This window comes from Nerophis lumbriciformis, linkage group LG18 (genome assembly GCF_033978685.3).
Source record: "Nerophis lumbriciformis linkage group LG18, RoL_Nlum_v2.1, whole genome shotgun sequence".
NCBI lineage: Eukaryota > Metazoa > Chordata > Actinopteri > Syngnathiformes > Syngnathidae > Nerophis > Nerophis lumbriciformis.
In genome coordinates, this window is record NC_084565.2 from 19,093,518 (window position 1) to 19,165,606 (window position 72,089).

General features: G+C 40.0%; 2 long non-coding RNA genes across 2 annotated transcripts; both read left to right on the top strand.

The window, feature by feature from the left end:
- The first annotated feature begins 27,791 nt into the window (after positions 1-27,791).
- On the top strand, positions 27,792-31,192 carry LOC133618093 (uncharacterized). Its single transcript, XR_009817106.1, has 3 exons — positions 27,792-27,931; positions 28,668-28,700; positions 30,994-31,192. It is a non-coding gene; the product is annotated as an uncharacterized lncRNA (long non-coding RNA).
- Positions 31,193-32,976: 1,784 nt separating this feature from the next.
- LOC140679558 (uncharacterized) lies at positions 32,977-57,856 on the top strand. The gene is made up of 4 exons (XR_012050971.1): positions 32,977-33,165; positions 38,749-38,863; positions 43,524-43,593; positions 57,723-57,856. It is a non-coding gene; the product is annotated as an uncharacterized lncRNA (long non-coding RNA).
- Positions 57,857-72,089: the final 14,233 nt, after the last annotated feature.

Genomic DNA, 72,089 nt, shown 5'->3' on the forward strand with positions numbered 1-72,089 from the left:
TTAAATGAAGACTTTCCTGAAGCTGTCTGATAGTTAATATAATAATGTAACTGCATCATAAAGCCTACATGAACTCCATGGTGTTCAGGGATGAATAGTCTATACCAGGGGTCACCAACCTTTTTGAAACCAAGAGCTACTTCTTGGGTACTGATTAATGCGAAGAGCTACCAGTTTGATACCCACTTAAATAAATTGCCAGAAATAGCCAATTTGCTCAATTTACCTTTAACTCTATGTTATTATTAATAATTAATTATATTTATCTTTGTGGAAACACTGATCATCTTAATGATTTCTCACAATAAATATATATAGAAACAGATAAATATCAATATGCAACACTTTATTTTTATATTTTCTCTAAGTGCACATTTTTCAAATTGAACATTTTCAAATGATCACTTTTAAGACAGTCTTGTGAAATCACAATATCCCATTTTAACTAGCTAGCCACTAACATTTTTTAACAAATCATGAATTACTTTGCACCATGTTTGTACAAATAATAACTCATGTAAAATACAAAAGTCAACTCTCAAATTTTTAAATAAATCATGTCACACTTTGAACTGGACACCAAATATGTTATCTGTTTCTTTGTCAGTTAGTGAAGACCAAGTCTTTAAAATATGTTCTTGGATTTTCAAATTCTATTTGAGTTTTGTCTCTCTTAGAATAAAAAATGTCGAGCAAAGCGAGACCAGCTTGCTAGTAAATAAATAAAATTAAAAAAATAGAGGCAACTCACTGGTAAGTACTGCTATTTGAGCTATTTTTAGAACAGGCCAGCGGGCTACTCATCTGGTCCTTACGGGCTACCTGGTGCCCGCGGGCACCGCGTTGGTGACCCCTGGTCTATACTATTGCTATTGTACTATTTTTTTCAGCTATAGTTACATTAATCATTAGTAATGTAGCAGCCTAGTTTTGAATGGCAGGGTTCCTGCTATCACATGTTGATAAAAATATAACATTTACATAATAAAAATCAACTACAGGCTTCCCAAATGCTGTAATACATTAAGCATGAGTTGAGCATATGTCAGCATGTGGCCCCACTTTTAACTCTTTTTTTCATAAGGTTATTGCAAACGTTATTGCAAAGTCATTAATTTGACTTTGTAAGTCACTATTTTAGTATCTCAGGTAACTAGAACGGTTTTGTTTTTACTTTACGGAAAAAATATCGAGATATATATCGTAGGCCCTGCGATGAGGTGGCGACTTGTCCAGGGTGTACGCCGCCTTCCGCCCGATTGTAGCTGAGATAGGCTCCAGCGCCCCCCGCGACCCCAAAGGGAATAAGCGGTAGAAAATGGATGGATGGATGGATATATATCGTATATCGCCGTTTAGCAAATGGAGCGGAAAACACAACCAAAAGTTGTAGGCTTCTTCACGCGACGAAGCCGGCCTACGTCACCACAGTTTGTAGTCTATTGCCCCCCCAGGCTGTGGTGGCATCGACTAGGTGGAGACGTGATGGCGACAGCCCGAGTTACGCCGATCCTTACACACACCCACCCCTACCCCTGGAGAGTCACCACCTTAACTAACACATTTTCTGGGGGAAACACTGCAAGTTATACATAAAAAAAAATCTAATAATCAAATGCATATGTATTTGGATTAATCATGATCACAGGTTATTACCCGCATGCATAATGTAAATGAATCTTTAAAAAGCGGCCCTTACTGCGATGTGGCCCTCAATGACAATGAGTTTGACACCCTTGCATTAGATCATGTAGTTTAACAGGAAAAGTTGTCTGTGCGCTGACGTAAAACGAGGAACGCATGTGTGTAGTGTGTGCGGGTGTGTGTGTGTGTGTAGTGTCATAATATGTCAACACATTTTCATCTGCATGGTAGACACACCTGACAAGGATGAATGAGGCTTACAATCTGCAGGTACAAACACAAGCCAAAGAAACACATTCTTTACATAATAGCTTATCGTTTTCCTTGTCACTTTTACTTGCTGATTATTATTTTATTTTTGTATTATTTTATTTAACCTTTATTTAACCAGGAAAAAAAAATCACATTAAGATAAAAAAACTCATTTTCAAGGGAGTCTGGTCAAAAACTAGCAAAGTTACACATATAATTACATTCACATTACATATTAATTAAATACTGTTTATATTACATACATCATTTCCTTTATTTTAGACTTACTACACACACTTAAACAAGCATTATCCAGATATATTAACAGATAGGGAGCTGTTTTGTTTTGTTCTGAGCATCTCATTGTTTTCCACCCATCATTGTCAAAGTAGTTTCCATAGCGACAACATGGGGAATGAGAGAACTTCCACAAAAACAATATATTGCATATACAGTACATTATGCACATAGAACCGCAGTAAAAAAAACAAAAAAAACCCAGGAGTTTTTCCTCAATTGATGCAATTAAATGCAATGCAATAGCAAAATGATGTGTGATTTACCAAATCCTTTTCAACTTATGTTCAATTGAATGGACTGCAAAGACAAGATACTTAATGTTCAAACTGGTAAACTTTGTTATTTTTTTGCAAATATTAGCTCACTTGGAATTTGATGCCTGCAACATGTTTCAAAAAAGCTGGCACAAGTGGCAAAAAAGACTGAGGAAGTTGAGGAATGCTCATCAAACACTTATTTGGAACATCCCACAGGTGAACAGGCTAATTGGGAACAGGTGGGTGCCATGATTGGGTATAACAGGAGCTTCCATGAAATGCTCAGTCATTCTCAAACAAGAACGGGGCGAGGGTCACTGTCAAGCGTTTTGCTTCTATGCTGTGCTCATCCCACACTTAAAAGGGGTGTACCAATGCTGAATGTGGATTCTGGATTTCACTCAAAAGACCAGACTGTTGTTATTTCTTTCTTTTTATTTTTCCTTTAGTTTGCAACAGTTTCTCCAAAGGAAGAAACAGCTTCTTTTTTTTTTATTTTTAGTCTTTTTCCAGTCTTCTTTAGCAGTCTTTTTAGGTAAAAAACCTTGAAAGACAAAACACCACAAGATTAACATGTTGTAAAAAATCAACCAATTGTCAATCCCATCATAATTTACAATTTATTAATTAGGCTATCAAACCCTTACCCATTAAACAAGTACAAAAACATTGACTATTTGTTCCCTTTAAAATAAAACAGATTTTAAATCAATTGCCTCAATGCACCAAGATATATATAAAAAAATGTAACCCCAGAAACACTAGATTAATGCAGCAGAAAACCCAATACGCAAATACATAACTACCTAACCAATTAACCACATATTTCCCCTGTTTTAGATACACATTTAAAGGCCTACTGAAACCCACTACTACCGACCACGCAGTCTGATAGTTTATATATCAATGATGAAATCTTAACATTGCAACACATGCCAATACGGCGGTCTTAGCTTACTAAAGTGCAATTTTAAATTTCGCGCAAAATATCCTGCTGAAAACGTCTCGGTATGATGACGCCTGCGCGTGACGTCACGGATTGTAGAGGACATTTTGGGACAGCATGGTGGCCAGCTATTACGTCGTCTGTTTTCATCGCAAAATTCCACAGTATTCTGGACATCTGTGTTGGTGAATCTTTTGCAATTTGTCTAATGAACAATGGAGACAGCAAAGAAGAAAGCTGTAGGTGGGAAGCGGTGTATTGCGGCAGGTGTTGTGCCGGATAACGCACCCCCGCCGTAGAATGCACCCCCTGACTGTTGTGCCGGATAACACAGCCGGTGTTTCATTGTTTACATTCCCGAAAGATGACAGTCAAGCTTTACGATTGGCCTGTGGAGAACTGGGACAACAGAGACTCTTACCAGGAGGACTTTGAGTTGGATACGCAGACGCGGTACCGTGAGTACGCATGCAGCTGCGGCTTCCAAACATTTGATCGCTTGCCCGTACGTGCGTGCCGCTATGTGCATGTCACGTATGTAACTTTGGAGACTTTGGGGAAATATATGTGCTGTATGAACTTTGGGGAGGTGAACGGTACTTTGGGCTGTGGGATTGAGTGTGTTGTGCAGGTGTTTGAGTTGTATTGGCGGGTTATATGGACGGGAGGGGGGAGGTGTTTGTTATGCGGGATTAATTTGTGGCATATTAAATATAAGCCTGGTTGTGTTGTGGCTAATAGATATGTCTTGTGTTTATTTACTGTTTTAGTCATTCCCAGCTGAATATCAGGTCCCACCCGCCTCTCACAGCATCTTCCCTATCTGAATCGCTCCCACTGCCCTCTAGTCCTTCACTCTCACTTTCCTCATCCACAAATCTTTCATCCTCGCTCAAATTAATGGGGAAATCGTCGCTTTCTCGGTCCGAATCGCTCTCGCTGCTGGTGGCCATGATTGTAAACAATGTGCAGATGTGAGGAGCTCCACAACCTGTGACGTCACGCGCATATCGTCTGCTACTTCCGGTACAGGCAAGGTTTTTTTATCAGCGACCAAACGTTGCGAACTTTATCGTCGATGTTCTCTACTAAATCCTTTCAGCAAAAATATGGCAATATCGCGAAATGATCAAGTATGACACATAGAATGAACCTGCCATCCCCGTTTAAATAAGAAAATCGCATTTCAGTAGGCCTTTAAAACCCATATCCAGTATAAATGTATTATTAATTTAGCAGTGAAACAATCTTAAACGCTGTCTACTGGTAGAAAAATGCCCCGTTTTTCCTATGACCTCCAATAGCAGCCAACGATCCAGCACAGTTATATCCAACACTTTAAATTGGGCGACTTCACCCTCCCGATGAAGCAAACTGCCACAACATTTATGGGACCAACCAAAGAATATACATCAACCCTTCCTTACCAGCCAACAGTTACACAAAACACAGTGAGTATTTAGCCTCCAGACTAAGTGTTAGAATAATTATGTATATATTATCACACTAACTTTAGTATGCTTAAAGTCTGTTGCTTTAGTTATTAGCTATTGTGCTCAAGTTAGACTTTTCTAATCTATGCAAGGACAAAACTTCTTGTCTGAGGGGTGGCCTCAGCCACAGTTGTTATCTTTGTTTGAGCCCGCTAACAGCCAAGGACTTCAAGGACCTCAACGAAGATAAGATGACAACACGCAGACAAAGCGGGGACAAGGCGAAATCACAAGGCCCCCAGCCCATTCCGTCACGTACTGTGCGTCCTGGACCTGCTTTGCATAATATATGTGACCACTCCTTTTAGAGGCTGCCTCGGTGATGTTGACTATGGAACTCTGAATAAAAAGAGGGACGCAGGAGCTGAACCTTAGAGCGTAGGGCGAGACTGTGACTAAGTGTGCAGCAACATGCGTTCTCCTCATGAGCTAAATTGAACTCTGTCTCTGCATGATTCCTTGCTTCTTGTCTGATTAATAGATTTAATCAGTGTTTGAATTGGGCTCAGTGAGGAGAAACGTGTACATCTGTACCCTTGTACTGTGTCATTACGCTCTGACCAAAGATTGTACGCCTCCTCTTTTATTTGGACTTTCCCTGATTACATGGCAACAGCTGTTTCTAAAGGGCGGGGGTTGTAAACAGCCATCGCCTTTGATTACAAAACAGTTCAAAGAAAAGGTCGGTTCAAAGAAAAAGTCGTAAAAGAGTTCAAAGAGGAGGTGCCTGGAACTTGGGCAGATCCTGCTTTCTCTCCGCTTTGTAGTTCTTGGGTCAAGACAAAGTATTTATGTGGATTACAATAGATCAAAGAAACACAACACCCTCATGTTGCTTCCCATCCTACACAGTGGAGTTTTACAAGCCTTCTTCTTGGTAGGATCAAAGATAGCTTATGTCTTCTCGCCGGGAACTCATGGCAACACAACGTTTTGTGGTAATTTAGATACAATTATTCTGACACCTAGGTAAATAGGGGTGCGGCTGTGCTCTACCAAGTACTTTACAATAAAATACAATTATAGTAGGTGGGGTTTGGCTGTTTGCCAGACCGTCGCAGTTGCGAGCTCGCGCATCGGCTGACGAGACAGCTGTTCGCCGCTACAGTCACCACTTTGTGAACAAATGTGTAAGCAAATTGTCGAACAGTTTAAGAACAACATTTCTCAACCAGCTATTGCAAGGAATTTAGGGATTTCACCATCTACGGTTTGTTATATCATCAAAAGGTTTAGAAAATCTGGAGAAATCACTGCACGTAAGCGGAAATGCCTGTGACCTTTACTGAGTGTTGTTAAAAGGAAAGGCCATGTAACACAGTGGTAAAAATGCCTGTGTGCCAACTTTTTTGCAATGTGTTGCTGCCATTAAATTCTAAGTTAATGATTATTTGCCAAAAAAAATTAGGTTTCTCAGTTCGAACATTAAATATCTTGTCTTTGCAGTCTATTCAATTGAATATAGGTTGAAAAGGATTTGCAAATCATTGTATTCTGTTTTTTTTACGATTTACACAACCTGCCAACTTCACTGGTTTTGGGTTTTGTATCCCCACCACTATCGACACACTTGAACATAACACAGAGTAGCAATGAATCCCATCAGCATGTCTGCGCTTATTTGTTTTTGCTGAAAAAAGGGTCAACATATTGGTTTCATTTGAACTTCAGTACGTCCTGCACAGCACTGCTATCCAAAGAACACATGATTGAATTGTTTTCCCTCCCTGCCTCACACTCAGTACGTGTGCAGCTGCTCCTCAGATGCAGCACAATAGAAAACAATCATGTTTTATTCTGATTGTCATTTAAAATGTGCTCTCTCAAAAAAGTTCCCCATGCTGTACTTACACACAGTATTTTGTGTTCTATACTGGAAGGACTATAGTGTTTCTTCAAAAAGCGTAAAACACTGAAGTGCTAAGTGCCAAAAGAAGTACCGTATTTTCCGCACTATAAGGCGCACTTAAAAACCTCCAATTTTCTCAAAAGCTGACAGTGCGCCTTATAATCCGGTGCGCCTTTATATATGGACCAATATTGAGCCACAACAGGTCTCGCAACTACGGGATGCATAACGCAACCCCAGCCTCTACTGTAGCGTCTATTCTATGCGCCTTATAATGCGGTGCACCTTATAATGCGGTGCGCCTTATATATGAACAAAGTTTTAAAATAGGCCCTTCATTGAAGGTGCGCCTTATAAGCCGGTGCGTCTTATAGTGCGTAAAATACGGTACAAAATAAATTTCTGGGGGGAAAAAATGTATCGGAAGTCAAACAAAACTTGGAGAGCAAACTATCATGTGTGATGTCACAATAGATTTCAACTTCAATAAGCTCCTAATTTGGACCTGAGCAGCAAATCTCAGTGCTTTATTTTTCTCCAACTTCAATCACGTTTTTGAGGCTTTTAACAAGTACAAAAACTCACAAATGTTTGCAAGTGCATGTGGTCTGGCAAAAAAAATTATATTTTCGGGGTACCAAACAAAACATTTCAAAACCCTAGCGCCTCCTTGAAAATAAAATAAAAAAATAGGCACCGCCACCAGATTTATGTACAAACCCCGTTTCCATATGAGGTGGGAAATTGTGTTAGATGTAAATATAAACGGAATACAATGATTTGCAAATCATTTTCAACCCATATTCAGTTGAATATAGTACAAAGACAACTTATTTGATGTTCAAACTGATAAACATTTTTTTTTTGCAAATAATCATTAACTTTAGAATTTGATGCCAGCAACACGTGACAAAGAAGTTGGGAAAGGTGGCAATAAATATTGATAAAGTTGAGGAATGCTCATCAAACCCTTATTTGGAACATCCCACAGGTGAACAGGCAAATTGGGAACAGGTGGGTGCCATGATTGGGTATAAAAGTAGATTCCATGAAATGCTCAGTCATTCACAAACAAGGATGGGGCGAGGGTCACCATCATCTACGGTCCGTAATATCATCAAAGGGTTCAGAGAATCTGGAGAAATCACTGCACGTAAGCAGCTAAGCCCGTGACCTTCGATCCCTCAGGCTGTACTGCATCAACAAGCGACATCAGTGTGTAAAGGATATCACCACATGGGTTCAGGAACACTTCAGAAACCCACTGTCAGTAGCTACAGTTGGTCGCTACATCTGTAAGTGCAAGTTAAAACTCTCTTAAGCAAGGCGAAAACCGTTTATCAACAACACCCAGAAACGCCATCGGCTTCGCTGGGCCTGAGCTCATCTAAGATGGACTGATACAAAGTGGAAAAGTGTTCTGTGGTCTGATGAGTCCACATTTCAAATTGTTTTTGGAAACTGTGGACGTCGCAAAGTTGAAAAGCCAGCATCTGTGATGGTATTGGGGTGTGTTAGTGCCCAAGACATGGGTAACTTACACATCTGTGAAGGCGCCATTAATGCTGAAAGGTACATACAGGTTTTGGAGCAACATATGTTGCCATCCAAGCAACGTTACCATGGACGCCCCTGCTTATTTCAGCAAGACAATGCCAAGCCACGTGTTACATCAACGTGGCTTCATAGTATAAGAGTGCGGGTACTAGACTGGCCTGCCTGTAGTCCAGACCTGTCTCCCATTGAAAATGTGTGGCGCATTATGAAGCCTAAAATACCACAACGGAGACCCCGGACTGTTGAACAACTTAAGCTGTACATCAAGCAAGAATGGGAAAGAATTCCACCTGAGAAGCTTAAAAAATGTGTCTCCTCAGTTCCCAAACGTTTACTGAGTGTTGTTAAAAGGAAAGGCCAGTGGTGAACATGCCCTTTCCCAACTACTTTGGCACGTGTTGCAGCCATGAAATTCTAAGTTAATTATTATTTGCAAAAAAAAATAAAGTTTATGAGTTTGAACATCAAATATCTTGTCTTTGTAGTGCATTCAATTGAATATGGGTTGAAAAGGATTTGAAAATCATTGTATTCCGTTTATATTTACATCTAACACAATTTCCCAACTCATATGGAAACGGGGTTTGTATTACATATATGTTATATTTTATATTGCTACTATGGTACATTTTTGGTCTACTTTCCTTTCCATCCTTATCCTTGCCATCTTTTGTAAGTGAGCTACTGTGTGGAACAATTTCCCTTGTGGATCAATAAAGTTTGTCTAAGTCATACTTGCTAACCCTCCCGGATTTTCCGGGAGACTCCCGAAATTCAGCGCCTCTCCCGAAAACCTCCCGGGACAAATTTTCTCCAGAAAATCTCCCCAAATCCAGGCGGACCTGAGTGACGTGTCGTCAGCCTGTTTTCACGTCCGCTTTCCCACAATATAAACAGCGTGCCTGCCCAATCACGTCATAACTGTAGAATGATCGAGGGCGAGTTATTGGTTTCTTATGTGGGTTTATTGTTAGGCAGTTTCATTAACGTCCTCCCAGCGCGGCAACAACACACAACAACAGCAGTCACGTTTTCGTCTACCGTAAAGCCGTTCGTCTGCCGTAAACAGCAATGTTGTGACACTATTAAACAGGACAATACTGCCATCTACTGTACATGCATATGTGACAATAACATCTAGGGCTTTTAGAGAGTGCAGTGCACAACTGCGCACACAACAAGGAGACGAAGCAGAATGCATCATCAGAGAGGGTGTTCAGCATGGTTAGAAAAATAGTGACAGAGAATAGAACAAGGATGGCCAATTCAACCCTTAACTCAACAATGAGTATATGAGTGTTATGTGTGTGTATATGTGTAAATAAATGAACACAGAAATTCAAGTATTTCTCTTATATATATATATATATATATATATTTATATATATATATATATATATATATATATATATATATGTATATATATATATATATATATATATATATATATATATATATATATATCAGTGACGTGCGGTGAGGTTGATGGCTGGTGAGGCACTGACTTCATCACAGTCAGATTTACAAACATATGAACCCTAAAGAGTATCTTATTCACCATTTGATTGGCAGCAGTTAACGGGTTATGTTTAAAAGCTCATACCAGCATTCTTCCCTGCTTGGCACTCAGCATCAAGGGTTGGAATTGGGGGTTAAATCACCAAAAATGATTCCCGGGCGCGGCGCCGCTGCTGCCCACTGCTCCCCTCACCTCCCAGGGGGTGAACAAGGGGATGGGTCAAATGCAGAGGACAAATTTCACCACACCTAGTGTGTGTGTGACAATCATTGGTACTTTAACTTAACTTTAACTTTACACATACAAACTGTAGCACACAAAAAAGCACATTTGATAAAAAAACGTTATTATGGTCTTACCTTTACTTATAAATGCGTCGCTGTTGTGCTGGATTAATGAACCCCCTGATGGGAGTGTTATATCAACTAAAGCCCTCACTTCAACTTTCCACGTGCAAGATTGAATCTATTTAAAAAAGTGTAACCGAGGGTTTATAAATGTCGCCTATACTGTATGAAACTACAAAATAACAAACACGGAGGCTCCAGTTTACACGAGGACCACTTTATTTACCTTCTTTCAAAAACTTCCGCTCCACTCCAACGTGTCATCACTTCCGCTCTTAGCGCCTTCAAAAAAAGAGCTCAAGGCATATACTGTATAACAGCGCATAACAGGAACTTAACATCACAAAGAGGAAAGCCCATAAAGATAGGTTACAAAAGTTATTTAATAAGAAGCCAAAAAGTGCAAAAACAATAATGTTTGTGTTGGAGGAGTTGTGAATTAGGTACACCTGCAGTCTGCAGGTGTACCTAATGTTGTGGCCCAGCAGTCATTCGCAACTCCTCCAACACCAACATTATTGTTTTTGCACTTTTTGGCTTCTTATGAAATAACTTTTTTAAATAGATTCAATCCTGCACGTGGAAAGTTTAAGTGTGGGCTTTAGTTGATATAACACTCCCATCAGGGGTTGCCGTGCATTCTACGGCGGGGGTGCAGGAGGCGGGGCTACTGGAGCCTCAGCCAGTGCGTCTTTTGCAGCCGTTTTATGATCGCTCATCACAAGAAATACGCTACACACATACAGTTGTTGACAAAATACACTGTACATTATATACCTCAGCTAACTAAACTATGGAAATGTATAATATAATTCATATAGCAATACGGTCTCACTACACAGCAAATCAGCAGTTAGCCGAGTCCGTCCATGGTGAGACACTGAGTGACGTGCCTCGACTGGCTGCTGTTCACCGCACCGTCTCTTCTCAGTATTTGAACGGCAAATGTGAAAATTCAGCGATTTTGAATAAAAATAATCTAAAACTGGTGAAGTTAAATGGAAAATAATTTTATAGTATAATCACTGGATACATTTAACAATTTAATATATATTTGTTTCTTTTAAAAAAAAATTTCTTTCCATGATGGCAGGTGAGGCCCCGCCTCACCTGCCTCTAGTGACTGCACGTCACTGATATATATATATATATATATATATATATATATATATATATATATATATATATATATATATATATATATATATATATATATATATATATATGAAATACTTGACTTGGTGAATTCTAGCTGTAAATATACTCCTCCCCTCTTAACCACGCCCCCAACCACGCTCCCCCCCAACCACGCCCCCCCACCTCCCGAAATCGGAGGTCTCAAGGTTGGCAAGTATGGTCTAAGTCTAAGTCTAAGTCTAATGATAGGTACAATTCTCAAGAACCCATATCTGGAGAAAAAAACATAAGTTGGCCATCTTGGTTTCATTCCGCCATTTTTAGGCCAAAAACAGACAGATACTAGAAATATCAGATACTAGACATGTTAAAGGATGTGGGCATGGCATTGTGCCAAAGTTTGATCTGATCAGCCTACAAAATTATTTTATAACTCAGCTCCACAAATTCATATCTTCAATTGGATCAGAATTGGTACAAATGCAATGACATTCCAAAGTGCTGGATCTGTCAGAACCTATTCGTATCCATTCGTAGTGGGTGGAGCATGGTGGCAAAAACAGCTTCTCGCCAACCATCAAACTGTCATTACTGCCCTTTAGATGATCGGATCTCCTTCCAAACTTTAAGGTTGGGGTGTGATCACAACCACACGTTGATATTGACACTAGTATCGCCCGTGGTGGAACATTTTAACAGTCATAACTTTCTTCCACATGCTACGATCTTCTTGAATATTTTTCTGGTGGGTTGGGCATTGGGAAGGACGTGACTGCCGATTTACCAATGCTGATCCAAGCTTTGATTGATTGTTGAATTTTCAAACAGCCCAGAAGCAGAACTTTTCCAACTTGGAGGTTACGAGGTCCAACCTCAAAGCGCTCCAGCCCGTCAATAGTATAAAAAAAAACAACACAGCTGACGACCTCAATAAACATGTCTTTTTAACGTTAGAAGTACTTCAACCTTGAAAACTAGCAGTGATGCTCAGTTCACACTTGGAATTCTGACTTTGAGAGGTGTTCCAATGCACTTCTTCGATTCGAGGTTGGAAATGTCTAACTTCCTAAGTGTTGGGAAAATGTCGTCACAAAGGGAAAACTGCGTTCTTAGTCCCCTAGCGCACAATAATAATAATAATAATAATAATAATAATAATAATATTACAAAACCCAAAACCAGTGAAGTTGGCACGTTGTGTAAATCGTAAATAAAAACAGTGTCAGGCTTGTCCCTGACAGTTTGACTGTGTTTTAGTTTTTTCTCTGCGTTTGTCTTAGTTTTCTGTCCAGCACTTGTATTTTGTCTTTATTTCCTACTTGTCTCCCTGAGTGCTGTGTCCCCTCAGCTGTGGCTGATTGGCACCTGGCCACACCTGGTGTCAATCAGCCAGCTGCTATTTAAACCTGCCTGCCCATCCAGTCAGTGCTGGATCATTGTCATTTCTACTTGTCGTTGTCAGTGTAGCTGGATGCGGTAGCGGTAAGCTATATTCTGTAGCTGTTTGTAGTCTGCTGTCTTTTTGTTCCTCGTCTTCCAGTTCTTGTTTCCCTGGCATCCTGTTTCCTGTTCCTAGTTCCTGGTTTGTGTTTTTTCCTTTATTTTATAAACATTAAATCTTGTTTTCCCGCACAATGCCTTCCGCCTTCTCTGCATCTTGGGGTTCGGCACCTACAAACTCTGACAAACAGAATACAATGATTTGCAAATCCTTTTCAACTTGTATTCAATTGACTAGACTGCAAAGACAAGATACTTAATGTTTGAACTTGTAAACTTTGTTACTTTTTTCAAATATTAGCTCTTCTGGAAATTGATGCCTGCAACATGTTTCAAAAAAGCTGGCACAAGTGGCAAAAAAGACTGAGAAAGTTGAGGAAAGGTCATCAAACACTTTTTTGGACCATCCCACAGGTGAACAGGCTAATTGGGAACAGGTGGGTGCCATGATTGGGTATAAAAGCAGCTTCCATGAAATGCTCAGTCATTCACAAACAAGGATAGGGCAAGGGTCACCACTTTGTGAACAAATGCGTGAGCAAATTGTAACAGTTTAAGAACAACATTTTTCAACAAGCTATTGCAAGGAATTTAGGGATTTCACCATCTACGGTCCGTTATATCATCAAAAGGTTCAAGGAATCTAGAGAAATCACTGCTCGCAAGCGATGATATTACGGACCTACGATCCCTCACGCGGTACTGCATCTAAAAGCAACATCAATGTGTAAGGATATCACCACACAGTTCGTCGCTACATCTGTAAGTGCAAGTTAAAACTCTATTATGCAAAGCAAAAGCCATTTATCAACAACACCCAGAAATGCTGACGGCTTCGCTGGGCCCGAGCTCATCTAAGATGGACTGATGCAAAGTGGAAAAGTGTTCTGTGGTCTGACGAGTCCACATTTCAAATTGTTTTTGGAAATTGTGGAAGTCGTGTCCTTTGGACAAAAGAGGAAAAGAACCATCCGGATTGTGCTAGGCGCAAAGTTTAAAAGCCAGCATCTGTGATGGTATGGGGGTGTATCAGTGCCCAAGGCATGGGTAACTTACACATCTGTGAAGGCACCATTAATGCTGAAAGGTACATACAGGTTTTGGAGCAACATATGTTGCCATCCAAGCAACGTATTTTTCACGCCCCTGCTTATTTCAGCAAGACAATGCCAAGCCACATTCTGCACGTGTTACAACAGCGTGGCTTCGTAGTAAAAGAGTGCGGGTACTAGACTGGCCTGCCTGTAGGTCCATGGATAAGTCAAAAAACTAAACTAACAAATAGCCAAACAAGGAACATGCAAAGGCAAAAAACGTACCAGCATAGAACAGCGTGAGGGATAAGAAGCACCGAATACAGCATGACGTGGAGTTGCGCTAAGAACCAACAAAATACAATAAACCAGCGCCGTCCGACCGATAACGCTGGCTTAGGAAGCCACCCGATTAGCTTCCCATGGACAGGAGAGAGAAATAGTGTGGCAGAGGTAAAGTGGCTGAGAGTGTAGACCACAGGTGTCAAACTCAAGGCTCATTATTCTATCTGGCCCGCAAACACCTGGAAGTTATATGTGTCAAAGTACTTCATATTTTCTCACTAAATGTAATTGATTTTTTTCATTTTGACAGAAAAAATTAGGGGTGTGGGAAAAAATCGATTCGAATTCGAATCGCGATTCTCACGTTGTGCGATTCAGAATCGATTCTCATTTTTAAAAAAAGCTTTTTTTCTTATTTTATTTTTTCATTTTTTTTCTTTTTTTTCTTTTTTTAATTAATCAATCCAACAAAACAATACACAGCAATACCATAACAATGCAATCAAATTCCAAAACCAAACCCGACCCAGCAACACTCAGAACTGCAATAAACAGAGCAATTGAGAGGAGACACAAACACGACACAGAACGAACCAAAAGTAGTGAAACCAAAATGTATATCATCAACAACAGTATCAATATTAGTTACAATTTCAACATAGCAGTGATTAAAAATCCCTCATTGACATTATCATTGGACATTTATAAAAAAAAATAAAAAAAAGAACAATAGTGTCACAGTGGCTTACACTTGCATCCCATCTCATAAGCTTGACAACACACTGTGTCCAATATTTTCACAAAGATAAAATAAGTCATATTTTTGGTTCATTTAATAGTTAAAACAAATTTACATTATTGCAATCAGTTGATAAAACATTGTCCTTTACAATTATTAAAGCTTTTTACAAAAATTTACTACTCTGCTTGCATGTCAGCAGACTGGGGTAGATCTTGCTGAAATCCTATGTATTGAATGAATAGAGAATTGTTTTGAATCTGAAAACTATCGTTTTTGACTCGAGAATCGCGTTGAATCGAAAAAAATCGATTTTGAATCGAATTGTGACCCCAAGAATCGATATTGAATCGAATCGTGGGACACCCAAAGATTCGCAGCCCTAGAAAAAATATATGTACTGCTTAAATAAAATAATCCCCTCAATTCCTCCCAAAAATGGATTAACTCGCTGGAATATAAAGACAATATAACATACATCTATAAACGTGGATGCATATGCAAAAGTGCAATATATTTATCTGTACAGTAATATATTTATTTATATATGCACCTTATTGCTTTTTTATCCTGCACTATCATGAGCTAATGCAACAAAATTTCATTCTTATCTGTACTGTAAAGTTAAAATTTTGAATGACAATAAAAAGGAAGTCTAGTCTAAAATCGCATGCCTTTTAAACTTTAATAGTATCCAATATTGCAACAAATATTACAGTATATTATCATACTTTCCAAACATGTTTTTGTAAAAAAAAAGAAAAAAAGAAATGAAAATACTTAACTTTACAGCAAACTACCCATCAAATTAATTTACGTTGTTACTATAAATTGAAAAACATTACTACTGCTTTTTGTGTCAAAATTCTGTTGACTGAGATGCCAGTTTTTAAATGTAAAATCTACGGTTGTTGTTTTTGACGGTGTATTACTGTAAATGGAAAGACGGTACATTTGTTTTTATGGTAGAAAAACTGGCAGCTAAGTTGCCAGAATAAAAAAAGAACTTGTACTGTTTTTCCATTAACAATATAATGTTGTAAAAACCAATGTCAATTTAACACAGAAATTCCGGTAACGAAGCTGCCAGCTTTTTCCGTAAACAGTGGTACTATTTTTCCATTTACCATAAAATGTTGTAACAATTAAAAAAAAAACACAATATTTTACTGTAAAATGTGTAAATGTAAAGTTTTTACTGTAAAATCGACAGCCTACTTAAAACAATTTATATAATTAATAATGAAATCCAGAGGCAAATTCATACATTATTCTGTTACAAACAGCCCTCTGGTGGCAGCCATAACTGCCATGTGGCCCTCAATGGAAACCAGTTTGACACCCTTGTAAGAGCGCTGGACAGGAACTAAATACCAAAACACAGGAAAACAATACAAGTCCAAAGATGAGGTGTTCAAGTGCAATGCATACTATAAGTGTTCAGACCAATTCACGTTCCCCCTGTGACGATTGCCGAACCCCTGTGGGTACCTAGGTGTCAACCTCACCTTGTTGATTGATTGAGACTTTTATTAGTAGGTTCCACAGTGAAGTACATATTCCGTACAATTCACCACTAAATGGTAACACCCGAATAAGTATGTCAACTTGTTTAAGTCGGGGTACACTTAAATTGATTCATGATACAGATATATATACTATCAGATATATACTATCATCATAATACAGTCATCACACAAGATAATCATCAGGGTATATACATTGAATTATTTACATTATTTACAATCCGGGGTGTGGGATATGGAGGGGGGAGGGGGGTTAAGTTTGGTTGTTATCATCACTTCAGTCATCAACAATTGAGAACAGAGAAATGGACATTGAAACAGTGTAGGTCTGACTTGGTAGGATATGTACAGCAAGTAGTGGACATAGAGAGAGAAAGAGAGAGAGAGAGAGATCAGAAAGCATAAGAAAAAGTATCTACATTTGATTATTTACATTTGATTATTAACAATCCGGGGAGGGTGTTAGTTTAGGGTTGAAGTTGCCTGGAGGTGTACTTTTGTTGCGGTTTTGAAGGAGGATAGAGATGCCCTTTCTTTTACACCTGTTGGGAGTGCATTCCACATTGATGTGGCATAGAAAGAGAATGAGTTAAGACCTTTGTTAGATCGCAATCTGGGTTTAACGTGGTTAGTGGAGCTCCCCCTGGTGTTGTGGTTATGGCGGTCATTTATGTTCTGGAAGTAGTTTGACATGTACTTCGGTATCAGGGAGGTGTAGCGGATTTTATAGACTAGGCTCAGTGCAAGTTCTTTTACTCTGTCCTCCACCCTGAGCCAGCCCACTTTGAAAAAGTGGGTGGGAGTGAGGTGTGATCTGGGGTGGAGGTCTAGAAGTAATCTGACTAGCTTGTTCTGGGATGTTTGGAGTCTAGATTTGAGGGTTTTGGAGGTGCTAGGGTACCAGGAAGTTCATGCGTAATCGAAAAAGGGTTGAACGAGAGTTCCCGCTAGAATCCTCATGGTGCTTTTGTTGACTAGAGAGGAGATTCTATAGAGAAATCTCGTTTGTTGGTTGACCTTTTTGATTACCTTGGTTGCCATTTTATCACAGGAAAGATTAGCCTCTAGAATGGAACCTAGGTCGATGACCTCATCTTTCCTGGTGATAACAATGTCACCCACTTTTATAGTGAAGTCATTGACTTTCTTAAGGTTGATGTGGGACCCAAACAGGATGGATTCCGTTTCACCCAAGTGTATGGATAGCTTGTTGTCAGCGAGCCAGGTGCAAATTCTACAGAGTTCAGCACTGAGGATTTTCTCCACCTGTGACTTGTCAAGAACAATTCACAGTCGCATGCTGATGACAAGTCATTTATGTATATTAGGAACAGTAAAGGCCCTAATATACTGCCTTGGGGGACTCCACAGCTTACTGAGAGGGAGGGTGGGGGGGACACAATACCGTTCACCTCTACCACCTGTTCCCTCCCCTCCAAGTAAGATTGCATTTACATTTGGATGTTAGTTAGGAATGTTCAAATGTTGCTTAAAAACATTGCTTTTAGAGTCAATCAAGGCTTTACAATGGGGAAACATATTATATCGGCATGAATCCCTAATTGGAACAATTTGTAAGTTAAATAGTGGCACAGAAAATATTGTGCTAAACGGGTCCAATACGAAGGTACTGGGTTCGATCCTGCGCTCGGGATCTTTCTGTGTGTAGTTTGCATGTTCTTCCCGTGACTGCGTCCTTCCGGGTACTCCGGCTTCCTCCCACCTCCAAAGACATGCACCTGGGGATAGGTTGATTGGCACCACTAAATTGGCCCTAGTGTGTGAATGTGAGTGTGAATGTTGTCTGTCTATCTGTGTTGGCCCTGCGATGAGATGGCGACTTGTCCAAGGTGTACACCGCCTTCCGCACCCCGCCTTCCGCCCGATTGTAGCTGAGATAGGCTTCAGTGCCCCCCGCTCCACCGAAGGAAATAAGCGTTACAAAATGGATGCATGGATGGTTCCAATAAGCACGTTCATTTACTCTGTGCATACTGGTTAAAATAAACAACACCATCCACTGGAAATCATTCAGAATTTATGAAGTTCCCCAAAAAATAAGTGGATGTTATTGGTGTGCAAAATTTGACAGTGACAAGGGAAAGCTTGCCCAAACACACAAATCTAGAACAAAGAGCAACCTATTGATGTGACCAGATGAAGGGGCCAGGGCTGTAGAGGGGGTGACTGGACTATATTTAGCTTCATTGAGATGGTAATGGTGGGGAACATGAGATTACGTTTTGTCTGTGTGTGTGTGTGTGTGTGTGTGTGTGTGTGTGTTCTTGTATTTCTACCCTTCTTGAGACATTAACAAGGAAAAGTACCTTCCATATAAGGACCGGTGAACAAGTTAGGACATCATAGGAAATCATGGTCCCAATACGGAAAACCATTGTATCCGATAGAGAATAGAGAGCCAAATACTAGAGTCTGTGAACATTGCTCCAAAGTCAGGATTTTTTGTTGATTTAATGTGCATACAAAAGTAAACATTGACAGGTGCAAAGGCAGCAATATATGATAAAACAAGATGGCAGCTAAAGAAGGATTTCCCTATTGATCCCCGAAAAAACCCGCCAGGTGAACAGCTGATTTTACGACTTCTGGTGCTGACGTAAGACAACCCGCGTCCCATATGTGACCATAGGATGAACAAATACACTACGGTACTAAGACTATAGTGGCCACTAACAGTTAGCTTCTACCGCTGGGTTACCCAAAGTGCGGCACAGGGGCCATCTGTGGTCTGTGTGTCAACAGCCTTAAGCACATCACAAAAAACAAAAAATAGCGATCTCATTTGCACCTCCGGCGGTGAAATCTATCAAAATTAGGGTGGTCCCAAAAAGGAGGGATTTTTCAAATTGACTGTGTCGGTTTTAAAAGTGCTCTCCCTCTGGTCAACATATGAAATAACAAGTGTGTGTAAGAAATTGAAATGCGCCCCCTTTGGCCAAAATTGATTAAAAAAATATATTTAAAAAAAAAAAAAAATATATATATATATATATATATATATATATATATATATATATATATATATATGTGTACATAGGGACATACTGTATTAACTTGAAGTAAATAATAAACATTAAAAAACAATTACAAACAACATTTTTTTTAAATAAATAAATGAACTAAAGCAGTCTTTTTCTCACAATGTGTCGACTTTTTTCTTTTAAAATTGGGAACAATTTCTCATATTCTTTCTGATTCTGTTAAATTGCAATATTTTCTTGTAAAATGATGACTTTTTTATGTAAAATGATTACTTTTTAATGCAAAATGGTGACGCGTCATATAAAATTCCGACTTTCATCACAATATTGCCAATTTTTTTGTTCTTGTAAATTCTTTGAATGAAATTATGATTTAAGTCATCATTTTGCCAAGTAAAAATTCAGATTATTATCATAATATTGCCAATATGTTTAAGTGTCCTTATTAAATTGTGCCTTTTGTCAAGTAAAATTACGACTCTTCATAAAATTGCCAAAATGTTAAGCTTTTCTTGTAAAATTGCGACTGTTATGTAAGAAAATTCCAACTTTTATCATATTATTGCACACGTTAGGTTTTTCTTGTAAAATGTGGACTTGTGTTGAGTAAAATGACGACTTTTATTATAATACTGCCAAAATTCTAAGTTTTTCTTGTGAAACTGTGACCTTTTTCTTGTAAAATTCAAACTAATTTTTCACAAGTTTTTTTTATATTTGGATAGTACGTATATATTATTAATGTTGTAAATACAAATCGTATAATAGCTAGTAAGGGTGGTCCTACAGAGGTAGGCATTTTTCGGAGGTCTCAAGAGGGTAACAAATACAGTAATGTGTGTGTGTGTGTGTGTGTGTGTGTGTGTGTGTGTGTGTGTGTGTGTGTGTGTGTGTGTGTGTGTGTGTGTGTGTGTGTGTGTGTGAGATCAGTTTTGCATGTACCCGGTAAGCGGGTTTGTCACAGTATAATATTTGAAGATTTTTGAATGAGAAATATGCTAAATTTGGATTATCTTCCACAATTGCAGATTTTGTTTTCTTTTTTCTTCCTCATCGTCTTCTACCTTTTTTCCCTATCTTAGCTTCCTACTGTTGTTGTCCACCAATGTGTTCCCTAGCAACACAACTGACTTCCACTCCTGTGAATCTGCCGTGACCCTACATTTAATGGTAAATAAGTGGTAAATGGGTTATACTTGTATAGCGCTTTTCTACCTTCAAGGTACTCAAAACGCTTTTACGCTATTTGCACATTCACCCATTCACACACATTCACACACAGTTGCTATTCCTGTTTAAACGGTAATGTAAACAAATATGGAGGCTACCATTATTTGCGTCAATGTAAGCTTCCTCACGCTGTAAATGTCTACATCAGGCCTGGGCAATTATTTTGACTCGGGGGGCCAAATTCTTAGAAAAAAATGTGTCTGGGGGCCGGTTTATCTATCTATCTATATTAGGGCTGCAAATAACGATTAATTTGATAATCGATTAATCTGTCGATTATTACTTCGATTAATCGATTAATAATCGGATAAAAGAGACAAACTACATTTCTATCCTTTCCAGTATTTTATTGAAAAAAAACAGCATACTGGCACCATGTTTTGGACATTGGGGATGCAGCATACAGCAATAATAACACAGAAATGTATCTCATCAGATCAGAACTGAATCAGATATTGTACACGTTTCTGTTGTGAATAATAAAAGATTCATTTTAGGCTCTCTCTGAATAATAGCATGAAATATTCCAGCGCCTTCATAACGTTTAGTTATACTAAAGCGTCACTCAAATCTAAATAGATTTATATAGCTTTATCGGGCCGACTACATTGATCCATTATGAAACCAACCTGAGATATTTCTGTCCGTTACGTTTATTTTGAAATTGGTAACGTTTTCTCTCTCAAAACGGAGTCAAATGTGCCGGAGACACATTATCAGCCCCGCGTTGCAACAAAGGCATAACGTTAACGTTACTCACAAAAAAGCTGAACTCATGAATGCCTGTTGCAACTATGGACTTAAAAAGTTACGTACTGTGAGTTCTTCCCTTCATCCATGGCTCTAACATGTTTCCTCTTCAGGTGCTCCTGAAGCAATGTTGTACTTCCGTGCCATTTTGCAGGAAACGCTCTTCTTTGAAGTCTTTAAAGAGAAGTGTTCCCACACTTTTGACGACTTAGGTCGTACACTTTTCTCCACTGAAGCAATAACCTCAAGATGTTTTTCCGCTGAACTATCTGTACTGTTTTCCTGCGCCATTTTTCGAATGTTTCCGCAAAGGAGACGGCGTCGTCACGTGAGCTGCACATGACACATCATTGGCGAGCTTACCTCCACCTCATGAGACGTAGCCTCAGTGCCGCCCTGGAGCTGTTTTGTACTGTATTTGTACTTATTTTGAATATTGTTTCTCAGCTGTTTGTAAATGTTGCAGTTTATAAATAAAGGTTTATAAAACAAAAAACAAAAACAAAAAACAAAAAACAAACAAAAAAAGTGTTGGAATAATTGTTTGTAAGTTATCACAAAAGAAATGTTGTATTATGAATGCTGTATTTCGAGGCCTAACAAAAGGATGAAGGCTCGGGAAACGCCACTGTGATTTCAGCACGGACAGATGGCAGGATGTGCTCAACTCCTGGAGGAACTCTCTTTGAAGTGTTAAACGAACTCTCTTTGAAGTAATTCACAAACGCTCTTCCAACTATTTGGTCAACGCTATTTACGACACGCTGCCCTCTTGAAGTCACTGTGGACAGGAGACGGGAGGGGTTGTCCATTGTCCTCCAACACCTGCCCCAGCTGGATCCAGGAAGAGCCAAGCCCGAGAAGTCCTCTTCTTGGACTTCAAAGCGACCAAAAACAATGACTGTTTTACATACCTCCCCATTCCTATTGTGACATATGTTGGTGCGTGAACATGGAACATCTGAATTAAAAGAGGAGACGAGAACCTTCTTCGTCAGAGCGTGCTAAGACACTGTAAGAGGTTACAGGTTGAAGCCGTCTCTCCTCAATTGAGTCCAAATTGAATTCTGTCTCTGTTTGATTCCTTGCCTTTTGTCTTGTGTAACAGATGTCCTGTATTTGAACCTGACATCTAATTGGTCCTTCGAGCCGGATTCCAACACGTCTGACGATTCCAGCATGAGTGAGTGAAACCAGAGGACCATGGCAACCAAATCCTGATTGAGGAACTGCTTTTTCTTCATTTCGGGCTGGAATTGAAAGACTGACGGAAATCCAAGGACAAGAGGAAGGAAGGCAGAGAGCAGTGAGTACGTTTTAAATTGACGAAGAAAGAAACGACTAAGAAGAAGCGTGTGACTGAGGGTTACGACGCATAGACAAACCCTGTAAATCCTAGGCTCTAACAGGTAAAAAGGCCAAATTAGAGGGACGTCGGAGTCCAACGTCCGTGAGTATTAAAATTTTAAATAAAAACTGAATTAAGATAAAAACTGAAGAGGCCAAAAGACTGCAGGTAAACGGAACCGCGAAAACTGGAATCCGTAATATCCATAAACAAACATACTAGGGGGTGTCGGAGCCCACAATAATTTGAAATATCCGTGAACCATTATCCTGGGGACGTCGGAGTCCAACAGACCTAAAATGGTCTATTCAGAATAAAAAACTGAATTTTGTCCGTGAAAAAACAATAACCTGGAGGGCGACGGAGTCCGCATGTAATATACATTGAAATTTCCGTAGATCAATATACTGAAAGGTGTGAATGTGAGAGTGTGTGGGAGTAATCGCCATTAGGCTATCACTCCATATGAAAGTTGTGAGAAGTAAATAGTGGGTTATTGTGGATGCTCTAGGCAAGACACCTCCACTGGGGAACCATCTCCAGTAGAAGCGACGTGTACCACAATAATAAATTAAACCACTATCTTACAACAAAAACAAAAGTAATCCTTATAAGTTTTCGGCTCTGTAGGGGGCGACGGATTACTCCAAATTTACAAAATGGGGAAAGGGACAAGTAAACCAAAGGTTAGTCCAAAAGACGAGTTAAAATGTAAAGACTGGAAAGCGGTAGAAATAACAAACCCAGATTTACTGAAATTTCTCGATGACTGGATATCAAAACATAAATTTACCGGATGCCTCAAAGTAGGTGATATTCTAAAGTTGCGAGAATCAATAATAGAAAAATGCGGAAGTAACAGAAAAAAGCTAGCCAGAATGGGGTGGGACCACACGGGGTGCTGGATGAGAATGGCTCAAAATAGAAAAGACGGAGAAAGACAGAAAAAAAAAAAGGAAGAGCAGGAAGAAAGGAAAATAAAAGGAAGAGAAGAGGCAAAAGAAAGGGCTAAGAGAGAAAAAAAAGCTAATGTTTCATAGAACAGAAGATTATGAAACAGGGCCAGTTAGGAAAAAGCAAATAGGAGAATAATCTCAAAGTGCTAACGTGAGAGAAAAGTAAAAATAAATGAAGAAATGGGGAAAAATCAATAAGAATTAATGCAAAATGAAATAAACTAATGCGAGAGAGAAAGAGAGATAATGGGGGTATTGAAATAAGAGATGAAGAAAAGGTAGACTGAAGATATACATGTATGTTTGGATATATAAAGAGCGCTTTTATATATACAAATATATATATGTATAATTCAATAATGGAACAAATAAAAACCTAGATTAATAACTATAATAAGAGTTGAGATGTATAGTATGATAAAATGATAAAGTGGGTTACATGGTTATTAGCTGAGGAAAGAGAGAGAAAAAAAAAAAAGAGAAATCTCTTCAAGTGTTGCTGACCTTTGCCCTTAAGAGTGCACTCACCACTTACACACCACCGTGTGTGTGTGTGTGTGTGTGTGTGTGTGCGTGGCGCAGTGGGGGAGGTGTGGAAGTGAATCTATTACATGTAAATTTAAAGTAGGTTTAACTTTGAAGTGTAGTATAACATTCTTAAGTTAGATTATGGGAAGAATGTAAATTCAGAGTTTAAAAGTATAGATTAAGTAGCATATAGACAGTTAAGTGAGTTTAAAACATTACTTAAAAAATGCATAAAGTAATATGTATAACAAGCATTGTCCTGAGGTTCCATGCAGATCTAAACAAAGGCAAAATAATGCACTTTGGATGATAAACAGTTTGAAAAATGCATGTAAAAAGAAAAATAGACTTTGTAAGGCGTTTATCAAATCAAGAACAGAGAATGCTGAAAAACGCTGTAAGAACTACAAAAACAAGTTGACCAATATATTGAGACAAGCAATGAAAGGAATAAAAATAAATTATGAGGATGATGTTGAACAAAAAAGACATCTATGTATGTCCAGACAATAAACCAATCTTACAAAGAAAAATCGGTATAAGTGAGCAGCAGTTTTGAGCCATGGTTGAACTGATGGCTCAACAGGAGGGATATGAATGCCCTTATACAGAAGTACTATACTTCCTATAGTTTAATTCTTATAAAAAAAATTGTATAAAACATCTATGCAATTAACTAAATAAGAGTGAAGGAAAACATTATTGTCTGGTCATAGTAGATGCATTTTCAAAGTAGTTAGAAATATTTCCTAAAGGAAAAGCAGATGTGCTGACAGTAGCAAAAGCATTATGCAAATATTTAGTAAAAATGTACATTAACATTACAAGTACAACAGGACTAACACCATTTGAAAGATAGTGGAAAGACCAACCTGGGTGCACTTAGTACATTGTAAAAAGGTCATTTCTGTTGAATCATCCAATAAGGAAAGGGAAGCAAAGTCTGGTAATAGTGTGGACGCACACGATGACTAGAGTTGAGCCAAACCACTGACCTTGGTAGAGGAGTGAATCAGCAGAAATGACACCCCAATGGCTCAGACGGTCCATAAACATATGGGTTAACGATATTGGTACTGGTCGGCCCTGCCCCCCTAATATGGTTCACTTGGGAATCTGAGGAAAATGTAGAACTCAGGAAACAAAATGATACTGCACCCATAGTAAACCCAAACCACTGGCAGAATCAAGAAGTAAAATACACTCACAGGGGAGGTCGTATTAGAAGACGGGCAATGGGAGGATTCGGAGTAACCCCATTAGTGGAAGAAAAAAATGCCAGAAAACCCATGCCAGAAAAACAGTAATGGGAAAAAGTATTTGGGATTGTATTTAAAAAGGTCATATAATGGAAAAAAAAGTATTTGGAATTGTATTTGTGTTATCAAAGGGACATGTTAACTAGCACACTACAAATTCCACTGTGACAAAGTTGTAAGCATACCATTTGATGGTGTGTCAAAGTTTGTTAATAATTGGTTCCTGTTTTGGTAATTAATTTGTTCCTTATGGCGGAGCAAGTGGGAAAGGCTACAAAAACTGATTGTGTTGTATGTGTAAGCCCAGACAATTACTCAAGATGAGTCAAAAAAAAAAAAAGTTGAATTGAAGTAATGAGCAAAACAAAATTGACCCTGTAGCTAAAGAGACAAAACAGAAACCAATATTTGATAAATATGTGAAAAAAGCTAATTATACCTGCATTAACATGCAAGGCTCTGTACAACAGTTAGGAAACGTATCATCAGATAACTGCATACACATAGTAAAAGTATCAATATTTGTACAAGAATTGTTAACACGCCTGAACAGTTTGATACCTAAACATTGGAAAATAACTAAACGTGATATGACCTGGCAAAGTGTTGGAGATCCAACTTATATCGATGCAATAGGTGTCCCAAGAGGTGTATCTGACGACTATAAATTGGTAAATCAAGTTGCAGCTGAATTTGAATCATCCGTCTACTGGTGGTGTACGATTAACAAGAATGTTGACAGAATAAACTATGTCCACTACAACGTACAGAGATTGGGAAATTGGACACAGGCCGGACTTGAAGCAGTCGCTGATCAACTCGCCGCCACCTCCCTTATGGCCTTTCAAAACCGTATGGCGCTGGACATGTTGTTAGCGGAAAGAGGGGGTGTGTGCGCAATATTTGGTGAACAGTGTTGCACGTTCATACCAAACAACACCGATGCAGAAGGTAGCCTGACCAAAGCACTGGAAGGCCTTCGCACCCTCAACGGTAAAATGAAAGAGCACTCAGGCATAGATACATCTATGTGGGATGGGTGGATGGACGGTTTCGGCAAATACAAGTCTTTGGTATCATCAATTCTAGTATCTATGGCCGTGTTTGTAGCAATACTGACGTTGTGTGGATGTTGTTGTATTCCCTGTCTGCGTTCTCTGCTTAACCGTCTGATTACCACAGCGATTAGCCCAGCAGATGATAAAGCTGTTCAGATGCACCTCCTGGCGGACGATAAGGAAGATGAATCTGATGATGGGGATACCTACCTGGATGGTGTTCCTGATCTGTTTCCAGACCCAGTAACGATGAGAAAAATTGATGTTGAACTCTGAGTGTAAACATAACTTTGTCGTAAGGAAATTAACCATTAACTGAAAATTAATTGCAAGAAGAAGTTATTAGGGATAAGGAGATTATGGGAAGTTTTTGCGATAAACAGGGGGGAAATGTTGGAATAATTGTTTGTAAGTTATCACAAAAGAAATGTTGTATTATGAATGCTGTATTTCGAGGCCTAACAAAAGGATGAAGGCTCGGGAAACGCCACTGTGATTTCAGCACGGACAGATGGCAGGATGTGCTCAACTCCTGGAGGAACTCTCTTTGAAGTGTTAAACGAACTCTCTTTGAAGTAATTCACAAACTCTCTTCCAACTATTTGGTCAACGCTATTTACGACACGCTGCCCTCTTGAAGTCACTGTGGACAGGAGACGGGAGGGGTTGTCCATTGTCCTCCAACACCTGCCCCAGCTGGATCCAGGAAGAGCCAAGCCCGAGAAGTCCTCTTCTTGGACTTCAAAGCGACCAAAAACAATGACTGTTTTACATACCTCCCCATTCCTATTGTGACATATGTTGGTGCGTGAACATGGAACATCTGAATTAAAAGAGGAGACGAGAACCTTCTTCGTCAGAGCGTGCTAAGACACTGTAAGAGGTTACAGGTTGAAGCCGTCTCTCCTCAATTGAGTCCAAATTGAATTCTGTCTCTGTTTGATTCCTTGCCTTTTGTCTTGTGTAACAGATGTCCTGTATTTGAACCTGACAAAAAGCCTCCAAGCACGCGCATAGCATAGTTCCAACGAATCGATGACTAAATTAATTGCCAACTATTTTGATAATCGATTTTAATCGATTTTAATCGATTTTAATCGATTTTATTCGATTTTATTCGATTTAATCGATTAGTTGTTGCAGCCCTAATCTATATATCTATCTATGTATATATCAGTGACGTGCAGGCAGGTGAGGCGGAGCCTCACGTGCCATCATGGAGGAGGCCACAGGGAAGACCCAGGACACGTTGGGAAGACTATGTCTCCCGGCTGGCCTGGGAACGCCTCGGGATCCCCCGGGAAGAGCTGGACAAAGTGGCTTGGGGAGAGGAAAGTCTGGGCTTCCCTGCTTAGGCTGCTGCCCCCGCGACCCGACCTCGGATAAGCGGAAGAAGATGGATGGATGGAGTTCAGGTCAGTTCAGCTTCAGTTTATTTGGAACATGCATACGATACAATGTAATGCATCACATATTTCCAGTTGTTTCATTACAGCACGTCCGAAAAGGAGTTGATATGGTAACACTAGTGAGCAATACAGAATATGAAGTGATTTTTGGTATAGAACATTTTTTGCTTTATTCATTATTGACGTGTTTCTTGCTACTTTGTTTTATATTTTTTACTTGAGACTTCCTGTTCATTTTATTATCAATTACTACACCCCAAATTGTGGTTTCTTTTACCCTTTCAATATCTACTCTGTCTATTTGTATTTGTGCTTGACTTTCCCTTCTACTGTTACCAAATAGCATTATTTTAGTTTTACTGAGATTACCACACGCTGTTTAGAGCATGGTATTTGGAGCTTAGTGAATCGGGCTCATACTGTAGTTAACGAATTTCAATGAAGAAGGCAATGTTACTACTGTGTTAGCACAGAAAAAAAGTGCTGGATCATGATGGAGCAGCATGTACACATGAAGCCCCCTCACATTTTTGACTGTCCCCTCAAGTCTGGAGTCAGAAAAGAAGCAATTGACCCGAAACAAGGGCAACCATGTCTATGTGTGAGTTGCACAATAGAGGGATGGAAATTGTGCACAAAATAAACTTAAAGGTGTTTCCAATTTTATGCAGGTGGAGTGTAAAAACCCCCAAAATATTTAACATAGCCACTAATATCTACTCCTGTATCTTGCTTTGCACAGAAAATGAGTCAACTTGGAGGCGCTCCAGAGAAAGTAGGTCAGATGGCTCCCTCTAGTGACGAAAGGTGGAGCTACATTTGGATATATATGTGTGTTTATTATTAATTCCATTTGATTTAAGTCATATACAGGGGAACTGCATTTTTTTTTAAACTTTGCCTATCGTTCACAATCCCTGTGCGAGACAAGAACAACACTTATCCTTTTTATTTATTTTAAAGATAAAAAAAAACGCTTGAAAGATGCGGCTAATGATGCAACAATGGAGCCTTCAAATCACTCTTAACCAACTTCAAAAACAACCTTTTATATACACGCTGCAAGTATATTATTTATTAACAGACACATTCATAACAATATGTAATACATAATGTTGGATATAGAGAACATACAAACCCTTTATTTATAGAATCAAAAATATTGAAATTCAACGATTTGGTGCATTTGTAAACAGCTGAAATGATGTACAAAGCCAACTACAACCTGCTACCCAAGAATGTACAACAATTCTTACCAACAAAAGAGGAGAAATGTATGCACGTACAACACTTAAAACCTTTAGCATATCCGTATGTGGAATTAAAGGTCTACTGAAACCCACTACTACCGACCACGAAGTCTGATAGTTTATATATCAATGATGAAATCTTAACATTGCAACACATGCCAATACGGCCGGGTTAGCTTACTAAAGTGCAATTTTAAATTTCGCGCAAAATATCCTACTGAAAACGTCTCGGTATGACGACGCCTGCGCGTGACGTCACGGATTGTGGAGGACATTTTGGGACAGCATGGTGGCCAGCTATTAAGTCGTCTGTTTTCATCGCAAAATTCCACAGTATTCTGGACATCTGTGTTGGTGAATCTTTTGCAATTTGGGGAAATATATGTGCTGATAGGTGTTTGAGTTGTATTGGCGGGTTATATGAACGGGAGGGGGGAGGTGTTTGTTATGCGGGATTAATTTGTGGCATATTAAATATAAGTCTGGTTGTGTTGTGGCTAATAGAGTATATATATGTCTTGTGTTTATTTACTGTTTTAGTCATTCCCAGCTGAATATCAGGTCCCACCCGCCTCTCACAGCATCTTCCCTATCTGAATCGCTCCCACTGCCCTCTAGCCCTTCACTCTCACTTTCCTCATCCACGAATCTTTCATCCTCGCTCAAATTAATGGGGAAATCGTCGCTTTCTCGGTCCGAATCGCTCTCGCTGCTGGTGGCCATGATTATAAACAATGTGCAGATGTGAGGAGCTCCACAACCTGTGACGTCACGCGCATATCGTCTGCTACTTCCGGTACAGGCAAGGCTTTTTTATCAGCGACCAAAAGTTGCGAACTTTATCGTCGATGTTCTCTACTAAATCCTTTCAGTAAAAATATGGTAATATCGCGAAATGCACAAGTATGACACATAGAATGGACCTGCTATCCCCGTTTAAATAAGAAAATCGCATTTCAGTAGGCCTTTAATTCCCAAGAAAAACAGCACAGGGTCTATCGTCTGGTGGTGGTTTGGCTTCAAGCGGGAATATGTTCAACATTTATGCGGCAAAAGCGTTGCTACAAAAAGTAGCATCACTGCTAATGTAGCATCATTTCAAAAGTCACCCGCTAGAAAATGAAGAGTGCTTGAAACTCCGCATGTCAACATCTCCGTTCGGTGCCACACCAACAAAATGCAGAAGCAACTATTTCCAGATCAACACCGTATAAGTATAAGTCAACAACAGAAGGAGATAACGTCCGCAGGAACCTATTATGCAGCTAATTTTTATTTGACACTTGTTGAAATATCTTGTGTGACATCATACACAAAAGTGCACTTTATTTGTTTTTAACAATTGTAGTGGCGTTCTGTACAAAACGTACACTTTAATTTAGTGTTGTTTTGATAAGTCATCTTGAGGACATCATGCACAAAAGTGCACTAATAGCTTGTTTTAAAATGTCTCTGACAATCTTGCACTTTCTGTTTTGAAATGACGTGAATGTTTGTGCCACTGTTTAATAACTGTTTAATAAATACACTTTTGGTCAATTGACTTAGTTGTGATTTCCCTCTCTGCATGAAAGTTTAAAAAATGAGCATATATTAATGCAGTATGAACAATAATGTTTTAATGTAGACACATAGAATCATCATACTGCTGTGATTATATGTATCAAGTGTTCATTCAAGGCTAAGGCAAAATATGGAGATATATATCGTGTATCGTGACATGGCCTAAAAATATCTCGATATTAAAAAAAAAGGCCATATCGCCCAGCCCTAGTTCTACCTACGGAAATAAACGTGTGTGTTTTCTTATCATTGCAGACTTGGTAACACACAACGAAGACCACAAATGAGGATTCACACCTTTTTGAACCTGAATGTACAGAGGATGAACTACTGGTGGGGAGGGTCAAACGTTGGAGCAGACGGAAGCCGACAGAGTGAGGTCAGCAGGACTTGGCACTGCAAATGTGGAACTTGGAACCGAGCTATGCAGACATAAATGGCCTTACTCAAAATAAAGCAGAAAAAAACTTACCCCAGGCTAGCTGGACAAATGTCTATCGAGTAAGTCACTATAATATCGATCATGATACATGCAGCATATGTTAGTACAACTACAGTACATACACTGTCGAGCTAGCTGTGTACAAACAAAACATGAAATGTAGGCTAATACTTTACGGATACTGTAATATGATTGTTAATATTTTTCAATCAGTACAGATTGGTGACCTATCGCATTGTGTTGTGCATTACAAACACAAACGTTGACGCAGTTGCTAGCTTACCTCTTGCTCCCAATAGCTGCATTGCTAGCCACTGAGAACAAGTAAATTTTTTACAAATTAGAATTGAAAAAGAAAGTCATCTTTTGTCTCTCAAAAGGATTGTGAACAATAGGCAAAATTAAAAAAAAAAAAAAAAGTGCAGTTCCCCTTTAAGAACTTCAGAACTCAACGGGAATAAAGAAAAAGGTTTAAAAAAACAACATTTATTACATTTATTTTCAAATATAATATATTTTTACCTCTAATTTAAAACTTTCCATGAGTCTGTTGGCTATTCTAACAAATCAGAAACTTGAAGAAAGTATTTTTCCATTTCCGCATGCGACTTCATGAGAAACAACAGAGCTTTGGGACAAATGATGATCCAAAACCTCATATTCTTTAGCCTGAGCTACAAGTTTTACAAGCTGAGTAATAAACAGATCTAGCAAGTAGCACTATTGCAAAGTGCTAAACAAGAAATACAAAGTACTAACATAATAAAACAATCACTTACTGTGCAATGTCTGCTCTCACTGGGATGCCGACTGACAGGATGTTCATATATCTTCCCGTTTAGATGAAGAATTAATCATAATCCTCACGCAGGTAAAAAAAAACAACTAAACGTTATGAGTCTTTTTTCTCGCCCTCACCGGGTCTAAGCTGAATGTCGAATTTGACTGACTTCTTTGTTTATGGATATAACCTTCTACTTTTTAGGTGAGAGGCATGATTTATTATACTTTTACCAACTCAGAGTTGATGCAGCAGCTCACCGGCCAAGTATGCCAATAGTTACAGTAGCTCTCCATGATCACAGCGCCGCTAAAAGTTTTTCCTCGGCGTTAGCACATATATTAAGAATATACCTAATACGTGGTTATTATCAGGTCACGAGATGTAAATGGAGTATTGTTGCCGGTTCTTAGATGTTTTTAGAGGGCTTCCCATTAGCTGCATTGTTAGCCACCTCGTATATTATGAATTAGAATGCATTAAAAAAACATCTTCTTGTCTTACATAGAGATTGTGAATGATAGGCATAATTTTAAAAGTTCAGTTCCTTCTCAAAGATTTTTGAGTTACCGTATTTTTCGGACTATAAGTCGCAGTTTTTTTCATAATTTGGCCAGCTCCAGTGCGACTTATATATGTTTTTTCCTTTTTTACTATGCATTTTCGGCAGGTGCGACTTATACTCCGGTGCGACTTATACTCCGAAAATTATGGTAAAATAATTCATTATTTGACATGATTAAAATTATTTGCAAGTGTACAAAGCAGTTGCAAAATGACTATAATTATGAATGTTTTTGTTTACAGCAGGGGTGCTGTAAAGTGATCATCAATCTTCACTATGTTACTTTTGTCACTTGATTGACATTCATGGCGTCACACCTGGGTGAAGTCTGGTCTGGGTTTCGTCTGGTTTCATGTTGTTTTGTCATTTCCTGTTTTATTTTGAAATGCTGACTCTCCCTCTCGTTTCAGGTCACTTGCTCTTCCTCCTGTTTCACTGGTCTGACGTCTTTCCTGATTGCCTGATTGCGCCCACCTGTGTCACCCTCCCTCATGTGTATACATGTCTCATCCTCCTTCTGTCCTGTGCCAGAGTGTTTTGTATCTTCTTGTGCGTACCTCCAGCGTTCCTTTGCCACAGCCTTGTCCACAGCCATTGCCACTTGCCACGGGAAATTCTTTGTTTGCAACCTTTTGTCAGGTAAGATTAGCTTCTTAGCATCGCCTCCGTTGGAGCGCTTTTTGTTGTATTTGTTCGTTTTTGTTAGTGATGGGTTGATGAGGCATCATGAAGCGTTTCGACACATTGCAAAACTGTATTGATACTGTGTCGATACTGTGTCACTAAATACTGACATCTGCTGGACATTAAAAATCCCTACAGGCAACCTATGGACCGACTCAACTGACACTGATTTTATGACCTAGTATATACAATAATATAAACTAAGTCATTGTATTTCATTTAGGATTATTTCTAGAGATAAATGCATTAAAATGTAATATCGGAAATTATCGGTATCGTTGTTTTTTTTTAAATCAACATAAAAAACACAAGATACAATTAGTGCACCAACCCAAAAAACCTTCCTCCCCCTTTTACACGCATTCACACAAAAGGGTTGTTTCTTTCTGTTATTAATATTCTGGTTCCTACATTATATGTCAATATATATCAATACAGTCTGCAAGGGATACAGTCCGTAAGCACACACGATTGTGCGTGCTGCTGGTCCACTAATAGTACTAACCTTTAACAGTTAATTTTACTCATTTTCATTAATTATTAGTTTCTATGTAACTGTTTTTATATTGTTTAACTCTTTTTTTTATTCAAGAAAATGTTTTTAATTTAAGTTATTTTATTTTATTAATTTTTTTAAAAAGTACCTCATCTTCACCATACCTGGTTGTCCAAATTAGGCATAATAATGTGTTAATTCCACGACTGTATATATTGGTTGATATCGGTATCGGTTGATATCCGTATCGGTAATTAAAGAGTTGGGCAATATCAGAATATTGGCAAAAAGCCATTATCAGACATCCCATCCATCCATCCATCTTCTTCCGCTTATCCGAGGTCGGGTCGCGGGGGCAGCAGCCTAAGCAGGGAAGCCCAGACTTCCCTCTCCCCAGCCACTTCGTCCAGCTCCTCCCGGGGGATCCCGAGGCGTTCCCAGGCCAGCCGGGAGACATAGTCTTTCCAACGTGTCCTGGGTCTTCCTCGTGGCCTCCTACCGGTCGGACATGCCCTAAACACCTCCTTAGGGAGGCGCTCGGGTGGCATCCTGACCAGATGCCCGAACCACCTCATCTGGCTCCTCTCGATGTGGAGGAGCAGCGGCTTTACTTTGAGCTCCCCCCGGATGACAGAGCTTCTCACCCTATCTCTAAGGGAGAGCCCCGCCACCCGGCGGAGGAAACTCATTTCGGCCGCTTGTACCCGTGATCTTGTCCTTTCGGTCATAACCCAAAGCTCATGACCATAGGTGAGGATGGGAACGTAGATCGACCGGTAAATTGAGAGCTTTGCCTTCCGGCTCAGCTCCTTCTTCACCACAACGGATCGATACAGCGTCCGCATTACTGAAGACGCCGCACCGATCCGCCTGTCGATCTCACGATCCACTCTTCCCTCACTCGTGAACAAGACTCCGAGGTACTTGAACTCCTCCACTTGGGGCAAGATCTCCTCCCCAACCCGGAGGTGGCACTCCACCCTTTTCCGGGCGAGAACCATGGACTCGGACTTGGAGGTGCTGATTCTCATCCCAGTCGCTTCACACTCAGCTGCGAACCGATCCAGTGAGAGCTGAAGATCCTGGCCAGATGAAGCCATCAGGACCAAATCATCTGCAAAAAGCAGAGACCTAATCCTGCAGCCACCAAACCGGATCCCATCAACGCCTTGACTGCGCCTAGAAATTCTGTCCATAAAAGTTATGAACAGAATCGGTGACAAAGGGCAGCCTTGGCGGAGTCCAACCCTCACCGGAAACGTGTCCGACTTACTGCCGGCAATGCGAACCAAGCTCTGACACTGATCATACAGGGAGCGGACCGCCACAATCAGACAGTCCGAAACCCCATACTCTCTGAGCACTCCCCACAGGACTTCCCGAGGGACACGGTCGAATGCCTTCTCCAAGTCCACAAAGCACATGTAGACTGGTTGGGCAAACTCCCATGCACCCTCAAGGACCCTGCCGAGAGTATAGAGCTGGTCCACAGTTCCACGACCAGGACGAAAACCACACTGTTCCTCCTGAATCCGAGGTTCGACTATCCGGCGTAGCCTCCTCTCCAGTACACCTGAATAGACCTTACCGGGAAGGCTGAGGAGTGTGATCCCACGATAGTTAGAACACACCCTCCGGTTCCCCTTTTTAAAGAGAGGAACCACCACCCCGGTCTGCCAATCCAGAGGTACTGCCCCCGATGTCCACGCGATGGTGCAGAGTGTTGTCAACCAAGACAGCCCTACAGCATCCAGAGCCTTAAGGAACTCCGGGCGGATCTCATCCACCCCCGGGGCCTTGCCACCGAGGAGCTTTTTAACTACCTCAGCAACCTCAGCCCCAGAAATAGGAGAGCCCACCACAGATTCCCCAGGCACTGCTTCCTCATAGGAAGACGTGTTGGTGGGATTGAGGAGGTCTTCGAAGTATTCCCTCCACCGATCCACAACTTCCGCAGTCGAGGTCAGCAGAACACCATCCGCACCATACACGGTGTTGGTAGTGCACTGCTTCCCCTTCCTGAGGCGGCGGATGGTGGTCCAGAATCGCTTCGAAGCCGTCCGGAAGTCGTTTTCCATGGCTTCCCCGAACTCCTCCCATGTCCGAGTTTTTGCCTCCGCGACCGCTGAAGCCGCACACCGTTTGGCCTGTCGGTACCTGTCCGCTGCCTCAGGAGTCCCATGAGCCAAAAGAACCCGATAGGACTCCTCCTTCAGCTTGACGGCATCCCTCACCGCCGGTGTCCACCAACGGGTTCTAGGATTACCGCCACGACAGGCACCAACTACCTTGCGGCCACAGCTCCAATCAGCCGCCTCGACAATAGAGGTGCGGAACATGGTCCACTCGGACTCAATGTCCAGCACCTCCCTCGTGACATGTTCAAAGTTCTTCCGGAGGTGGGAATTGAAACTCTCTCTGACAGGAGACTCTGCCAGACGTTCCCAGCAAACCCTCACAATGCGTTTGGGCCTGCCAGGTCTGTCCGGCATCCTCCCCCACCATCGCAGCCAACTCACCACCAGGTGGTGATCGGTAGAAAGCTCCGCCCCTCTCTTCACCCGAGTGTCCAAAACATGAGGCCGCAAATCCGATGACACAACTACAAAGTCGATCATAGAACTGCGGCCTAGGGTGTCCTGGTGCCAAGTGCACATATGGACACCCTTATGTTTGAACATGGTGTTCGTTATGGACAATCCGTGACGGGCACAAAAGTCCAATAACAAAACACCACTTGGGTTCAGATCCGGGCGGCCATTCTTCCCAATCACGCCTCTCCAGGTTTCACTGTCGTTGCCAATATGAGCGTTGAAGTCCCCCAGTAGAACGAGGGAATCACCCGGGGGAGCACTCTCAAGTACTCCCTCGAGTGAATCCAAAAAGGGTGGGTACTCTGAGCTGCTGTTTGGCGTGTAAACGCAAACAACAGTCAGGACCCGTTACCCCACCCGAAGGCGGAGGGAAGCTACCCTCTCGTCCACCGGGTTGAACTCCAACATGCAGGCTCTGAGCCGGGGGGCAACAAGAATGGCCACCCCAGCCCGTCGCCTCTCACTGCTGGCAACGCCAGAGTGGAAGAGAGTCCAGCCCCTCTCGAGAGAACTGGTTCCAGAGCCCTTGCTGTGCGTCAAGGTGAGTCCGACTATATCCAACCGGAACTTCTCTACCTCGCGCACTAGCTCAGGTTCCTTCCCCCCCAGCGAGGTGACGTTCCACGTCCCAAGAGCTAGCTTCTGTAGCCGAGGATCGGACCGCCAAGTGCCCTGCCTTCGGCTACCGCCCAGCTCACATTGCACCCGACCTCTATGGCCCCTGCTATGGGTGGTGAGCCCATTGGAGGGGGGACCCACGTTGCCTCTTCGGGCTGTGCCCGGCCGGGCCCCATGGGGACAGGCCCGGCCACCAGGCGCTCGCCATCGTGCCCCAACTCCGGGCCTGGCTCCGGAGGGGGGCCCCGGTGACCCGCGTCCGGGCGAGGGAAATCTGAGTCTCGGTTCTTGCATTTCCATAGAAGTCTTCGAATCATCAGACATCCCTAATTTCATATTATCATTTAAATAAAAATAGATTTTTATCTTTTTTAGATAATGTGAACATGTATCATAACATGGAAATCTAAGATAACGTGTTGTGAATGAGGATGCTTGAGGACTGGGAATGTTTTTTATTGGGTTTTTTTACACATTTTTATTTTTAAAAAACTGTTTTTCCAACGTATTAAATTTTAGACGATTTCTCTTCTTAGTTATTATTTCTCCGGCTGACAGCATTGAGGAGGTGGATTTGTTCATGTACGACAATTCTGTCGTACAAATGAGACATTTAACCTGCAGAAAATATGAATAGTAAACTAAGAATCATTTTGAAGAGATTTTGAATTCTAATAGATCAAGTGGAAACTTTGAGAGAAGAGGATGAAACGACAAGGAAATTAACACAAATACATTTTTTTCCGATATATGATCAAAATATTCCCACACGGCGGAAATCTTTCTTTTTGCCTGAGGCTATTCCATGATCTCCGACGACAATAAATTAGAAATGACCAACGACAGAAGTGCGACGATTCTGTTGGCAGCAGCATCTCGTTGACAGATGCGCTTCCTTATAAAAACACAGTTTGGCGCGCAGGCGTCAGTGCGACACAGTTCGCGTATCGGTCACGTGACCCAAACTTTCTAAAAGCGGTACGCGCACCGTCACAGGGTTTTGCTCTATGAGCTCGACGCATGCGCCGATGCATCGGTGTTGCCGGACCCATCACTAGTTTTTGTTCTTAGCCCCTTTTTCCCTCCATAGCTGGAGCATAGTGATGGGTTGATGAGGCGTCATGAAGCGTTTCGACACATTACAAAACTGTATTGATACTATGTCACTAAATACTGACATCTGCTGGACATTAAAAATCCCTACAGGCAACCTATAGACCGACTCAACTGACACTGATTTTATGACCTAGTATATACAATAATATAAACTGAGTCATTGCATTTCATTTAGGATTATTTCATATCTTCATTTAAATAAAAATATATTTTTTATCTTTTTTAGATACAGTAAATAAATAATGTGAACATGTATCATAACATGGAAATCTAAGAGAACGTGTTGTGAATGAGGATGCTTGTGGACTGGGATTTTTATTTATTTATTTATTTTTACACATTTTTATTAAAAAAAAAAAGTTTTTCCAACGTATTAAATTTTAGACAATTTCTCTTCTTAGTTATTATTTCTCCGGCTGTAGAAAAGACTTGCTGACAGGGCACAGAGGAGGCGTCAGTGCGACACAGTTATGCGTATCGGTCACGTGACCGAAACAGCTCATGATCGGTCACGTGACTTTCTAAAAGCGGTACGCGCATCGTCACAGGGTTTTGCTCTATGAGCTCGACGCATGCGCCGATGCATTGGTGTTGCCGGACCCATCACTACCGGAGCGTTTTGAGTTAATATTTTTGTTAGGTCTGTTTTGATAGCCTGTTTTGTATCTCCCTTTTTGGACCCCTCCCCTTCTGAGAATAAACAACTGTTTTCAGAAATCCTGCATCTGTGTCCAGAGTCCTAGTCGAGTCGCGACACACGGCACCCGAGGATCTTGTGAGATGACGCTGGCTTCTGCGAGCTCATTAAGAAAAAATGACCGACAGGAAGGCGAGAAACACTTTTTTATTTCAACGGACTCTTGCGCCGTACCTGCCGTCAAAACTGTAAAGACCGACTGCACAGTTCCTGTCTTCACAATAAAAGCGCTGATTCATCCTGCCTGCGCTGGCAAAATAAGAGTCTCAGAAAGCTAGCGCACACAAGCTAGCAAGCTACGGAGTTTGCCACCAACGTATTTCTTTTACAGTGTATAAAAACGAGTATGGAAGGTGGACAATTAAGATGCCAAAAACTAACCACCATCATGTGGTATTGGACAGAAAGGAGGACTTTTTTCCTCTCCTCCATTTAAAAATGTGGAAGAAATGATCAGCACTGCTGTCATCAGGTAATAATAGGGATGATGTTCGGATTTGGTTCTCCCGGTTGTTCGATAAGAAAAGAACCAATTCCATGGACTCTAATCCCTTTTTGAGAACCGGTTCCCGTTATCAAGGCCACTATAGTAAAGAAAAAGAGTTAGTTCTTTATTCGAATCCCTTTGTACAGGAAATGCCCTGTGGGACCTGCAATGTTATGCCCATTTGATTGTAGACTCTTGCTGACACCTTGTGGCGATATGAAAATACTACGCGTCATTAGTTTGGGCACTTCCGGGTTGAGACAATTGAGAAGTAGACAAGTTGTTAGCTCTTACAAGACTTGGAAAAGATAAGTCTGTAAGTAAACTGTTTAACTTGTTTATGTAACTCAATATTAAGGTGGAAAGTGGTTAAGTTTGATCTTGAAAAACTATTTTTGTGCACTGTTTCAATGGATGTTTTGAGGACTTAAAATGGTTGCCAGTCGTATATTTCCACCATCGAAATAGTTTCAACACTCAGAAGTGTTTGTTTGATGATAGTACTGTATATTTGTGTGAAGCTAATATTTACATATTGTGTATTTCATTTCAGCATGTTAATTGAATCACATAGCTTATACATTTGTCATTGTGTGTATTTCAGTTTAAAAAAAAAACGACAAAAAAAAAACAGTCCAGTGCAAAACAAAAGTGAAGATAGGAAAAGACAAAGCAGGATCAACAACAATAAAGAGCCTACATGGATTAATCTGCTTTGGATTGTTTGTTAGCTGTCTGCCAAGCTGTATAACCAACACGTATAGTGAGGGCAGAACAGGCAATATGCAATTATTGCCAGGCTTCGCTCTCATGTAAGGGGGGAAGAATTGTTGATTGATGACTGTGGTGTTCTTAGTGTCATAGTGTGTGTAGTTAGTATGTTCCAATAGCAGCAGAAGTGCACTTTTTGGAGAGCTGTATTATTTTCAGTTTTGTGCCCAAGGGACTGATTTTATTTAACACTATATTATTATTTATACACTTATAGTGATCACAGAGACAGGTTGTTTTTGTGTTACTGTATATATTTGTTTTTCTGAAAAATCCCACTTAATATACTTTATGTAACAACAGTCATTTGTTTTTTTAGGGGGGGGGTAACAGTCAATATTTATTTATTTATTTAATTAAATTTTTTTCTTAAAATAAAAGTGAGCTTTTGTTAAACCAAATGTGTTTTTTTCCATATACAACAACCTATCTGGATTCGATAAGGAATCGATTCGATAATGGGCTCGAACTCGATAATTTCTTATCAAACATCATCCCTAGGTAATACACTAACTTATATTCTTGTCTTCATGAAAGAAAGGAATCTATGTGTGTCTGCTCCAGCCCTGCCCCCGCCCCCACCGGGCTCCGGCGCCACTCCACTCACTGTACAGGAGCACAGTGTCAGACGAGTGCTCCTGGCTGTGAACCCCAGGAAGGCTACCGGACCAGACGGAGTACCTGGAAAGGTGCTCAGGACGTGCGCCCACCAGCTCGCTCCCCCCCTCACCAGGATCTTCAACCTCTCCCTGGCTCAGGCAGTCATCCCATCCTGCCTGAAGTCATCTACAATAATCCCGGTGCCGAAGAAGTCTCCCATCACCAGCCTGAATGATTACCGACCAGTGGCCCTCACTCCGGTAATCATGAAGTGCTTCGAGCGACTTGTTCTCCAGCACATCAAGGACCATATCCCTCCAGACTTCGACCCCCACCATTTCGCATACCGGGCGAACAGGTCCACAGAGGACGCCATCGCTGTTGCTCTCCACTCTGCTCTGAACCACCTGGAGCAGCAGCAGAGCTACGTCCGGATGCTCTCTGTGGACTATAGCTCTGCCTTCAATACAATAATCCCGGACAGACTCTGCAATAAACTGGACACTCTTGGCCTCCCCCCTCTCACAAACACCTGGATAAGGGACTTCCTAATGGACCGACCCCAGAATGTGAGACTTGGCCCGCACCTCTCATCCTCCCGCACGCTGAGCATCGGCTCCCCACAGGGCTGTGTGCTGAGCCCCCTCCTCTACTGCCTTTACACCCATGACTGCAGTCCGGCCCACAGTGACAACCTTACCGTCAAGTTCGCCGACGATACCACAGTGGTCGGGCTCATCTCCAGGGGTGACGAGGCTGCCTACAGAGAGGAGGTCCTGAAGCTGACGGCCTGGTCTTTGGAGAACAACCTCGCTCTCAACACCAGCAAGACCAGAGAGATCATCGTCGACTTCAGGAGGAGCAGCACCGACCCTGCCCCCCTCTACATCAACGGCGAGCGTGTAGAGAGGGTCCACACCTTCAGGTACCTTGGAGTCCACATCTCTAATGACTTCTCCTGGACAGTCAACACCACATCAATCATCAAGAAGGCTCAGCAGCGGCTACACTTCCTTAGAGTCCTCGGGAAGTACAACCTGAAGCCTGACCTGCTGCTGACCTTCTACCGCTCGTCCATCGAGAGCCTGCTGACCTACTGTATTACGGTATGGTACGGCAGCTGCACTGCAGCAGACAGGGCAGAGGCTGCAAAGAGTGGTCAAGACGGCTCAGAAGATCATCGGCCGCCCTCTCCCCTCTCTGACGGACATCTACACCTCTCGCTGCCTCAACAGAGCCAGTGCCATCATCAAGGACAGCACCCACCCTGGCTCTGACCTGTTCCACCTGCTGCCCTCTGGGAAGCGCTACAGGTGCATTAAAACCAAAACAGGCTAAAGAACAGCTTCTTCCCCAGGGCCATAACCATCCTGAACGGACTGCCCCATTGTCCCTCAAAACTGCCTTCTCTTCGGTGCAATAACCCATTCCACCAAACACCCTGTTTTTGTTTTTGTTTTTTTCATGTATATATTCATTTCACACCATATTCATTGCACTTCTACATTTTTATATTTTTATATATTTGCACATTGTTTTTCTAGCATGCACACATCGCACTGTATGGAATGGCCTCAATCTCGTTACCTTGCGTAATGACAATAAAGCTGATTCTGATTCTGATTCTAAACATGCTTGTATTGTCATTAAACACCGTTTAACTTGTTAACAAAAACGTCTCTTTAATAAATATAAATGATATATATGAATGAGGTAGATCTCCTCGACTGAAAAGTAGCTCGCCTGCAGAAAAAGTGTGGGCACCCCTGGTTTACAGTTTGGTTTTGTACTTCCTATTCAAAGACAAAAAAAATAATGCTTTAAGGTGAGCTCAGTTAAAATTGTATCTGAAAAGAAAGGGGCCTCTCTATGATGTAGTATAAATTCTCTGCACAGAAACATAGGTATTTTCTAAAACAATCCAACAAATAATATAATCAGATAATAGCAAATAAAGTCCTGGGATTCCTGGGGATTAAAGGCCTCACCTTTTCTCCTCCAAACATATTGCTGGGTATTGTGGCCAAACAGCTCCATTTTTGTTTAATCTGACCACAGAACTTTATTCCAGAAGGTCTTATCTTTGTCCATGTGATGTCAGATGAAACAAAAATGTAGCTTTTTGGCTACAATAGCCAGCAATATGTTTGGAGGAGAAAAGGTGAGACCTTTAATCCCAGGAACACCAGGCCCACCGTCAAGCATGGTGGTGGTGGTAGTATTATGCTCTGGGCCTGTTTTGTTGCCAATGGAACTGGTGCTTTACAGAGAGTAAATGGGACAATGAAAAAGGAGGATTACCTCCAAATTCTTCAGGACAACCTAAAATCATCATGTTGGGTCTTGGGCGCAGTTTGGTGTTCCAACAGGACAATGACCCCAAACACACGTCAAAAGTGGTAAAGGAATGGCTAAATCAGGCTAGAATTAAGGTTTTAGAACGGCCTTCCCAAACTCCTGACTTAAACGTGTGGACAATGCTGAAGAAACAAGTCCATGTCAGAAAACCAACAAATTTAGCTGAACTGCAACCAACTTTGTCAAGAGGAGTGGTCAAAAATTCAACCAGAAGCTTGTGGATGGCTACCAAAAGCGCCTTATTGCAGTGAAACTTGCCAAGGGACATGTAACCAAATATTAACATTGCTGTATGTATACTTTTGACCCAGCAGATTTGCTCACATTTTCAGTAGACCCATAATAAATTCATAAAAGAACCAAACTTCATGAATGTTTTTTGTGACCAACAAGTATGTGCTCCAATCACTCTATCATAAACAAATTAAGAGTTGTAGAAATTATTGGAAACTCAAGACAGCCATGACATTATGTTCTTTACAAGTGTATGTAAACTTTTGATCACGACTGTATGATTTAGTATTTTATAGAATTAAATGTATTGACTATTAGTGATCTCTCTGTTTTTATCTTCAGACATCGGTGAGGATTTTCCACGATGAGGATTATCAGCAACAGTCTCCGGTAGCTCCAGCAGGGGTCACGGGTAAGTCAATAAAGCCCAATTCTGTTGTGTAATTTATGAGCAGGGAGTTTGCTGAGCGAGCACCTTCTTGTCGTTTGTCAAAACTGGTCCCCTTGGAAAGAGGAACATAAGTCAGGCTGCTGCAATATTTGGGCTCACTCTGGTTTGTGAGTGGGAGGCGGTGAACACACACTTGGACATAAACACACATGCACACAGTCCACATGTGCACAGACACACAAAGGATGTCTTTAGCTTGTTTATAAGCCTGAAGGAAAGTCTAGTATGTGACTGTTGATGCTGACCACACACAAATGTGGTTTGGGCCATGAAGGCGTCAGTGGCTGGAAGGAATCCTGAGGTATTACAAAACTCACACTGTGGACACAGCTCAAACATCTTTGATATTTACATTTTAGGCTCTTTGACAGGGAACACATTCATCCCCCTCAATGATTTAGGGTGGGGGTCCTAGTGGCTCCATGGGGACATTTTTAAAAAAAGGATTGAAAATGGAAAAAGATGGAGGAAAAATATTTTCTTTTTGTTTTACTATATTTTTTTGTTTGAGGACAAACGTGACACAAAACTTCCCAATTGTTAGAAAGCCCACTGTTTGATATGTTTGTGTGTATGCTTCACTGATTACAGTATTTGGTGAACATCGTTTTTATAGAGGAAAAGCTCTATACGCAAAACCCAAAACCAGTGAAGTTGGCATGTTGTGTAAATTGTAAATAAAAACAGAATACAATGATTTTCAAATCCTTTTCAACTTCTATTCAATTGAATAGACTGCAAAGACAATATACTTAACGTTCAAACTGGAAAACTTTTTTGCAAATATTAGCTCATTTGGAATTTGATGCCTGCAATATGCTTCAAAAAAGCAGGCACAAGTGGCAAAAAAGACTGGGAAAGTTGAGGAATGCTCATCAAACACTTATTTGGAACATCCCATAGGGGAACATGCTCATTGGGAACAGGTGGGTGCCATGATTGGGTATAAAAAGCAGCTTCCGTGAAATGCTCAGTCATTCACAAACAAGGATGGGGCGAGGGTCACCACTGTGTGGAAAAAATGTGTGAGCAAATTGTCGAACAGTTTAAAAACAACATTTCTCAACAAGCTATTGCAATCCACGGTCCGTTTGAGGACAAACGTGACACAAAACTTCCCAGTTGTTAGAAAGCCCACTGTTTAACATGTTTGTGTATGCTTCACTGATGAGAGTATTTGGCGAACATCGTTTTGTCCTACTAATTTCGGCGGTTCTTGAACTCACCATAGTGTGGACTGTGACGCAACAGTAAAATCTTCCACTTTCTTCTTTGTCTCATTTTGTCCACCAAACGTTTTATGCTGTGCGTGAATGCACAAAGGTGAACTTTGTTGATTGTCATTGACTTGTGTGGAGTGATAATCAGGCATATGTGGACATATTTGCAAGCTAATCAATGCTAACATGCTATTTAGGCTAGCTGTATGTACATATTGCATCATTATGCCTCATTTGTAGGTATATTTGAGCTCATTATATATATTTTGCTTTTATCCTCTGTTCATAAATTTGTTTTGCATGTCTCATGACACATTATCTGTATGTAATATTGACATACTTGCCGTACAGTATACTCAGGAGTGACTTGTGTGAAATTATTAACACATTACCGTAAAATATCAAATATTATTTAGCTCATTCACGTAAGAGACTAGACGTATAAGAATTCATGGGATTTAGCGATTAGGAGTGACAGATTGTTTGGTAAATGTATAGCATGTTCTATATGTTATAGTTATTTGAATGACTCTTACCATAATATGTTAGGTTAACATACCAGGCACGTTCTCAGTTGGTTATTTATGCGTAATATAACGTACACTTATTCAGCCTGTTGTTCACTATTCTGTATTTATTTTAAATTGCCTTTCAAATGTCTATTCTTGGTGTTGGGTTTTATCAAATAAATTTCCCCCAAAAATGCGACTTTTATATGTTTTTTTCCTTTATTATGCATTTTTGGCCGGTGCGACTTATACTCCGGAGCGACTTATAGTCAGAAAAATACGGTAATAGGCTCCTTTTCAGGTGAGAGAGGACGCTAAAGGCAGTGCCTTTAAGGCACGCCCCCAATATTGTTGTCCGGGTGGAAATTGGGAGAAATCCGGGAGAATGGTTGCCCCGGGAGATTTTCGGGAGGGGCACTGAAATTCGGGAGTCTCCCGGGAAAATCGGGAGGGTTGGCAAGTATGAATATTGGCTGCATTTACGATAGTTGTTTGTGTGCTATGTTGTTCCAGACCTCAGCAAACATTACCTAGCTTGCCAAAGATTGTAATAAATCTATTAAAATAAGACAGCCTGCAGTTTCCTTTAACTTGGACACACACATCTATACTTATGGCCATTAAAATCCAGTAATATCCAGGTGTTGTCTCACCTTCTGAGTAGCCTCTAAATTTACTAATGGTTTCTAATGTTGTAAGAATGTGTAGAATAAATATTAAATTTAAACATTTCTGTCAACGAAGATCTGCTTCAGCCTGCGACACATAAGTCATTTTGATAGTAGGCTATTATAGCTAATATAGACACTTTCGTCATGTGTTGCCTTCATTATAAGACTTATATACGACTTTTCATTTTTGGCGGCTCCAGACAGATTAGTTTTTTGTATTTTTGGTCCATTATGGCTCTTTCAACAGTTTGGGTTGTGGACCCCTGATTTAGGGTCACTGTGCAAAAAAAAAAAAAAAACACTCAATAGGTTATTAAAGTGATTTTTGATTATATATTTAGAGACAATTAGGTATAGTATTATTGTAGGGAAGAGGTGTCAAACTCGTTTTCATTGAGGGCCACATCGCAGTAATGGTTTCCTTCAGAGGGCCAACTTTTTATGAATTGAAATTGTGCATGCGGGTAATCTGTGTTTAATCAAAATTCAATTGTATCTGATTTAAAAACATATATCATTTGACAGCATTGATATAAAGGTGTACTAGTAATGACCTCATATTATTACAAACCCCGTATCCATATGAGTTGGGCAATTGTGTTAGATGTAAATATAAACGGAATACAATGATTTGCAAATCCTTTTCAACCCATATTCAATTGAATGCACTCCAAAGACAAGATATTTGATGTTCGAACTCATAAATTTTTATTTTTTTTGCAAATAATAATTAACTTAGAATTTCATGGCTGCAACACGTGCCAGAGTAGTTGGGAAAGGGCATGTTCACCACTGTGTTACATCACCTTTTCTTTTAACAACACTCAATAAATGATTGGGAACTGAGGAAACTAATTGTTGAAGCTTTGAAAGTGGAATTCTTTCCCATTCTTGTTTTATGTAGAGCTTCAGTCGTTCAACAGTCCGGGATCTCCGCTGTCGTATTTTACGCTTCATAATGCGCCACACATTTTCAATGGGAGACAGGTCTGGACTTCATGCGGGCCAGGAAAGTACCTGCACTCTTTTTTTACAAAGCCACACTGTTGTAACAGGTGCTGAATGTGGCTTGGCATTGTCTTGTTGAAATAAGCAGGGGCGTCCATGAAAAAGACGGCGCTTAGATGGTAGCATATGTTGTTCCAAAACCTGTATGTACCTTTTTCAGCATTAATGGTGCCTTCACAGATGTGTAAGTTACCAATGACTTGGGCACTAATGCACCCCCATACCATCACAGATGCTGGCTTTTGAACTTTGCGTCGATAACAGTCTGGATGGTTCAATTCCCCTTTGGTCCGGATGACACGATGTCGAATATTTCCAAAAACAATTTGAAATGTGGACTTGTCAGACCACAGAACACTTTTCCACTTTGCATGAGTCCATCTTAGATGATCTCGGACCCAGAGAAGCCGGCGGCGTTTCTGGATGTTGTTGATAAATGGCTTTCGCTTTGCATAGTACAGCTTTAACTTGCACTTACAGATGTAGCGACGAACTGTATTTAGTGACAGTGGTTTTCTGAAGTGTTCCTGAGCCCATGTGGTGATATCCTTTAGAGATTGATGTCGGTTTTTGATACAGTGCCGTCTGAGGGATAGAAGGTCACGGTCATTCAATGTTGGTTTCCGGCCATGCCGCTTACGTGGAGTGATTTCTCCAGATTCTCTGAACCTTTTGATGATATTATAGACCGTAGATGTTGAAATCCCTAAATTTCTTGCAATTGCACTTTGAGAAATGTTGTTCTTAAACTGTTTGACTATTTGCTCATGCAGTTGTGGACAAAGGGGTGTACCTCGCCCCATCCTTTCTTGTGAAAGACTGAGCATTTTTTGGGAAGCTGTTTTTATACCCAATCATGGCACCCACCTGTTCCCAATTAGCCTGCACACCTGTGGGATGTTCCAAATAAGTGTTTGATGAGCATTCCTCAACTTTATCAGTATTTATTGCCACCTTTCCCATCTTCTTTGTCACGTGTTGCTGGCATCAAATTCTAAAGTTAATGATTATTTGCAAAAAAAAAAATGTTTATCAGTTTGAACATCAAATATGTTGTCTTTGTAGCATATTCAACTGAATATGGGTTGAAAATGATTCGCAAATCATTGTATTCCGTTTATATTTACATCTAACACAATTTCCCAACTCATATGGAAACGGGGTTTGTACATTATGCACTCGATTATTTGATTTTTTTCATGTACAAACTGATGGATACATCATACGTAAAGGTGACAAGTAAAAATTCTGTTTATTTTTATCTTTACTAACATATATTTGTAATACACTATATAATAATGTAATATTTGGCATGATTAGATAATAACGTTTAGAAGATACGCTTTTTTCCTGTCAAAATCGAAATCATCATTTGCTTTCAGTAAAAAAGAATGAAATATTTTAATAACACACACTTTTCGCAGGGCCACATACAATAATGGGGCTGGCCAGATCTGGCCCCCGGCCTTGAGTTTGATAGGTGTGTTGTATCCAAGGCTGTGATTACTTCACATCAAATATTCCACTTTGAAAAATATGTTTTGTGGAAGATTTTGCATATTTTGTGTGTTTGCCATAAAAAGTTTGCCAAAAAGCGCAGAAAACAAACAAACAAAAAATAAAATAAAAATTTAGAAATGACGGATAGATCTGAAGTTGATGTAGACCAAGGGTGTCAAACTAATTTTAGCTCAGGGACCACATAGAGGAAAATCTGTGCACACGAGGGCCGGACTATTAAAATCGTGGCATTAAAACTAAAAAAATAAAGACAACTTCAGATTGTTTTCTTAGTCTTACTTTGGCCAAAAATAGAACAAACACATTGTGAAAATATTACAATAAAAATATGGAAAAAAATACCGGCAGCGGTAAAATTTAGATCCATGAAGGAAGGAAGAAAGTGAATGAATGTTTAACTGAATACATTTACATATGCATAAAAACTAATTTAGTATTATTTTTTTTTATGAATTAACGTTTATGACAACCTTTTTCCGAAACACAATATGGAATGTGAAATATAACAGGATAATGAATACATTTATAATTTTTTTTCAAAACGGTTACAAAAAAGTGGGACCCCAAAAATTTACTGTGGGAACCTATTTTTATGACTTGATGGGGTTCCTGGGACCCCATTTAGAAAATTCCTAGCACCAAAACTGTACTGTATATGTAAATCTATGCATATATGTATATCCCTTCCGACCAAGTGCATCTGGGATAGGCTCCAGCTCCCCTGTGACCCCAAAAGGGATAAATGGTAGAAAATGTATGGATGGATAAATACTACATATGCCAGTTTATTGAGTTTAACAATTAAAGACCTATTTAATACTTACATATGCAAGTACATGCATGTTCGGACTTGAAGCCCATTTAAATGTGCAACGCAAATGAGAGAGCGTGCAGGAAGCCACGGCTATTTTTTACCAAAGCGTTCCCCAAGGGGATATAGGGGATGTCAGAAAAGCAGGGCATGGGCCAAAGATGCATGGCACTGACACACCAAGGGTTATGTTTCTAAAAAAAACAAACAAGGGAATTGACGACCAATGTAGGCCAGCGCTCTGATTTACACAAGCGAACAGAGAAGGTGCTCAGGTTATTCCCTTGTTTGTGTTAAGCACTTTACATTTAATAGTCATCAATTCATTCAGTATTTGAAGTGGGAATTGTCAACATTTTACAGTTGCACTAAAAAGTCATCCAGAGGGTCTTATCATTTGGAGTTCAGACAAAATCTTGTGAAAAGAAAGTCTCAAAAGTCAAATGATTACTTGAATGATGAACAGCCATCAGATAGAGATAGATACTAAGTCAGACCTACATAGAGGTTTTTGTTTCATGTCTCTACGAGATTCGTACTGGGAGTTAGAGGCAGTTTTGTCTGTTTTCTTCCTAGGGGGCGCTAGAGCGCAATTTTGAGTTTTGGGGTTTGGTTTTTCGACTAAATAGTTTTGTTTGCCAGTACTAATGTGTGTGTCAAATTTGGTGAGTTTTGAAGCATGTTAAGGGGGTCAAATTACAGCGCAAAGCTGCGGAATAATAATAATAATAATAAAGAATTATTAAAGCTGCAAGCAGCGATGGACGGGACCGACTTTTGCTGGTGTTTCCCGCCTTTACCCATTCAACAAGGTATTGTGTGTAGAATTTAGAGGACAGAAATTAATTGATTCCATTTTACATTGTCATTATAGGGTATTGTGTGTAGAATTTTGAGGACAAAAAAGAAAAAATTCCATTTCACGTTGTCATTGTCTACGGTTAGTCCTAAGTGTCCCAATACTTTTGCCTAGTGTTAGTCCTAATTCTCCCAATACTATTGTCTACTGTTAGTCCTAAGTGTCCCAATACTTGTCTCTGTTCACAGCCATCAGATAGAGATAGATACTTTGAATTTGAAGAAAACTCAAGCATCCAATATCATATTTTACAATTTCTCAGGCTATTGAATCAATCGCAACTGGATTGTTCAGGTTGTCTCAGAAGACGTATCTGTCATGTTTGTTGATCATGTTTTTGTTTAGTTATGTTCTGCTTGGTTTTTGGACACTTTTTAGTTCCTGCTTTCACTCCCTTGCCTTGTCACCATGACTACTCATTAGTTTCACCTGTCTCACGTTTTGCACTCGCGCACCTGTCACTAATCATGTCGGTATTATTCAAGCTTTCAGTTGCCAGGCAGTCTGTCTGGCGACATTAACTCTGTTTACCTCTGTCATTTTTCATGCATGTTCATAGTTTTCATGCTGATGTTTATTTCATGCTCCGCTCATGCCACAGTAAGTGTTTTCGTTTTTATGTCCAGTTCTGCCTTTGTGCTAGTTTTGTTTTCATAGTCAAGTTTGCATTTCCGCCTTGTGCGCGCTTTTTGTTTGTACCTTTTTATAGTTATTATTAAATCGTGTGTATATATATATATATATATATATATTCAAGCCATGACTGGTCTGGTCCGATTGCATTCCGGGAAAACCATCCACGCAGCCAGCTGCAAAATAGTCCATGTATTAACAGTATCGTTGTCCTTATACCAATATTTTGGTACCGGTACCAAAATGTACAGTATTTCGATACTTTTCGATACCTTTCGATACTTTTCTAAATAAAGGGGACCACAAAAAATGGCATTATTGGCTTTATTTCAACAAAAAATCTTACGGTACATTAAACATATTGTTCTTATTGCAATCGAAGAACAATTTTGTCCTTTAGTAATATAGTGAACATACAAGACAACTTTTCTTGTTCATTTACTGTTTATCTGCTTACTTCCTGTTATAACATGTTCTAGCTACACTTCTGTTAAAATGTAATAATCACTCATTCTTCTGTTTGAAACTTTACATTAGTTTTGGATGATACCACAAATTTAGGTACCGATCCGCAATAAGTCGTTACAGGATCATACATTGGTCATATTCAAAGTCCTCATGTGTCCAGGGACGTATTTCCTGAGTTTATAAAAATAATTGGAATTTTTGAAAAAAGATTTCGTGACGACAAAAAATATCGATGTAATCATAGTAGTATCGACTAGATACACTATTGTAGTTGGTATCATTACAGTGGATGTCAGGTGTAGATCCACTCATAGCGGTAATGCCGGTGAGCTATTGTATCCTCCTACGGTGTGCAGGGGTGGGTAGTAACGCGCTACATTTACTCCGTTACATCTTCTTGAGTAACTTTTGGGATAAATTGTACTTCTAAGAGTACTTTTAATGCAACATACTTTTACTTTGGCTTGAGTATATTTATAAAGAAGAAACGCTACTTTTACTCCGCTCCATTTATCTACATTAAGCTCGCTATTCGCTACTGATTTTTATCGATCTGTTAATGCACGCTTTGTTTGTTTTGGTTTGTCAGACAGACCTTCAAAGTAGGATCTATCGCATGCCTGCGTTTCACCAATCACATGCAGTCACTGGTGACGTTGGACCAATCAAACAGAGCCAGGCGGTCACATGACCGTCACACGTGGGCCCCGACTTAAACAAGTTGAAAAACTTATTCGGGTGTTACCATTTAGTGGTCAATTGTACGGAATATGTACTGTACTGTGCAATCTACTAAAAAGTCTCAATCAGTCAATCAAAAGTGTGAAGGAAAAAAGACACTTTTCTTATTTCAATTGCTCCATCGCGCCTGCGCTAACAAAATAAGAGTCTCCGAAAGCCAGCGCAAACAAGCTAGCAAGCTGCAGAGTTTGCCGCCAATGTATTTCTTGTAAAGTGTAGCTAGCTAGCCATGTCTTAAAGCACCTCTTCCTGAGGGCGTTTCAGTGTTATAACTTCACCTTTATCGTTAGTTTTTAAGCCAAAATGCGTCCGTTTGCCCTTTTCTGTCTACACACTGTGTCTGCTTGTAAGTACTCCGTTATTGTGCGCTGCCGAACATGCTCCTCTGCTCGTAAAACCAGCAATGTCACGACGTGACGACGCGCCGTCATACCCGTGAACCGGTACTTTTCAGAGTATAGTACCTGTTCTGTTGCAACTAAAAGTTGTAAACTCTTGTTGTTGAAGTGTGTTGTGCTTATTGCTTGTTATTTAATTAGCATTATTACATGTGTATTTGTCGCCATCATGTGGTCAGGGCAGTTACTACATCTTTGAGAAGTGTGTACTTTGGAATCAAACTTTATTAACCGGAAGTTGCATAAGCCAAGCAGAGAAATCTACGGTGCCAGCACGTACTTTATGGTGGTTATTTACGAAGAAATACTGCATATATCTTTTGTTTAAGGTTGCATCGCCGGTATGTATGGTAAGTTGAACTTTGAAACTTGGTTTTTGTCTGAAATATTTTGTCTTTGTCACGCTGTTTAGCGCGAGTAATTTGCGATGTCATCTAAGATGACGTTGTAGTACAAATTCACTTTTGTTTACCTTCTCATGCCATGTAAGGTAGCATTACAGCATATATATGAATACATTTGCATAACATATGTATACAGTATATTGACTGTATTGTTTGTCTTTTTAGTTTCACCCTTTTGAATGTCAATAAACCTGCTGACAACGCTCATCGGTCTCCAGAGTCGTGACGTAAGAAAGGTGTTAAACAGCCCTGGCATCAGACATGCACCCCTAACGGCACAGTATCGTTTTTGAATCATTAGTACCACGATACTATAATAGTACCCGTATACCACACAACCCTAGCCTGATTTATTAAAATCAAAATTACTCTCGCTAAACAGCGTGTACGATCTATAAATTTCCGTGCACTATTAGTGAGCGTGTTGCGTACGATCTCTTAAGAAGTGTGTGCAATTGAAAAGTGGTGCAGACTGCCTTATTTAAATCAGGTTTTAGCGTGTACTATACGAGGCATTAGCACTGATGCGCTCTCATGTACTGCACATTCATGTTATCATGGGGCGGCGTGGCTCGGTTAGTAGAGCAGCCGTGCCTACTACACCTTGAAGGTTCCAGGTTCGATTCTGACTTTCGCAATTCTAGTTACTACCGTTGTGTCCTTGCATTAGACACTCTACCCATCTGCTCCTTGTGCCACCCACACTGGTTTAAATGTAGCTTGAAATATGTAGATAAAGGGTTTCACTATGTAAAGCACTTTGAGTCACTAGAGAAAAAGCTCTATATGCAAAACCAGTGAAGTTGGCACGTTGTGTAAATGGTAAATAAACATTTTTGCAAATCCTTTTCAACCTATATTCAATTGAATAGACTGCAAAGACAAGATACTTAACGTTCGAACTGGAAAACGTTATTTTTTGCAAATATTAGCTCATTTGGAATATTTCTTCAAAGCTGGCACAGGTGGCACAAAAGACTGACAAAGTTAAGGAATGCTCATCAAACACTTATTTGGAACATCCCATAGGGGAACAGGCTCATTGGGAACAGGTGGGTGCCATGATTGGGTATAAAAGCAGATTCCATGAAATGCTCAGTCATTCACAAACAAGGATGGGGTGAGGGTCACCACTGTGTGAACAAATGTGTGAGCAAATTGTCGAACAGTTTAAGAACAACATTTCTCAACAAGCTATTGCAATTCACGGTCCGTAATATCAAAAGGTTCAGAGAATCTGAAGAAATCACTGCACGTAAGCGACAAGGCCGAAAACCAACCTTGAATGCCTCAGGCGGTACTGCATCAAAAAGCGACATCAGTGTGTAAAGGATATTACCACATGGGCTCAGCAACACTTCAGAAAGCCACTGTCAGTAATGACAGTTTGTCGCTACATCTGTAACTGCAAGTTAAAACTCTAATACTCAGTAGCCAAGTGGTTAGAGTGTCCGCCCTGAGATCGGTAGGTTGTGAGTTCAAACCCCGGCCGAGTCATACCAAAAACTATAACAATGGGAACCATTACCTCCCTGCTTGGCACTCAGCATCAAGGGTTGGAATTGGGGGTTAAATCACCAAAATGATTCCTGGGCGCGGCCACCGCTGCTGCCCACTGCTCCCCTCACCTCCTAGGGGGTGAACAAGGGTGATGGGTCAAATGCAGAGAATAATTTCGCCACACTGAGTGTGTGTGTGACAATCACTGGTACTTTAACTTTAACTTTAATATGCAGAGCGAAAGCCATTTATCAACAACACCCAGAAACGCCACCGGTTTCGCTGGGTCCGAGCTCATCTAAGATGGACTGATGCAAAATGTAAAAGGGTTATGTGGTCTGACAGGTCCACATTTCAAATTATTTTTTGGAAACTGGACTAAAGAGGAAAAGAACCATCGCAAAGTTCAAAAGCCAGCATCTGTGATGGTATGGTGTTGTATCAGTGCCCAAGGCATGGGTAACTTACACATCTGTGAAGGCACCATTAATGCTGAAAGGTACATACAGGTTTTGGAGCAACATATGTTGCCATCCAAGCAATGTCTTTTTCATGGACACCCCTGCTTATTTCAGCAAGACAATGCCAAGCCACATTCTGCACGTGTTACAACAGCGTGACTTCATAGTAAAAGAGTGCAGGTACTAGACTGGCCTGCCTGTTGTCCAGACCTGTCTCCCATTGAAAATCTGTGGTGCATTATGAAGCCTAAAATAGGACAACGGAGACCCCGGACTGTTGAACAACTTAAGCTGTACATCAAGCAAGAATGGGAAAGAATTCCATCTGAAAAGCTTCTAAAATTTGTCTCCTCAGTTTACTGAGTGTTGTTAAAAGGAAAGGCCATGTAACACAGTGGTAAAAATGCCCCTGTGCCAACTTGTTTGCAATGTGTTGCTGCCATTAAATTCTAAATTAATGATTATTTGCAAAACAAAATGTAGTTTCTCAGTTCGAACATTAAATGTCTTGTTTTTGCAGTCTATTCAATTGAATATAAGTTGAAAAGGATTTGCAAATCATTGTATCCTGTTTTTATTTACGAATTACACAACGTGCCAACTTCACTGGTTTTGTAGATTAATATTATGTTCTCAATAGTAAGGTGGAACACAATTTTTTTGTTATACAGTAATTGTCATTGTATACTCTATATTATATTATTGTCAAAAATAAAGCATGATGGGAAAACACTTACCTGTTGGACTAATCAACACTGTAATACTCAGTAAAAGCAAATGCAAAATGATTTACTCCATTGGCTGGTTCATTCATAATAAAGAGGAATGGTGCAATGTATTAAAGCAGGGGTCTCAGACACGCAGCCCGCGGGCCAATTGCGGCCCGCGAGACGTTATTTTGCGGCCCGCACCTTAATATGAAAATTTAATGTTTGTGCGGCCCGCAAGACTTGCCAACCCTCCAGATTTTTTCGGGAGACTCCCAAATTTCAGGGCAATCATTCTCTCGAATATCTGCCGATTTTTACCCGGACAACAATATTAAGGGCGTGCCGTGATAGCACTGCCTTTAGCGCCCTCTACAACCTGTACAAACAGAGTGCCAGCCCAGTCACATGTTGTATTTGCCTTCTGTACACACACGTAAGTGACTGCAAGGCATACTTGATCAGCAGCCATACAGGTCACACTGAAGGTGGCTGTATAAACAACTTTATCACTGTTACAAATATGCGCCACACTGTGACCCCACACCAAAGAAGAATGACAAACACATTTCGGGAGAGCATCTGCACCGTAACACAACAGAACAAATACCCAGACCACCTTGCAGGGGGTCTCCAGTATACACCCCCACTACCACCAAACCCCGCCCACCAACCCTGTACCCCCCACACATCAACCCCACGTGCGTCGGTTGAGGAGGGCGGGGTTTGGTTGTAGCGGGGGTGTATATTGTAGACCGGAAGAGTTAGGGCTGCAAGGTGTTCTGGGTATTTGTTCTGTTGTGTTTATGTTGTGTTACGGTGCGAATGTTCTCCCGAAATGTGTTTGTCATTCTTGTTTGGTGTGGGTTCACAGTGTAGCGCATATTTGTAACAATGTTAAAGTTGTTTATACAGCCACCCTCAGTGTGACCTGTATGGCTGTTGATCAAGTATGTCTTGCAGTCACTTACGTGTCTTCAGAAGCCGCATACAACATGTGACTGGGCCGGCATGCTGTTTGTATGGTGAAAAAGCGGAAGCGACGACAGGTTGCAGAGGACGATAAAGGCACTGCTATCACGGCACTCCTTTAATATTGTTGTCCGGGTGAAAATCGGGACAAATTCGGGAGAATGGTTGCCCTGGGAGATTGTCGGGACGGGCACTGAAATTCTGGAGGGTTGGCAAGTATGTTGCGAGGGCGGGATAGCCATTCAAAGAAGGTGAATTCATTAAAAAGTGCATGTTAAATTTTTTTAAGAAATATTTTCTTGCGGCCCAGCCTCACCCAGTTTCTGCATCTAGTGGACCCCAGGTACATTGAGTTTGAGACCCCTGTATTAAAGCATCAATATTTCCCCTCTAAGGTCCCCTGTTAGAGTAATACCAGGCTCATTTTATCATGCGATAATAATAAAAAGTACTTGTCACAAACTTGAGAGGACAACACCCTTCATTTTGCACCCCCCGGCAACATTTATTGTAACTCCTGACACATTGTGATGTGTTTTCTCTCCCTCGCTGTCAGTGTTGGGGCCAGTTTGTGACAGCATTTTGTGCGACAAAGATGAAACAAAAGAGGAAGTGAGACAATAGATCTCATCTTATCCCCCCAAAAAATATTTATACCCGGATTAATGAGGGGCTATAACACAACTAATTCTAAGTATGTCATTTTGTGGCAGGGAAAATGGCTTTTCAGTGTGTCATCATTAAAAATTTACCCATGTCAAACAGTTCTGACATTTAAACCACACTGTGTGTGTCTGTGACACGAACATGAAGACAAAATTGGAAGCAGACTGATATTGGAATATTTGGCTGCAAAGCTTGCGCTCAACAGCTTTGAACAGTTACACGGCATTCCCAAAATGCAGCCCATCATTTTTTTTTTGGTAGAAATAGCAAAACAGTAGCATATCTTCGGTTGAATACAACACGTTTTGGAATGCGAGTTACAATCAACATTTGCCATAGCGAAAGCAGGAATGCTTAATAATCTTTTCCAGGGTCAAACTCTTGACATCATAAAATGTTGCTAAAAATATGCAAATGCATTAACGACTGTGTAACACACGCACTCTTTTGCAGGCACTTCCACTTTTTCTTTTTTTGGAACAATTTGCAAAGACAGCTAATTGTTCCTTTTATGTTCATCATCTTTTTGTCTTTCACCTAGGAAACTGCTGGAATTGTGAATTTTTTTGGGAGATTAATAAAGAACTGCATCTATCCATCTGCACCAGGGCTATTAAACTAAATTGTTCCAGGGGCTACATTTCCAGAAAGCAAAGGACCAGAGGGCCGGACTTCTCCCTTCACTATTATTCTTATTTTCAAAATAGCATCTTTTGTTGTGAACATTACCTTTTGGTCTTTTTTTTTTTTTTTTAAATCAGTTACACATTTCTGAATAAAATGGTTCTGTTGTGCAAAATAGATGTGGATGCTGGGCTTTAGGAGGTTAAAATAGCAATGCATGTGTTTACAGTAGTCCAAGTTCCTCTATACAACAGGGGCCTAGTGTATTAAAGGCCTACTGAAATGCGATTTTCTTATTTAAACGGGGATAGCAGGTCCATTCTATGTGTCATACTTGATCATTTCGTGATATTGCCATATTTTTGCTGAAAGGATTTAGTAGAGAACATCGACGATAAAGTTTGCAACTTTTGGTCGCTGATAAAGCCTTGCCTGTATTGGAAGTAGCAGACGGGTAGCGTGACGTCACAGGTTGTGGAGCTCCTCACATCTGCACATTGTTTACCATCATGGCCACCAGCAGCGAGAGCGATTCGGACCGAGAAAGCGACGATTTCCCCATGAATTTGAGCGAGGATAAAAGATTCGTGGATGAGGAAAGTGAGAGTGAAGGGCTAGAGGGCAGTGGGAGCGATTCAGATAGGGAAGATGCTGTGAGAGGCGGGTGGGACCTGATATTCAGCTGGGAATGACTAAAACTGTAAATAAACACAAGACATATACATACTCTATTAGCCACAACACAACCAGGCTTATATTTAATATGCCACAAATTAATTCCGCATAACAAACACCTCCCCCCTCCCATCCATATAACCCGCCAATACAACTCAAACACCTGCACAACACACTCAATCCCACAGCTCAAAGTACCGTTCACCTCCCCAAAGTTCATACAGCACATATATTTCCCCAAAGTCCCCAAAGTTACGTACGTGACATGCACATAGCGGCACGCATGTACGGGCAAGCGATCAAATGTTTGGAAGCCACAGCTGCATGCGTACTCACGGTACTGTGTCTGCGTATCCAACTCAAAGTCCTCCTGGTAAGAGTCTCTGTTGTCCCAGTTCTCCACAGGCCAATGGTAGAGCTTGACTGTCATCTTCCGGGAATGTAAACAATGAAACACCGGCTGTGTTTGTGTTGCTGCAGTTGGCCGCAATACACCGCTTCCTACCTACAGCTTTCTTCTTTGCTGTCTCCATTGTTCATTGAACAAATTGCAAAAGATTCACCAACACAGATGTCCAGAATACTGTGGAATTTTGCGATGAAAACAGACGACTTAATAGCTGGCCACCATGCTGTCCCAAAATGTCCTCCACAATCTGTGACGACACGCGCTGACGTCATCATACCGAGACGTTTTCAGCAGGATATTTCGCACGAAATTTAAAATTGCACTTTAGTAAGCTAATCTGGCCGTATTGGCATGTGTTGCAATGTTAAGATTTCATCATTGATATATAAACTATCAGACTGCGTGGTCGGTAGTAGTGGGTTTCAGTAGGCCTTTAAGCTTGTGTATGCACAAAAACTCACGTAAATGGTAAATGGGTTATACTTGTATAGAGCTTTTCTACCTTCAAGGTACTCAAAGCGCTTTAACACTAGGGATGATGTTTGATAAAAAAAATTATCGAGTTCGAGCCTATTATCGAATCCTCTTATCGACCCGATTCCTTATCGATTCTCTTATCGAGTCCAGATAGGTTGTTGTATATGGGAAAAAAAACACAATATTTGGTTTAACAAATCACTTCACATTCTCTACTGCTCGCTACTATAGTATTACCATATCTGAGTTATTGTGCAGAAATGTGGGGAAATAACTACAAATGTGTGCTACATTCGTTAACCGTGTTACAAAAAAGATCAATTAGACTGATACATAATGTTGGATATAGAGAACATACAAACACTTTATTTATTGAGTCAAAAATATTAAAGTCTGATGATTTGGTAAAATTGCAAACAGCTAAAATGATGTGGAATTAAATGATGGAATGGATTAAGTAAAGAAGTTAAACATTGTACTGATATGATCCAGTTTATTAAGAGGTTGTTCAAATGAATAGTGCTTACAAAGTACAAAGAAGAATTATGAGAAATACTTTCAACCTTATTGAAAATAAGATATTCTTCATCTCAGTATATTAATGACTGAATTAATTAATTACATATAACAAAACTGTTGTATATACTAATTCACAGATATTTTATTATGAAAAGGTCAGTAAATGATGTATATATTTGTCGGATCATGTTTTGTTTCGTTATGTTCTGTTAGTTTTGGACTTCCTTAGTTGTTTTGTGCACTCCGGGGGTTTGTTTTAGTCACCATGGTTACTTATGATTTTCACCTGCCTTGTACGCGCACCTGTTTCTCATCAGAGACTCTATTTAAGCTTGCCTTTTCCGGTCACCCGTCGTGGCTTCATTGTTTGCATTTGCAACGGTTACGTTGGCATTCTGGTTTTCGAGCGCATGATTCCTGTGCTAAAGTTACCTTAGCTTCTAGTATTCCTGTGCTAAGTAAGTTTTTGCTTTAGCTTCTCGTGCGAACGGCACGCTTTCCTTTTGTTTCGTTCCTGTCTGTTGTAATGTGTATGATTTATGAGAAATAAATAATCTCCTACCTGCACGCTTACGCCCGGAGCCGTCAGTTTTGCGTCCCGGGAGAACGAAACGCAGCACGCTGCACCCCACCGTGACAAATAACAGAGCTACGTGACGTCATTTCTTGTGATGTCCCACGGGGCATTTCTTGTCGGGACGGGATTCGTTCCCAGGGATTCGAATAAAGAACCAACTCTTTTTCTTTACTATAGTGGTCTCGATAACGGGTACCGGTTCTCAAAAAGGGATTCGAGTCCGAGGACTCGGTTCTTTTCTTATCGAACAACCGGGTTCGAGCATCATCCCTATGTGTTACTACGCTAGATAAACAGTTTCTCAGTGTTCGCTCTTACAACAACAATGTTGCTACAGCTTGGTTATTATACATGTTACGGAACATAAAGGAGGTATTGTCTGTGGTTTTTGGATGAATTTTAGAGTGATTCAGAGGCAGAATGAATCGCTACCATTAGCAGCATTGCTAGTGACGTGTATTTCTGGTTTTGTCATCCTCGTCCGGACAGAAGGGCGACACAGCAGTGCGGCTGGATCAAAAGAGATGTCGGAGACGCTTTACTGAAACAAAAGTTGCTTAATTAAAAGCGAGAGTCAATATACAGGACTGCAGTTCCCGGAAGAGGTCAGGTCAAGAAAATGAGACACTCCTAACCTGGAGAAGCCAAACAATCAGTTTTTATATTCCTCCTTCCTGTCTCTGTGTGTGTGCTAAGTCAGGAGAGCACATCCTGATCATAAAAGGAGAAGTTTGTGTGTCAGTGTCTGAAAAACAACTGCTCTAAGTCATAACTTAAATGTTGGCGTCGGGCTGAACATGTAGTCTCTTCTCAAGGATAGGGCTATCACTTTTGCATTCCAAAGTCCCAATTAGGGCCTCTTTCCTACGAGAATTGATCCAATCCATCTGCAAATATCAAACTAAGGGGAATTATCTTATGTGCTGAAACTGAAATACCACTATTTAATTAAACTTGGTGGTTTGCTTTCTCCAAGATGAATATAAACATTCACCATATGCACAACATAATATGAGTTAAGTAATTCACTTCACTAGCCTCCTAGAACAAGCCAATTATTACATATTAGAATGCAAAAAAAAAAAAGTGTTCTTGTCTCTCAAGAATTGTGAACGAAAAAAAATCCCCCAAAACTGCAGTTCCCCTTTATTAGAAATACGAAGCATTACATGAACTGGTGTGAATTTTGTGTCCTTGCCCCGATCTTTTTACATTGAACGACCACCAATATGTGCGGCGTGGCGCAGTTGAGAGAGTGGCCGTGCCAGCAACCTGAGGGTTCCTGGTTCAATCCCCACCTTCTACCAACCTTGTCACGTCCGTTGTGTCCTTGAGCAAGACACTTCACCCTTGCTCCTGATGGGTCGTGGTTAGGGCCTTGCATGGCAGCTCCCGCCATCAGTGTGTGAATGTGTGTGTGAATGGGTGAATGTGGAAATAGTGTCAAATAGGGATGATGTTTGATAAGAAATTATCAAGTTCGAGCACATTATCGAATCCTCTTATCGAACCGATTCCTTATCGATTCCAGATAGGTTGTTGTATATGGAAAAAAAACACAATATTTGGTTAAACAAAAGCTCACTTTTATTTTATAAGAAAAAAATAAAATAAATAAATAAATATTGACTGTTACCCCCCTAAATAAAAAAAATAAAAAAATATTGACTGTTACCCAAAGTATATTAAGTGGGATTTTTCAGAAAAACAAACATATACAGTAACACAAAAACAACCTGTCTCTGTGATCACGATTGATGTATAAATAATAATATAGTGTTAAATAAAATCAGTCCCTTGGGCACAAAACTGAAAATAATACAGCTCTCCAAAAAGCTATTGGAACATACTAACTACACACACTATGACACTAAGAACACCACAGTCATCAATCAACAATTCTTCTTCCCTTACATGAGAGCAAAGCCTGGCAATAATTGCATATTGCCTGTTCTGCCCTCACTATACGTGTTGAGGTTATACAGCTTGGCAGACAGCTAACAAACAATCCAAAGCAGATTAATCCATTTAGGCCAGGGGTGCTCACACTTTTTCTGCAGGCGAGCTACTTTTCAATTGATCAAGTCGTGGGGATCTACCTCATTCATATATATAATTTATATTTACTTATTTATGAAATATATGTTTTTGTTAACAAGTTAGAGGTGTTTAATGATAATGCAAGCATGTTTAATACATATAGTTAATATTGTTAATAAATTAAAGGTGTTTAATGATAATACAAGTATGTTTAATACATATAGTTATTATTGTTAACAAGTAAAGGGTGTTTAAAGATAATGAAAGCATGTTTAACTCATATAGTTAATATTGTTAAAAAATTAAAGGTGTTTAATGATAATACAAGCATGTTAAATACATATAGTTAATATTGTTAACAAGTTAAAGATGTTTAAAGATAATACAAGCATGTTTAACACATATAGTTAATATTGTTAACAAGTTAAAGGTGTTTAATGATAATACAAGCATGTTTAACACATAGTTAATATTGTTAAAAAATTAAAGGTGTTTAATGATAATACAAGAATGTTTAATACATATAGTTAATATTGTTAACAAGTTAAAGGTGTTTAAAGATAATACAAGCATGTTTAACACATATAGTTAATATTGTTAATAAGTTAAAGGTGTTTAAAGATAATACAAGCATGTTTAACACATATAGATTCCTTTCTTTCATGAAGACAAGAATATAAGTTGGTGTATTACCTGATTCTGATGACTTGCATTGATTGGAATCAGACAGTGGTGCTGATAAGGTCCGCATTTTCGAATGGAGGAGAAAAAAAGTCCTCCTTTCTGTCCAATACCACATGAAAGTGGTTGATTTTTGGCATCTTATTTGTCCAGCTTCCGTACTCCTTTGTATACACTTTACAAGAAATACATTGTCGGCAAATTCTGTAGCTTGCTAGCTTGTGCACGCCAGCTTTCTGAGACTCCTATTTTGTTAGCGCAACTGTGCAACTGTGCAGTCGGTCTTTGAAGTTTTGACGACAGGTACGGCGCCAGAGTCTGTTGAAATAAAGTGTTTCTCGCCTTCCTGTCGGTAATTTTAATGAGCTGGCAGCAGCCAGCGTCATCTCAGAAGACCCTCGGGTGCCGTGAATGTCAATCAAGTGACGAAAATGACGTCATTGTGAAGATTTATGATCGCTCATTTTTAGGACTTTTTTTAATGCCTGGCTGGTGATCGACTGACACACCCTCCGAGATCGACCGGTAGCTCGCGATCGACGTAATGAGCACCCCTGCCCTAGGGTAAACTGGGTGTAACACACGGCACACTGACAAAGCTTAACCTATTATGACTATAACAATCTACAAGGTTAATGTAGGTTGCTTCTCTTTCTCCCCCTCCATTTTTCTGCATTCTTTCGTATCTCAAGTTATCATTACGTATATGTATTGTTGCATTTAAACAACTGTATTGTTGATAATAAAGGTAAATTATTGGTATTGTTCATTATCAATAGCGCTATTTCTATTGGTATTTGTATTGATCCATTTGTAGTGTAATAATGCTCATTGTCATTTCTGTATTATTTTTTATTTTTCGCTAACTGCTTATTTGCTATTACTTTTACCATCATATTTGTACATGTCGTATTTGCTGATGTTGCTCTATTGTTGTTGTTGTTGTTATTTGCTGTTGTTGTTTTTGTCTCTCTGTCTAATCCCCCTCTTGTCCCCACAATTTCCCCCTCTGTCTTCTTTTTTTTCTCTTTCTATCCCCTCCTGCTCCGGCCCGGCTGCACTAAATGATAATATAAATACATTTAATAAAGTCAAATACAAATAAGGCAACAAGAGAAGTATCCTACACTTCTCTTTTGTAAAGTAAATCTGAACAGCCAAAATGGGCATCTACATCAACTATATGATTTGCCTGAGAAGCTGGACAGGACACACACACAAAAAAAAAAATATATTAATTTTTTTTTTTAATAATGTAATGCGATCTACCAATACTACCTTTGCGATCGACTGGTAGATCGCGATCGACGTATTGAGCACCCCTGATTTAGGCTCTTTATTGTTGTTGATCTTGCTTTGTCTTTTCCTATCTTTACTTTTGTCTTGCACTGGACTGTTATTTTTTTTAAATTTTTAACTGAAATACACACAATGACAAATGTATAAGCTATGTGATTCAATTAACAAACTGAAATGTAATACACTATGTAAATATTAGCTTCACACAAATATACAGTCCTATCATCAAACAAATACTTCTGAGTGTTGAAACTATTTCGATGGTGGAAATATACGACTGGCAGCCATTTTAAGTCCTCAAAACATCCATTGAAACAGTGCACAAAAATCGTTTTTCAATAGACATCTTACTATCAAATTAAACACTTTCCACCTTAATATTGAGTTGTATAAACAAGTTAAACAGTTTACTTACAGACTTATCTTTTCCAAGGCTTGCAAGAGCTAACACAACTTGTCTATTCCTCAATTGTCTCATGAACTGAACTGACTCGCCAACCTGGAAGTGCCCAAACTAATGACGCGTAGTATTTTCATATCGCCACAAGGTGTCAGTAAGAGTCTACAATCAAATGGGCATAACATTGCGTCACAGGGCATTTCCTGTGGGAAGGGATTTGTTCTCAGGGATTCGAATAAAGAACCAACTCTTTTTCTTTACTATAGTGGTCTCGATAATGGGTACCGGTTCTCTAAAAGGGATTAGAGTCCGAGGACTCGATTCTTTTCTTATCGAACAACCGGGAAAACCGGTTTCGAGCATCATCCCTGGAGTAGACTGCAATATGACTCAAGTAAACAACACCATAATGTTATATGATCCATTGAAAATATAGAACATTACACACGACGCTCGAAAATCTATCAAAATGTTTTAGTACGACTTTAGTAAGCTATGAAGCCGCACCGCTTGATGGATTGTACTGTGCTTCAACATACGAGTGTTATTATGGTGTGTGTATAAGGTATAAGGGATCTGCATAAGTCCTGAAATTGACCACTAAATGGTAGCACCCGAATAAGTTTTTCAACTTGTTTAAGTCGGGGTCAATGGTAAATATGGAAATGGAATGGAAACATCCTCAAACTTTACATGCGGTTTACATGCGAGTGCTTCCACCCGTAAAAACACGAGTGATTACATCAAGACTATTGTCGACAAATATAATTGTCAGGGACAAATTTTATCGTCGACATTTGTAGACAATGTCGACTAATTGTGGCAGCCCTACCTGCACAAAAGAGAAACAGCCCACGCCAACCCCAAGATAGCCACCCACAGTACGACCAACCCCCTTTTTCCCTGAGTGATAAAGAGAGGATAAACAGGGAAGTCCTTCTTCAGCTACCTTGTTTTATTACTAAAACAAGGTAATTTTTACTCCCCTATTACTGCCTTTGCACATGTCAATGTTTACTTTTCTAAATAAATCAACACGAAATCCATACTTTGAAACAATGTTCACGCAGTCTATAATTTGGCTTGTCAGCTTCCTGTTGCAGGCGAGCGATGTTGGATGCTAGAAAATGTCCGATGCTTTGCACCAATCAGCCTTAATGCATTGTTGCAGCTCGAGGATTTTTGTGCACGCCATGCCATGCGAGTTTGCGAGACGTGCGGGTGTAGTGTAAGGCGGTACTCGGGGAATGGTGGCCGCGGTGTCGAGAGCAGCGGGATGTGAGACTAAAGAGACTCGAGGCGTGCGGGCGTGTTCAGGGGCTAAATGTGTGGTGTTGGTCACTATCCAGGTGGGGGTGTCACTAATATCATATCAATACATGTTTTTTCTAATATTTTTGCAATCGACTGGTAGGGTCCCAAAGATCGACTAGTTGATTGTGATCGAATGGTTGGCGACCCCTGTTGTTATGCATGTGTTGTACAAAACCCAAAACCAGTGAAGTTGGCACGTTGTGTAATTCGTAAACAAAAACAGAATACAATGATTTGCAAATCCTTTTTCAACTTATATTCAATTGAATAGACTGCAAAGACAAACTGAGAAACATAATTTTTTTTTTGTGCAAATAATCATTAACTTAGAATTTAATGGCAGCAACACATTGCAAAAAAGTTGGCACAGGGGCATTTTTACCACTGTGTTACATGGCCTTTCCTTTTAACAACACTCAGTAAACGTTTGGGAACTGAAGAGACCAATTTTTGAAGCTTTTCAGGTGGAATTATTTCCCATTCTTGCTTGATGTACAGCTTAAGTTGTTCAACAGGCCGCAGTCTCCGTTGTGGTATTTGATGCTTCATAATGCGCCACACATTTTCAATGGGAGACAGGTCTGGACTACAGGCAGGCCAGTCTATTACCCGCACTTTTTTACTATGACTATTACTATGGCGACGTTTCTGGGTGTTGTTGATGAATGGCTTGTTTACAAAGTGGTGACCCTCGCCACATCCTTGTTTGTGAATGACTGAGCATTTCATGGAAGCTGCTTTTAGACCCAATCATGGCACCCACCTGTTCCCAATTAGCCTGTTCACATGTGGGATGTTCCAAATAAGTGTTTGATGAGCATTCCTCAACTTTTTTTCCACTTGTGCCAGCGTTCTTGAAACATGTTGCAGGCATCAAATTCCAAATCAGCTAGTATTTGCAAAAAATAACAAAGTTTACCAGTTCGAACGTTAAGTATCTTGTCTTTGCAGTCTATTCAATTGAATATAGGTTGAAAAGGATTTGCAAATCATTGTATTCTGTTTTTATTTACCATTTACTAGGGGTGTAACGGTACGTGTATTTGTATTGAACCGTTTCGGTACGGGGGTTTGGTTCGGAGGTGTACCGAAGAGTTTCCACACGAACATATGAAGTAGCCGCCTAAGATAAAGTCTTAACAAGCTTCTCTGCTTTCTGCCTCTTGCTCCTACACAGCACCTAGCATTGTCCCACCCACACAACCATCTGATTGGTTACAACCATAGCGGTAACAGCCAATCAGCAGTGCATATTCAGAGCGGTAACAGCCAATCAGCAGTCAGTGCTTCTGCGGTGGGGTTAGCAGATAGGTGTTTAGCAGGTGAGCATCAGGCAGCAGACTCTCCCCAAATTAAAATAAACACCTCCCAGTCAACTACTAGTAACATCACTATGAGCCCGTTGACCTTCTAGAAACAAACTGCAGCTCAGCTCGCTCGCAGTCCTGGCTTGAGGTGAAGGCTAATTAGCTTTTAGCGTAACGTTAGCTCATTTTGCGGTGTGTGTGTGTGTGTGTGTTAGCTCATTGTGTGGTGTGTGTGTGTGTAATCATTAGTAATGTAGCAGCCTAGTTTTGAATGGCAGGGTCCCTGCTATCACATGTTGATAAAAATATAACATTTACATAATAAAAATCAACTACAGGCTTCCCAAATGCTGTAATAAATTAAGCATGATGAGTTGACTTGAAACTGTTTAATGTAGAATATGTAGAAGAAAAGTTTTGTCATTTTATTTAATCTGAGCAACAACTTGAGGCAGTTTAATGTTGATTAACGTGGGCAGAATTATTATAGTGTTCCCAATGTTAAAAGGATAAAGCTATTGTTTACAAATTTGGTAATTAAATAACCAAAAAATTTATATTTTGTTGTTTTCTTACTGTACCGAAAATAAACCGAACCGTGACCTCTAAACAGAGGTACGTACCAAACCGAAATTTTTGTGAACCGTTACACCCCTACCATTTACACAACGTGCCAACTTCACTGGTTTTGTAATTTTTGACAATCGATTCTGCAGTTTGGATAAGACTTCAGGAGCAACATGTTTTTCGGATTTGTCAATCGTTGGATAGTAATGTTATTGAATCATGCCCTCATTATACATTTGATTTGTATGTATTCAAGAAACGTATTCGGGTTAATTCCACACTGCATTACAAGGTCTTTACATGGGGTGGAATTTTTGTGTAATGATATTTCTTTCTTATTGAAGTTCTTTAAAGAGGAGCCGAAATAGAAATTTTCCAGTTGTGGTGTGTGTTGAGGGAGAAGATCGTTACTAAGTTGCTGTATGTGTAGCTTTTCAAATGGCATTTTTTCCCTTGCTGGGGTAAATAATGGTACTTACTGTTGGCGTGGTTTAATGACGGTGATTAGACTGGCATTTAAGTTGCAGCAGGTCTGTACGTTAGCCATAAACGGTGGGCCACAATAACAGTTGTTTGACTCTATTTGACCTCTGACCTATTGTACAGGCCAAACGTTTGGACACACCTTCTCATTCAATGTGTTTTCTTTATTTTCATGACTATTTACATTGTAGATTGTCACTGAAGGCATCAAAACTTTGAATGAACACGTTGAGTTATGTACTTAACAAAAAAAGGTGAAATAACTGAAAACATGTTTTATATTCTAGTTTTTTCAAAATAGCCACCCTTTGCTCTGATTACTGCTTTGCACACTCTTGACATTCTCTCGATTAAATATAAGAGGTAGTCACCTGAAATGGTTTTCACATCACAGGTGTGCTTGAAGCTCATCGAGAGAATGCCAAGAGCGTGCAAAGCAGTAATCAGAGCAAAAGGTGGCTATTTTGAAGAAACTAGAATACAAAACATGTTTTCAGTTGTTTCACCTTTTTTTGTTAAGTACATAACTCCACATGTGTTCATTCATAGTTTGGATGCCTTCAGTGACAATCTACAATGTACGTAAATAGTCATGAAAATAAAGAAATTGTATTGAATGAGGAGATGTGTCCAAACGTTTGGCCTGTACTGTATGTGGTACGTAAATATGATCTACCTTCTTACTTAGCTGTCAGCTGTTGCTCTTATTGTCGAGGTAAGGAGAAGTAAACAAAGAGAAAAAAGAGGGATGCAGTTAAGAACAGACTATTTTTGTGGGAGTGCGATTTATTGAAATGCCGCAAGTCAGTAATTTATGGCGTTGGATTGGAAATACCTGGCAACATATGCAAAATCTACGAGTCCTCTAGCCAGACGAGAAATGAGCAGAGCAGTTGTCTGGACAAAATCCATGTAAGGGGTTCCACTGTGCCAGTGTGATTTATAATGCTGTCTCGCAAAAGCTCACTCCTTTTAGTGGAGTAACAAATTAGTTATTTGACTTTCTCCTGGGTTCAGAGTCTCACTTCCAGTTTGACTTTGGGTTTTCTCTGATCTGCCAATATGAATTATCACCAGAGGTGGGTAGAGTAGCCAGAAATTGTACTCAAGTAAGAGTACTGTTACTTTAGAGATTTATTACTCAAGTAAAAGTAAGGAGTAGTCACCCAAATATTTACTTGATTAAAAGTAAAAAGTATGTTGTGAAAAAACTACTTAAGTACTGAGTAACTGATGAGTAACCTGTTCGTTTAATAATGACGGCAACAAATAATGCACAAAAACATAAAAATAGCAATGAGCAAATTCAGAGCCAGGAATATCTCTTAAGCAACTAAAAAAAAACAATATATATTAAATAATAATACATTAACATAAAAAAATTAAGGCAAATTGAGCCACAATAACTTAACAGCACCATAACCTCAATCGGCAGAGATTACAAAGGAAAATAACAAGTTAGCCTTTATGCAAACCATAAACTGATAGGTGTGGGCTGCACCTGGCTCTGTTTGATTGGTGAAACGGAGTCAAACGTCACCAGTGACTGCATTTGATTGGTGAAACGCAGGCATGCGATAGATCCTACTTTGAAGGTCTGTCTGACAAACCAAAACAAACAAAGCGTGCATTAACAGATCGATAAAAATCAGTTGCGAGTAGCGGGCTGAATGTAGATAAATGGAGCGGAGTAAAAGTAGCGTTTCTTCTCTATAAATATACTCAAGTAAAAGTATGTTGCATTAAAACTACTCTTAGAAGTACAATTTATCCCAAAAGTTACTCAAGTAAATGTAACGGAGTAAATGTAGCGCGTTACTACCCACCTCTGATTATCACTCATCACCTGGGACAAAAGTGGATACGTACATAATGCTCATGATGAATACAAACCCCAAAACCAGCGAAAAAGGCACGATGTGTAAATGGTAAATAAAAACAGAATACAATGATTTGCAAATCCTTTCAACGTATATTCAATTGAATAGACTGCAAAGAAAAGATACTTAATGTTCGAAATTTTGTTATTTTTTGCAAATATTAGCTCATTCGGAATTTGATGTCTGCCTCATGTTTAAAAAAAGCTGGCACAAATGGCAAAAGAGACTGAGAAAGTTTAGGAATGCTCATCAAACACTTATTTGGAACATCTCACTGGTGAACAGGCTAATTGGTAACAGGTGGGTGCCATGATTGGGTATAAAAGCAGCTTCCATGAAATGCTCAGTCATTCACAAACAAGGATGGGGCGAGGGTCACCACTTTGTCAACAAATGCGTGCGCAAATTGTCCAACAGTTTAAGAACAACATTTCTCAACGAGCTATTGCAAGGAATTTAGGGATTTCACCATCTACGGTCCATAATATTACGGACCTTCGAACCTTCAGGCGTTACTGCATCAAAAAGCAATCATCAGTGTGTAAAGGATATCACCACGTGGGCTCAGGAACACTTCAGAAAACCACTGTCAGTAACTACAGTTTGTCGCTACATCTGTAAGTGCAAGTTAAAACTCTACTATGCAAAGCGAAAGCCATTTATCAACAACACCCAGAAACGCCGCCGGCTTTGCTGGGCCCGTACAATTGTTGTTTTTTAGGAGGTTGGGAAAGGAAATTATACTTATTTTCACATATTTTCAGTCATCGACAGAGTAAGATAGACAGAGTAATGTTCTTTCTAACCCTTAATCCCACAAATAAATACAAAGCCTGACAACAAATCAAATCAATTAACACAATGTTCTAAAGTTCCTTTTTTATTTAAAGCTAAGTTAAGTAGCGTTGCAGTGTTGTTGGATGTACAGATTCCATCCATCCATCCATTTTCTACCGCTTATTCCCTTTGGGGTCGCGGGGGGCGCTGGAGCCTAGTACAGATTGTCACACATTATCACATCGCTTCCCAAACATAGTGCACATCTACTGTGCAGTAGATGGTGCTGGGGTGAGCAGTGTCTCATTTGCATTCAACTGGAAAGTCCCCGCCAAAACTGCTCTGAATAGGATTGTTTCAAGAGTGTGCTGTAATTCTTAGTCCTTGAGGTATTTTGACTGAATCCTGTCATGTTATTAATAGGCCACAGTGTAACTAAGTCAGGGATTTCAAACTGGTATTCATTGAGGGCCACATGGCAGTTATGGCTGCCATCAGAGGGCCGCTTGTAACAGCGAATAATGTATGAATTTTCCTCTGGATTTCATTATTAATTATATAAATTGTTTTAAGTAGACTGTCAATTTTACAGTAAAATCTTTACATTTACAAAATGTTACTGTAAAATAATGGTTTTTTTTACATTTTACGGTAAATATAAAAACAGTACCACTGTTTTGTTTTTTACGGAAAAAGCTGGCAGCTTAGTTGCCAGAATTTTACAATTAAATTTACATTGCTTTTTACAAAATTATATTGTTAATGGAAAAACAGTACAAGTTTCTTTTTTTTTTAAATTATTCTGGCAACTTAGCTGCAAGTTTTTCTACCATAAAAACAAATGTATCGTTTTTCCATTTACAGTAATACTCCGTTAAA